At 31.4% G+C, this 72,089-nt stretch overlaps 3 protein-coding genes across 4 annotated transcripts; 1 reads left to right on the top strand and 2 right to left on the bottom strand.

Moving 5' to 3' along the window:
- Positions 1-16,712: 16,712 nt before the first annotated feature.
- LOC119612105 (ATP-dependent RNA helicase vasa) lies at positions 16,713-52,671 on the bottom strand. Of its 2 annotated transcripts, none has more exons than XM_037967837.1 (8): positions 52,442-52,671; positions 31,801-32,357; positions 31,565-31,733; positions 28,495-28,572; positions 20,167-20,456; positions 19,342-20,094; positions 17,427-17,924; positions 16,713-17,326 (listed from the first exon to the last, which is right to left on the bottom strand). In XM_037967837.1, the coding sequence occupies exons 2-8, from the start codon at positions 31,831-31,833 to the stop codon at positions 17,261-17,263; spliced, it is 1,887 nt and encodes a 628-aa protein (XP_037823765.1). In that variant the 5' UTR covers positions 31,834-32,357; positions 52,442-52,671; the 3' UTR covers positions 16,713-17,260. The 2 variants fall into 2 exon arrangements, with proteins under 2 accessions (XP_037823765.1, XP_037823764.1); XM_037967836.1 differs by lacking the exon at positions 52,442-52,671 and adding an exon at positions 51,734-51,933 and having other exon boundaries at positions 16,718-17,326.
- Positions 36,867-46,563, top strand: LOC119612106 (plasminogen activator inhibitor 1 RNA-binding protein). The gene is made up of 3 exons (XM_037967838.1): positions 36,867-37,927; positions 45,004-45,273; positions 45,347-46,563. The coding sequence occupies exons 1-3, from the start codon at positions 37,318-37,320 to the stop codon at positions 45,790-45,792; spliced, it is 1,326 nt and encodes a 441-aa protein (XP_037823766.1). The 5' UTR covers positions 36,867-37,317; the 3' UTR covers positions 45,793-46,563.
- Positions 52,672-60,512: 7,841 nt separating the features above from the next.
- On the bottom strand, positions 60,513-65,084 carry LOC119612104 (Krueppel homolog 1). Its single transcript, XM_037967834.1, has 4 exons — positions 65,063-65,084; positions 62,786-63,567; positions 61,099-62,717; positions 60,513-60,983 (listed from the first exon to the last, which is right to left on the bottom strand). The coding sequence occupies exons 2-4, from the start codon at positions 63,548-63,550 to the stop codon at positions 60,701-60,703; spliced, it is 2,667 nt and encodes an 888-aa protein (XP_037823762.1). The 5' UTR covers positions 63,551-63,567; positions 65,063-65,084; the 3' UTR covers positions 60,513-60,700.
- Between the last annotated feature and the right edge of the window lie 7,005 nt (positions 65,085-72,089).

The raw sequence follows: 72,089 nt of genomic DNA, 5'->3' as shown, positions 1-72,089 counted from the left end.
AGTTCTGTTCTAGTTCTGTTCTAGTTCTGTTCTAGTTCTGTTCTAGTTCTGTTCTAGTTCTGTTCGAGTTTCTGTTCTAGTTCTGTTCTAGTTCTGTTCGAGTTCTGTTCTAGTCTGTTCTAGTTCTGTTCTAGTTCTGTTCTAGTTCTGTTCTAGTTCTGTTCTAGTTCTGTTCTAGTTCTGTTCAAGTTCTGTTCTAGTTCCATTCTAGTGCTGTTGTAGTTCTATTCTAGTTCATTTCTATAGAAAATATTGTTTGAGTCAGAATTTTCTAAAGAAATTATTGTTTCTGTTAAAATTATGGAAGAAAAACTTATTTGGAACTAAATTTTCTAAAGAAAATCTTTTTTGGGGTACTTTTTTCATATGTTTTGGAATATTTTAAAAAAATAATTTTTAAAACAATATAGTTTTTCATCAAACTTACCATTTTCTATAGTTTCCTTAGCACATGATATAATTTTCCCCTTGCGTCTCCTCAAATTTGATTCAAAATTATTATCATCCGTAAAGTCACCATCTCCTTCTATTGCTGCATCATCTGCCGTAGCGGTAGATTCCTGAACATCCTCAGATGATTGACGTTCTGAAGACATATTGCCGCTGTCGTGTTGTATTAAACTCTCAATACTTTTATTCATAATAAACAGCACTTAAGTAAAATTAGTGTAAGTGAGAAAAAACTTTTTTAATTTTTATATTGATTTTTGATTATTTCTTCTTCATGTGAGTAATTGATTAAGGTAATTTTTGAAAACTTTTTTTAAGGGTGGATTACAAATCACACTTTATTTGTTAAGGTTTTCTTGTTGTTACTTTAATGTTTTATTTTTCTAGACATTTTAAAATAAATTATTAAACAATATTATTTAGGTTAATTTAAGCTTGATATAGAAATAAAAAAAGTTATAAATTTAGTCGCATGTTTTATTTTATCACCCTTTTCTGTGGCCCTTTCGAAGAGACATCAATCATTAATGTTTAAATGTGAAAAGGCACTCACAACCCCTTTTTGTGGTTCTATTATTTACGTCTGTTATTAGTTGGTCAATGAACTTAGAGGTGGCATGTCAGAAAAGTTGGGACAAGTGTTTTGTCCATACAACAATAATTTGATGAATTTAAATAAAAAGGGACACAACAAAGTTTAATAGAGTCCATTAAAAGGAAATTTGTTAAAGCTGTTTGGAAAAGATTACTTTTAAGTTAATAAAACACAATTTTAAAACCAAAACTATAATGTGGACAAAACACTCGGATACAATTTTCTATAGAAAATCTTTTTTAGGGCAAAATTTTCATTTGAAAATCTTTTTTCGGCAAAATTTACTATAAATAATCTTGTTAACATTTTCTGTAGAAAATTCAGGACAAAAATTCTATAAAAAAACCTTTTATGAAAATAAATTTTCATTTGAAAATCTTTTTATGAACAAAATTTTCTGTTAAAATCCTTTTTGGGTCAACATTTTATAGAAAGTTTTCTTGAGCCATATTTTTGCTCTGTTGTAGTTCTGTTTTAGTTCTGTTCTAATTTTCTTCTAGTTATATTATAGTTCAGTTGTTGTTCTGTTCTAGTTAGATTCTAGTTCTCTTCTAGTTCCCTTCTAGTTCTGTTCTAGTTCTGTTCTAGTTCTGTTCTAGTTCTGTTCTAGTTCTGTTCTAGTTCTGTTCTAGTTCTGTTCTAGTTCTGTTCTAGTTCTGTTCTAGTTCTGTTCTGTTCTAGTTCTGTTCTAGTTCTCTTCTAGTTCTGTTCTAGTTCTGTTCTAGTTCTGTTCTAGTTCTGTTCTAGTTCTGCTCTAGTTCTGTTCTAGTTCTGTTCTAGTTCTGTTCTAGTTCTGTTCTAGTTCTGTTCTAGTTCTGTTCTAGTTCTGTTCTAGTTCTGTTCTAGTTCTGTTCTAGTTCTGTTCTAGTTCTGTTCTAGTTCTGTTCTAGTTCTGCTTCTAGTTCTGTTCTAGTTCTGTTCTAGTTCTGTTCTAGTTCTGTTCTAGTTCTGTTCTAGTTCTGTGCTAGTTCTGTTCTAGTTCTGTTCTAGTTATGTTCTAGTTATGTTCTAGTTCTGTTCTAGTTCTGTTCTAGTTCTGTTCTAGTTCTGTTCTAGTTCTGTTCTAGTTCTGTTCTAGTTTGTTCTAGTTCTGTTCTAGTTCTGTTCTAGTTCTGTTCTAGTTTTGTTCTAGTTCTGTTCTAGTTCTGTTCTAGTTCTGTTCTAGTTTGTTCTAGTTCTGTTCTAGTTCTGTTCTAGTTCTGTTCTAGTTCTGTTCTAGTTCTGTTCTAGTTCTGTTCTAGTTCTGTTCTAGTTCTGTTCTAGTTCTGTTCTAGTTCTGTTCTAGTTCTGTTCTAGTTCTGTTCTAGCTCTGTTCTAGTTCTGTTCTGTTCTAGTTCTGTTCTAGTTCTGTTCTAGTTATGTTCTAGTTCTGTTCTAGTTCTGTTCTAGTTCTGTTCTAGTTCTGTTCTAGTTCTGTTCTAGTTCTGTACTAGTTCTTTTCTAGTTCTGTCCTAGTTCTGTTCTAGTACTGGTCTAGTTATGTTTTAGTTCTGTTCCAGTTCTCTAGTTGTGTTCTAGCGGCTCAATTACTTATAGAATAACATGTTTGCAAAACAATTTTCTATAGAAAATCATGTTTTAGGTATAATTGTTTTGTCTATTTATAAATCCTTTGTAAAAATATTGAAAATATTTTGAAATCTTTATTCTTTTGCCTTTTATTAAAAATAATCTTCAACGATTCTTCCCAATAAACATCGATTCAAACCTGTGAATATTTTTGAAAATTTTCTTAACTAAATAATGTATTTTCCAAATTGTTTTCAAATCTTAAAGTTTAACCTTTGAAATAAACATGATAATTTCAAAAAAGGTTTAAAAAAATATAATGTGTGATATGTATAAAATTTTCAATGTTTTGTTTTAATTGAACTTAGAAAAGTTTCTTTCAAAAAATAAATTATTTTAGAAAAATAAAAACAGAACATTTTTTCTACAGCAAGGGAGCGAAAAAACGTTAAATATAGGAGAAATAATCGGAGATATAAAAGAAAAATGTGCTAAAATAAATGTATGAATGTTTTATTTTCAGGTGATCTAAAAAAATATATGAATTTTGCAATAGTTAGCATTATAATTAGGGTTTGAAATATGTATGAAAATAATAATAAAGAATACTTGAAATATGTTTGAAAATTTTTTTAGTTTCAAGCTTACCTCTAGCCTTTTTTTAAATTTGAAATACATTTGAAAAATACGTTTGATTTCTAACTGCCTTTTTGTTTGAGAAGGCCATAATTTTCCATTTGAAAACAAAAATTTTCAAATTTGTTCTCAAAGGCTATGTATGAAATTTGAATAGGTTTTCAAATACATATTTACATCATTTCAAAGGTTTTTGCTTATTGGGTTGGAATATGCGACAAGTACTAACACAAGTACCAAAGATAAAAATAAAACAAAAAAAACATCAATTGAATTTTTTTCATATTAAATTTCAAACAGAACATGAAATGGATATTTCATATGAAATCCTCCCTCTTCAAAACTGTTGATTAAATTCTATTTTTGTTTTAAACAATTTCTTAAATGGATAATAATGAAGATTATAAATATTAAAGATGATAATAATACTGATGATGATTTACCATTTAAACTTGTTATTTTTCTTAAACAGTTAAAGGGAATGAAAGAATAAAAGTAAATTATTAAGCAGTTAACAGGAGCAGCAATGAAAATTAAAGGAGCAGCTGAATAGCTCTTTTAGAAAATGATATGAAGATTCTTTAGATGTTGAATTTTCCATTATTGTCAAGAAACTGCTGTTTCTTTTGCAATATATACTCATGACTAAAGTAACAAGAGTGTCTTTCATTTTTGCTTTTACATTTCAATGTTACATATTCTATGTAATATATCGTATTTTGGAGCTGTATATGTATACTTATAGCAGTTTTCTTGCTACAAAGTTTAGTTTTTGTTTTAGTGTTTTGTGATGTTCAGGGCTAACAGCTTGAGGCAGATTTAAAGTGCAAGAGATAAAGAATATAATAAATAACAAAGTGAAAGAATTTGTTTTCTTTTATTTCAAATTTATATTTACAATTGTTTCAAAATTCATTTATTTTTACGCACTGAAACTTAGAAAAAGAAATCTTTAAAATTTACATGAATTAATTGTTGAAAAGTTTTATAAATTTTACAAAGATTTTAAAAAGAAACATAACATGGAAGGACCAACTTGTGTCGCAAACATGATCTGCTATACAATGATGCGTTGGAAACAGAGTTGTCAATATTTCTAGGCCACCGAAAGTACTCCAGACTATAGACTAGACTATAGACTAGACTATAGACTATACTATAGACTAGACTATAGACTAGACTATAGACTAGACTATAGACTAGACTATAGACTAGACTATAGACTAGACTATAGACTAGACTATAGACTAGACTATAGACTAGACTATAGACTAGTCTATAGTCTAGTCTATAGTCTAGACTATAGACTAGACTATAAACTAGACTATAAACTAGACTATAGACTAGACTATAGACTAGACTATAGACTAGACTATAGACTAGACTATAGACTAGACTATAGACTAGACTATAGACTAGACCAGCGGTTCCCACCGTTTTTTACTTCGCGGACCCCTTGAGGAATTTATTTAATTTCACGGACCCCCATACATATTTTGATATCTTATTGTTATAAATAACACTGTGATACAAAAGTGAAGAAAAATAAAATGCAGGCGTTCTCATATACCAATTCTATTTCGTTATAGTCCATAGAGTACGAATATATTTTTAGTTTTCCCCTATCACTTCGTTAACTTACTTTTTAAGAGCAAAAGATGCGAAAAAGAGCCATTTTTGAAGTTTTAAATTTGAAAAATCATAAGTTTAGTAGTAGTTTTCATCCGATTTTCAAATCCGATATTTTTTTTTAATGATACAAGTGTTGCCGTTTAAGTAAAGAAACTCACACTTTTTTAAAAAAATTTCATTTTCATCATGCTCTACTTTGACCTTGAGGCAGTGAGTTCATCTTTTATTACTTTCCTGAAGAATCACATAAAGGAAGGTTTCTAAAACTTGTTATTTCATAAAAATCTATGAAAAACTGGATGATTTATGCCAATTTTTCTAATAGCATGTTCCTCGAATTTTTGGTTTTCTCCATACAAATTAATTTTTGTATAAAAATGTTTATAAACATTTTTTAAACTTGTTACAAAGAAAACCAGAAACATGAACGTTTTTGTATGGAAGAAATATGCTATATTTTTATAAAACTTAGCACAACTCATAACCTTTTTCATCGATTATCATAAATTGACCATCATTGGAAACCCAACTTAATGTGCCTTTTTTCAAATGTAATAAAAGCTAAAGTTACTGCTTCATGGCCAACGTAGAGCAGTATGAAAATTAAAAATTGTGAAAAAAATGTGAGTTTTTTTACTTAAAAGGCCGTAACCAAGACATTAATCATAAATTTTGGATTTATTTTTTTGGGTTGAAAGACAACACTTGTATCTTTAAAACAAAATATCCAATTTGAAAATCGGTTGCAAACTACCATAAATATATTTTTTTAAAGTTAAAACTTCAAAAATAGCTCTTTTTCACATCTTTTGCTCTTAAAAAGGAACTAAACGAAGTGATCGGGAAAAATTAAAAATATATTCCTACTCTATGGACTATAACGAAATGGAATTGGTATATGAGAACCCCTGCATTTTTTTGCTGTATCACTGTGTAATTGTTCGTCCGAAAATTGTCTTAGTCCTGGTCCATAAACCCTATAAAATATTCCCGTACATTGAGATCGGAGATGTTTTCAATTGCATGGTTTTAAATATAGAATGACTTCTAACATGATGTTTAATTTTATGATCGTGAGAGCTTTCATGTTCATTTCTCGTCAAGGTATAGAAAAGGTTTCTTTATCAAGTATTGTCGACATGTGCTTAAAGAGTCATGTTTCTAAATTTTTTTGCGATTGCATAGGAGTGAGCTGAGTATGTAAGCTAAGTTTTCGAGAAAATATGTGAAAGTTAGACTTCTTCGATGTTGTTGCGGAATGCGTTACCCACATAAAATATGACCTGAACTCTTTGCGAATGTACTGTGAATTTGGATCTTAATTTTGAATTTTAAAATACCTACGAATTATTTTACTGCGTGGTTTTGACTATTTACGCAAAACGCTATGAATTTTCTGATGTTGATTTAATAATATTGGACAACAAAATGAAGTTAAAATCTGTGTATCACGTCGGAATGGAATATTTATATTTAAAATTAACTAGATTAACACTTTTGCTTACAATTTAAAAAAATATTATGAAATGTGACCTAACCTGGGATACCAGTATCAGTATTTAATTCTAAGGCAAATCATTATCCGTCTGCTATAAAAACATTTATTTCGATACATATACATTTATAAAAATTACAAATCACGTAATACTTTACTTTATAAAAGTGAAACAATAAATTTGTAAGGCCTAGCTTCATCCTGATAAACGACCGAAACAATAAAATTCAAAGAGTCACCAACAAATCTGGGATTATTGAATAAAAATTGTGTATTTTAGTATTTATGACAAATTTGGAGATATTTTTAATATTTTCTAACATATAGATAATATTTTTTATTCATGATTTTTTTCGTTCGTCTTCGCGGACCCCCTAGGATTTTGCTACGGACCACTAGGGGTCCGCGGACCCCCTTTTGGGAACCGTTGGACTAGACTAGACTATAGACTAGACTATAGACTAGACTATAGACTAGACTATAGACTAGACTATAGACTAGACTATAGACTAGACTATAGACTAGACTATAGACTAGACTATAGACTAGACTATAGACTAGACTATAGACTAGATTATAGACTAGACTATAGACTAGACTATAGACTAGACTATAGACTAGACTATAGACTAGACTATAGACTAGACTATAGACTAGACTATAGACTAGACTATAGACTATACTATAGACTAGACTATAGACTAAACTACAGACTAGACTACAGACTAGACTACAGACTAAACTATAGACTAGACTATAGACTAGTAGACTAGTTATGTTCTAGTTCTGTTCTACTTTTGTTCTAGTTCTGTTCTAGTTCTGTTCTAGTTCTGTTCTAGTTCTGTTCTAGTTATGTTCTAGTTCTGTTCTAGTTCTGTTCTAGTTCTGTTAGTCTGTTCTAGTTCTGTTCTAGTTCTGTTCTAGTTCTGTTCTAGTTCTGTTCTAGTTCTGTTCAGTTCTGTTCTAGTTCTGTTCTAGTTCTGTTCTAGTTCTGTTCTAGTTCTAGTTCTGTTCTAGTTCTGTTCTAGTTTTGTTCTAGTTCTGTTCTAGTTCTGTTCTAGTTCTGTTCTAGTTCTGTTCTAGTTCTGTTCTAGTTCTGTTCTAGTTCTGTTCTAGTTCTGTTCTAGTTCTGTTCTAGTTCTGTTCTAGTTCTGTTGTAGTTCTGTTCTGTTCTAGTTCTGTTCTAGTTCTGTTCAAGTTCTGTTCTAGTTCTGTTCTAGTTCTATTCTAGTTCTATTCTAGTCTGAAAAATAATGATTTATTTAAATAAAACTTGATTTTCTGTAGCAAATGGTCTCTCAAAAATGTCTCTCATTTAAGATTTTCTTTAAAAAAATCTTGTCGCAACATGATTTTTTAAAGTTAGCTAAATTTTTTTATTCCACAAAAAAATTATTTTTTAATTTTCTCCTACTACCTCCTCCCTAAAGGAATGTCATTGTAGAAGAGCGTGTTTCAATCTTCTGCTCATTCCAATTATTTATTGTTTATTATTATTATTGTTTTCATTCTATCCGGCAGTTTTTCGCTTGTCTTTTAGTTTAGTTGGCCACCAATCTCACCACCCAACATCTAGTATTTGTTTTTGTGCCAATATTAATATTATTATTGTTGTTGTTGTTGTTTTCTTATACTACAATTTATTTGCAATCTTTTGTTGCTGTTTTTTGTTTGCGTTCTACTATAGCCTGGCACGATGTTGATGATGACGACCACCTTTACCATACTATTACAATATATGTGAAATGTTTATTTAAAGTTAGTTTGAAGGAGCAGCAGGAGGAAATTGTGTTTAGAGTTTGGTTGGTACAACGACCCATTTCTCAGGCTATTTATTTCTATATTCACCTTTCGGTTGTTGTTTAACTACAATACAATCAATGGGGGTATACAACTCGCAGGCTTCTGTTGTTGTGTTTGTTTGTTTGTGTGTGTGTGTGTGTGTAGTGCTGCTCCTTTGCGGATATATTCATATACATGTGAAGAGATTATAACCTTATTTTCACAACAATATACGCTGTTGTATAGTGTAAATATATACACAATATTCCCACACACCCATACACTTGTTTGTAAATATCAACTTTCATACTCTCATACAAACACATGTATATTGTTGAAATGGTCTTAACAAGCTTTCGAGTGGTATAGTATTGTATTAATTGGAATTTCTATGTTTTTTTGTTGTTGCTGTTGCTGTTGCTTTTGTTTATATATTTGTAATCGAACAATGGCTAGTTTCCTTGGGTGCAGGCAATATTATTTCAAATATGTGGTAATAATTTCTAAATGGCATTTTATCATCAAACATTAAGATCCTTAAAGTATTTAGGTGCTTTTTTCAAAGATTTAAGGAAAAGGATAAAAGGATATAGAACGAGAATAAAGACATTTATAAAAGGACAAATCTGGCCATCCTGCCGCAATTCAGTATTAATTAAAAGAATAACTTCCGTAGGATTATCGTTATCTCTTCAAGACGGCCAGATCGATAACTGCTTTTCGGCTTTCTACAGTTTGGGGTCTCACTTGCACTCGGATGAATATATAACTATGTCTTGTTTGCTCTAACCGTATGAACTCCTTTAACCTCGAAAGCAGAGTTGTAACCTCTACTTCCGTGGATGAAGTTTTTAGGTATGTATAAGCAAACAATCCAAATACCAATCCAAAGTTTTCGTGAATTTGCTAAGACTTTTGAAAGGTCGAGAAACAATCACTGATCAATTAGTGCTTTTACTGTTAAACGAGCCAATAACACACATAATTTTTATGATGTCGAAGTGATAACGACAATATAATCCTGATTGTCGTTATCACTTCGACATCATAGAAATTATTCCAAACGGAATGTTTTCAATTCTGAAGTTACCATTTCGATTGTAATCCTCCCTATTCTGCATGAACTATGAACGGAAGAATAAGAAGCAACTCTTATCTATATTCTAGAATGTAGCATAGTCTATAGTCTTGTCTATAGTCCAGTCTACAGTCTAGTATATAGGCTAGTCTATAGTCTAGTCTATAGTCTTGTCTATGGTCTAGTCTATAGTGTAGTCTATAGTCAGTCTATAGTCTAGTCTATAGTCTAGTCTACAGTATAGTCTATAGTATAGTCTATAGTATAGTCTATAGTATAGTCTATAGTCTAGTCTATAGTCTAGTCTATAGTCTAGTCTATAGGTCTAGTCTATAGTCTAGTCTATAGTCTAGTCTATAGTCTAGTCTATAGTCTAGTCTATAGTCTAGTCTATAGTCTAGTCTATAGTCTAGTCTATAGTCTAGTCTATAGTCTAGTCTATAGTCTAGTCTATAGTCTAGTCTATAGTCCTAGTCTATAGTCTAGTCTATAGTCTAGTCTAGTCTAGTCTATAGTCTAGTCTATAGTCTAGTCTATATTAGTCTATAGTCTAGTCTAGTCTAGTCTATAGTCTAGTCTATAGTCTAGTCTATAGTCTAGTCTATAGTCTAGTCTATAGTCTAGTCTATAGTCTAGTCTATAGTCTAGTCTATAGTCTAGTCTATAGTCTAGTCTATAGTCTAGTCTATAGTCTAGTCTAGTCTAGTCTATAGTCTAGTCTATAGTCTAGTCTATCTAGTCTATAGTCTAGTCTATAGTCTAGTCTATAGTCTAGTCTATAGTCTAGTATAGTCTAGTCTATAGTCTAGTCTATAGTCTAGTCTATAGTCTAGTCTATAGTCTAGTCTATAGTCTAGTCTATAGTCTAGTCTATAGTCTAGTCTATAGTCTAGTCTATAGTCTAGTCTATAGTCTAGTCTATAGTCTAGTCTAAGTCAGTATAGTCTATAGTCTAGTCTAGTCTAGTCTAGTCTATAGTCTATAGTCTAGTCTAGTCTATAGTCTAGTCTATAGCCTAGTCTATAGTCTAGTCTATAGTCTAGTCTATAGTCTAGTCTATAGTCGAGTCTATAGTCTAGTCTATAGTCTAGTCTATAGTCTAGTCTAGTCTATAGTCTAGTCTATAGTCTAGTCTATAGTCTAGTCTATAGTCTAGTCTATAGTCTAGTCTATAGTCTAGTCTATAGTCTAGTCTATAGTCTAGTCTATAGTCTAGTCTATAGTCTAGTCTATAGTCTGGTCTATAGTCTAGTCTATAGTCTAGTTTTTAGCCTAGCCTATAGTCTAGTCTATAGCATAGTCTATAGCATAGTCTATAGTATAGTTTGTAGCCTAGTCTATAGTATAGTCTATAGTCTAGCCTATGATCTAATCTATAGTCTAGTCTATGGTCTAGTGTATAGTCATGTGTATAGTTTGTAGCCTAGTCTAGTCTATAGTCTAGTCTATTGTCTAGTCTATAGTCTAGTCTATAGTCTAGTCTATAGTCTAGTCTATAGTCTAGTCTATAGTCTAGTCTATAGTCTAGTTTATAGTCTAGTCTATAGTCTAGTCTATAGTCTAGTCTATAGTCTAGTCTATAGTGTAGTCTATAGTCTAGTCTATAGTCTAGTCTATAGTCTAGTCTATAGTCTAGTCTACAGTCTAGTCTATAGTCCAGTCTCTAGTGTAGTCTATAGTCTAGTCTATAGTCTTGTCAATAGTCTAGTCTATAGACTAATCTATAGTCTAGAATACAATCTAGTATGAAGTCTAGTATATAGTTTAGTCTAAAGTCTAGTATATAGTTTAGTCTATAGTCCAGTTTCTGGTCTACTCTATAGTCCAGTCTATAGTATAGTTTGTAGCCCAGTCTATTGTCTAGTCTATAGTCTAGTCTATGGTCTAGTCTATAGTCTAGTCTATGGTCTAGTATCTAGTCTATAGTCCAGTTTCTGGTCTACTCTTTAATCCAGTCTATAGTCTAGCCTATAGTCTAGTGTATAGTCTAGTCTATTGTCTGGTCAATTGTCCAGTCTATAGGCTAGTCTGTAATTCCGTCTTTAATCTAGCCTACAGTGTAGTCTATCGTCTAGTCTATAGCATACCCTGTAATCTAGTCAATAGTCAAGACTACATCCTGGTCTATTGTCTATTCTGTGATCTAGCCTATAGTAAAGTCTGCAGTCTATCCTCAAACAATATTTACTTAAATTATATCAGTTTCTTATTAAACAGCTTAACTGGATAATAACCAAATTAATAAATCACCTCAAAAAAAAAACATTCTTCTTATAGAAGTTACTTACGAAACTTTCAGAGACATCTCCAAAAGGGAACTTTGCATTGTTGCAAAAACAACATGTATAAAATCCATACTACAACAACTATAAAAACCTAAATTTTATGTTACACAAACTACTTTGAACTTTCAACTAATGAAATACAAAAAAAAAACAACCAAAACAGCCCTTTTAACAAGGAACAACTACAACAACACTGAGGAGGGTGGGGTGGTGTAAACATAACATGATGATGATGATGAGGGTGGTGGTGGTGACCGACAGACATGCATGCAAGAAAATTTCATTTACTTTTTTTTATACGTCATCATCATACACATTCATACGTTGTAAAACACGTTAGACAAACTATCCTAAACAAAGAAATTTTATTAAAAAAAAATTTACACACTTGAATTTGTTAAAACTAGACACAAAAACAACAAAAAAAATCGCACACAACACAATTTATAGTAATAAAAAACCAAACCCTATAGGGAGTAAAACAGGATTACGTATAAAATTTGATATTATAGGATATAGCAGCTATATAGCTATAGTAGTCTGTCTATATACAACATACTTTCTATATGTATATTTTCAATATTTTCTTTCTTTTTTTTTTCGACCAACAATGCCACAGAAAAGGATGTTATTTCATAACACTTTTTGCAAAAAATTAAATTTTACTTTAATTTTAATTTTTCATCTTTAAATATAAAAATTTTATAACAATTTTACTTTAATTCTTTTTATTTTAAAAACACAATTTTTTTGCTAAATTTTCTTTTTTATTAATTTTTGTTTAAGAAATTTTCATTTTTTTTTTTTTTTTTAATTTTCTTTGTAGCGCAAAACACTTTTTAAACACCGTGTTCCATTTTGTTAATTATTTTGTCAACCGTCAAGTTAAAGTTACCGTTAAAGACTAAAGAAAAAATTTGCTTGCTCAACAGCAAAAAAAAAAAACAAACAAAAGTGGTTCTTTACTTTTAAAGGTGGTGAATTTCGTTTATTGATTTTTATAGTTTTGTTGTCTGCTCTGGTTTTTTGTTTTGCTCCTCTCTCTTGACATTTACATATGTTCCTTTATACTAGTTGTTGTCATGCTTTACTGTTGTTGTTTTGTTCTAGAATGCCGGTTTTGAGCAGTTTGTTTTGTTTGTACATTTGCTTTGCTAGGGCAGAGTGAAATGTCAACTAGAAAAAGGATAATAAGGGTGGTAAAACTAAAGTTTAACAGTTAATTGCTAAACTTAAAGCTAAGACAACTAACTACCTTTAAGGTTTTATAGTAAAGACAACAACCTTGAGAGTAATTTAGGGAAATTTTTCGAAAAAGTACAAAACTTTGGAAAGCAAATTCGAATAGAAATTACAGAAGATTCAATGTTCGAAAAATGTTTCAAAAACTGCTGTCGCTTACAAAATTTTCTAAAGAAAAAATTGTCGCTTACAAGATTTTCTATAAAAAAATGTTAACACTTACAATATTTCTATAGAAAATGTTGTCGCTTACAATATTTTCTATTAAAAGAGTTGACGCTTACATAGAAAATGTTGTCGTTTACAAGATTTTCTATAAAAAATGTTGACGCTTACAGGATTTCGGGACAAAATAGTATCGCTTACAATATTTTTTATTAAAAAAAGTTGTCGCTTACATAGAAAATTTTGTCGCTTGCAAGATTTTCTTTAGGAAATGTTGTCGCTTGCAAGATTTTCTTTAAATGTTGTCGCTTGCAAGATTTTCTATAAAAAATGTTAACGCTTACAAGATTTCGGGACAAAATAGTGTCGCTTACAATATTTTTTATTAAAAAAGTTGTCGCTTACATAGAAAATTTTGTCGCTTACACGATTTTCTTTAGAAAATGTTGTAGCTTACAAGATTTTCTCTAGAAAATGTTGTCCCTTGCACGATTTTCTATAAAAAATGTTGACGTTTACAAGATTTCTGTAGAAAATGTTGTCGCCTACAATATTTTCTATTAAAAAAGTTGTCGCTTACATAGAAAATTTTGTCGCTTACACGATTTTCTTTAGAAAATGTTGTAGCTTACAAGATTTTCTCTAGAAAATGTCGCTTGCACGATTTTCTATAAAAAATATTGACGTTTACAAGATTTCTGTGAAAAATGTTGTCGCTTACAATATTTTTTATTAAAAAAGTTGTCGCTTACATAGAAAATTTTGTCGCTTACAAGATTTTCTTTAGAAAATGTCGCTTACAAGATTTTCTATAAATAATGTTGACGCTTACAAAATGTCTGTAAAAAATGTCGCTTACAATATTTTTTATTAAAAGAGTTGTCGCTTACATAGAAATTTTTGTCGCTTACGCCATTTTCTTCAGATAATGTTGTCGCTTACAAGATTTTCTTTAGGAAATGTCTGTTACAAGATTTTCTCTGAAAAATGTTGTCGCTTACCAGATTTTCTCTTTTCACTTACAAAATTTTTATAGAAAATGTTGTCGCTTACAAGATTTTCTTTAGAAAATATTGTCGCTTACAAGTATTTATATAGAAAATGTTGTCTCTTACAGGATTTTCTATAGAAAATGTTGTCGCTTAAGAGATTTTCTTTATATAATGTCGCTTACAAGATTTTTTATAGAAAATGTTATCGCCTACAAGACTTTCTTCAGAAAATGTTGTCGCTTACAAAATTCTCTTTAGTAAATGTTGTCAATTACAAGATTTTCTTTAGAAAATGTTAACGCTTACAAGATATTCTTCTGAAAATATTGTTGCTTACAAGAATTTCTTTAGAAAATGTTGTCGCCTACAAGTTTTTAAGAAAATGTCGCTTACAAGATTTTCTTCAGAAAATATTGTTGCTTACCAGATTTTTATAGAAAAGGTTTCGCTCACAAGTTTTTCTTTAGTCTCTTACAGGATTTTCTATAGAAAATGTTGCCTCTTAAAGGATTTTCTATAGAAAATTTTGTCGCTTACATGATTTTCTATAGAAAATACTGTCGCTAAAAAGATTTTCTTTATAAAATGTCGCTTACACGATTTTCTTTAGATAATGTTGTCGCTTACAAGATTTTCTTTAGAAAATGTTGTCGCTCACAAGATTTTCTATAAAAAATGTTGACGCTTACAAGATTTTGGGACAAAATAGTGTCGCTTACAATATTTTTTATTAAAAAAGTTGTCGCTTACATAGAAAATTTTGTCGCTTACACGATTTTCTTTAGATAATGTTGTCGCTTACAAGATTTTCTTTAAGAAATGTTGTCGCTTGCAAGATTTTCTATAAAAAATGTTAACGCTTACAAGATTTCGGGACAAAATAGTGTCGCTTACAATATTTTTTATTAAAAAAGTTGTCGCTTACACGATTTTCTTTAGAAAATCTTGTAGCTTTCAAGATTTTCTCTAGAAAATGTTGTCGCTTGCACGATTTTCTATAAAAAATATTGACGTTTACAAGATTTCTGTGAAAAATGTTGTCGCTTACAATATTTTTTATTAAAAAAGTTGTCGCTTACATAGAAAATTTTGTCACTTACAAGATTTTCTTTAGAAAATGTCGCTTACAAGATTTTCTATAAATAATGTTGACGCTTACAAAATGTCTGTAAAAAATGTCGCTTACAATATTTTTTATTAAAAGAGTTGTCGCTTACATAGAAATTGTTGTCGCTTACGCCATTTTCATCAGATAATGTTGTCGCTTACAAGATTTTCTTTAGGAAATGTCTGTTACAAGATTTTCTCTGAAAAATGTTGTCGCTTACCAGATTTTCTCTTTTCACTTACAAAATTTTTATAGAAAATGTTGTCGCTTACAAGATTTTCTTTAGAAAATATTGTCGCTTACAAGTATTTATATAGAAAATGTTGTCTCTTACAGGATTTTCTATAGAAAATGTTGTCGCTTAAGAGATTTTCTTTATATAATGTCGCTTACAAGATTTTTTATAGAAAATGTTATCGCCTACAAGACTTTCTTCAGAAAATGTTGTCGCTTACAAAATTCTCTTTAGCAAATGTTGTCAATTACAAGATTTTCTTTAGAAAATGTTAACGCTTACAAGATATTCTTCTGAAAATATTGTTGCTTACAAGAATTTCTTTAGAAAATGTTGTCGCCTACAAGTTTTTAAGAAAATGTCGCTTACAAGATTTTCTTCAGAAAATATTGTTGCTTACCAGATTTTTATAGAAAAGGTTTCGCTCACAAGTTTTTCTTTAGTCTCTTACAGGATTTTCTATAGAAAATGTTGCCTCTTAAAGGATTTTCTATAGAAAATTTTGTCGCTTACATGATTTTCTATAGAAAATACTGTCGCTAAAAAGATTTTCTTTATAAAATGTCGCTTACAAGATCTTCATTCTTTAGAAAATGTTGTCGCTTACAAGATGTTATACAGAAAATGTTGTCGCTTACAAGATTTTCGTTAGTAAATGTAGTCAATTACAAGATTTTCTTCAGAAAATATTGTTGCTTACAAGATTTTCTTTAGAAAATGTTGTCGCTTACACGTTTTCAAGAAAATGATTTTCTATAGAAAATGTCTCTTACAAGATTTTCTATTGAAAATCTTCTCGTATACATGACTTTCTATAGGAAAGGAAGTCTTTTCGCTTTCAAGATTTTCTATAGCTAATGTTGTCGCTTACAATATATTATATGGAAAATGTTGTCGCTTACAAGCCTTTCCACTGTTGTCTCTTACAAGATTTTGTTTAGAATTTTTTCTTCAGAAAATGTTGTCGCTTATAATATTTTCTATAGAAAATGTTGTCGCTAACAAGATTTTCTATAGAAAATGTGGTCGCTTACAAGATTTTCTATAGAAAATGTTGTCGCTTACAAGATTTTCTATAGAAAATATTGTCGCCTACAAGATTTTCCATAGAAAATGTTGTCGCTAACGAGATTTTCTATAGAAAATGTTGTCGCTTATAAGATTTTGCATAGAAAATATTGTCGCTTGCAAGATTTTCTATAAAATATTTTTCCGCTTATAAGATTTTCCCTGGAAAATGTCGCTAAGATTTTCTATAGAAAATGTCGCTTACAAATTTTTCTTTAGAAAATGTCGCTTGCAAGTTTTTCTTTAGAAAATGTTGTCGCTTAAAAGATTTGCTATAAAAAAACTTATCGCTTACACGATTTCTTGTAGAATATCTCGTCGCTTCTATGGAATATATTGTCGCTCAAAAGAAAATCTATAAAAATGGTTGTCGCTTACAAAAAAAAAATTTTGTCGCCCATAAAATTTTCTGAAATTTAAATAAAATTTCGCATTTTTTAAGGATTATTTATTGTTTTATATAAAAAAAACAATTATTTATTTGTATCAAAAAAAATTAAGGATTTAATGTAACTTCATTTACATTTCATTTTACAAGTTGCTAAACTTTTCATTTTTTATACATCTTTTAGACATAAAAAAATACTATCAAATCATTTGAATACTAATAATAATGATCTTGATGTACGTATTAAAAATTTGTTAGTTTCAAAATAATTTAAAAACATCTAATAAAATAAAGGAGGTTAGTAAATAATAAAAGGAACTCGTTTTTGTTTAAAAGGGTTTAGATAACGAATTTGTTTTTTTTAGAAAAAGAATGTCAATTCATGAGTTTTGTTTGGGGTAAAAAAATAAGGAATGAGAGAATAAAGTTAATAATAAAATAGGTATTATGTACGTATGAATGTATGTTTATGGTAGTAATAAAATTGTGAAAACAAATAATGAAAACCAGTTCATTATTTAGAAATACTTAAAAACTAATTGAAAAAATGAAAATCAAAATTTGTGAAGCAAATGAAAGAGAGAGTAAAGTGAAATGATTTCAATTCCACTCTTCCTCTTCTTCCAAGGCACTGGGACCAGAGGAGGTAACAAAGTTATCATCAGTCTAAAAAGAGATACGAAGCAAGGCAATAAGGGAAATAAATTGGAGTGAAAAAAAAAACAAACAATAAAAAAATTTTGATAACAAATTTTCCAACACTTACCTGTGGCACACCCTTTCGCACATCTCGTCCACCAAATTTACTGCCATAACTACCACCGCCTCCACCACCACCGCTAAAGTTCTTAAGGAAATCTGGCACTTCTTGGCCAGCACCTTCTAAAATATTAACCAAATCTGCAGCAATGGCTGAATCACTTTCTGGATCAAAGAAACTAGTGGCGCGACCATTATTGCCTACACGTCCTGTACGGCCAATACGATGCACATACTCATCAATGGAGGAGGGCATATCATAGTTGACTACATGATTAACATTTTTAATATCAAGACCGCGGGCTGCTACGGAGGTGGCTATTAAAACTTTCATTTTGCCATTTTTGAAATCAGCCAAAGCCATTTCACGTTGACTTTGTAAACGATCGCCATGTATAGAAGTCGTAGGGAATTCGGTTTCCGATAGCAGAGAAGCAAGGAAATCTGCACCACGTTTGGTCTCCACAAATACTATTGTACCATCGGGATTTTCTTGTAGGAGTTCCTTAAAAAATTAAAGAAGAACATTTTGAGACAAAAACTTACATAAAAAATTTAAATTGGGACAAAATTTTGTAAAGAAAATTTAGTTTGGGACACATTTTTCTATAAAAAATCTTGTTTGGGACAAAATTTTGTAAAGAAAATCTAGTTTGGGACAAAAATTTCTATAGAAAATCAAGTTTGGGACAAAATTTTCTATAGAAAATCAAGTTTAGGACAAAACTTTCCATAGAAAATCAAGTTTGGGACAAAAATTTCTATAGAAATTCTTGTTTTGGAAAAAAAATTTACAGAAAATCTCGTTTGGTACAAAATTTTTTATAGAAAATCTAGTTTGGGACAAAATTTTCTATAGAAAATATAATTTGGGACAAAATTTTCTATAGAAAATCTAGTTTGGGACAAAATTTTCTATAGAAAATCTAGTTTGGGACAACATTTTCTATAGAAAATCTCGTTTGGGACAAATTTTCTATAGAAAATCTAGTTTGGGACAACATTTTCTATAGAAAATCTAGTTTGGGACATTTTCTATAGAAGATCTAGTTTGGGACAACATTTTCTTGTTTGGGACAAAAATTTCTACAGAAAATCTTGTTTGGGACAAAATTTTCTATAGAAAATCAAGTTTGGGACAAATTTTTTTATAGAAAATCTTGTTTGGGACAAAATTTTTTTATATAAAATCTTGTTTGGGACAAAATTTTCTATAGAAATCTAGTTTAGGATAAAATTTTCTATAGAAAATGTTGTTTGGGGCAAAATTTTTTATAGAAAATCTTGCTTAGGACAAATTTTTTTATAGAAAATTTCGTTTGGGACAAAATTTTCTATAGAAAATCAAGTTTGGGACAAAATTTTCCATAGAAAATCAAGTTTGGGACAAATTTTTCTATAGAAAATCTTGTTTGGGACAAAATTTTTTATAGAAAATTTCGTTTGGGACAAAATTTTCTATAGAAAATCTAGTTTGGGAAAACATTTTCTATAGAAAATCTAGTTTGGGACAACATTTTCTATAGAAAATCTTGTTTGGGACAAAAATTTCTGTAGAAACATCTTGTTTGGGACAAAAACCTATAGCCTTGTCTATAGTCCAGACTATAGCATTGTCTATAGTCGAGACTATATATAGCATTGTCTATAGTCCAGACTATAACATTGTCTATAGTCTAGACTATAAAATTGTCTATAGTCCAGACTATAAAATTGTCTATAGTCCAGACTATAGCATTGTCTACAGTCCAGACTATAGCTTTGTCTATAGTCCAGACTATAGCATTGTCTACAGTCCAGACTATAGCTTTGTCTATAGTCCAGACTATAGCCTCGTCTACAAACCACACTACAACTTTGTATATATTCTACTTTGGAACATTTTTATGAGAAACTTCAAATCAGTATAAAAATGTACTCACCATCAACTTGGAACGTTTCTGAAACTTTTTCACTTCATAGATATTTTGTGTAACATCTGAACATGCTCCGCCCACAACACCAATCGATATGAAAATATATTCATTTAGATATTCACCAGCCATACGTTGAATTTCGGCTGGGAATGTGGCAGAGAACATAAGATTTTGACGCTCTTCCATGGGACGCATTGTAGGATGATTCATGATCGTGGCCATACTCTCTTTGAAACCCATATCCAACATACGATCCGCCTCATCTAAGACAACAAAACGTGTGTCTTCAAATGTTATGAAACCTTTTTCCACAAAGTCTAACAAACGTCCAGGAGTGCAAATTAAAATATGACTACCACCGCGTCCAATATTTTCACCCTGATGTTTGGATGAAGTGCCACCGTAAACAATGCGTATATTCAAATAGGAGCCCATGGCAAATTTGCGGGCTTCATTGAATATTTGTATGGCCAATTCGCGTGTGGGTGATACTATTAGAGCATGAGGTTTACCAATCGAAGTCTCAGCTCCTTCACTCAATAAACTATTAATGATGGGCAAAAGAAAAGCGGCCGTTTTGCCAGAACCGGTCTGGGCACAAGCCATTAAATCGCGACCAGCTGTTATAACGGGTATGGCTGTTTTTTGTATGGGCGTGGGTATTTTATAACCGGAACGTTTAATGTTGTTTATGACAATATCACGCAAATTTGCCTCTTCAAAGGTTTGTATCGAAGCAGGAGCATTTTCACCGGTGACCTTTTCAAATTGAAAAATAAAAAAAGATTAATTACAAAAGTAATTTAGAAATTATTTCTCAACACAACTTACCTTTACGGGTATACTGTCATATTTGGAGAAATTAATACCACTAGTAATACCAGTACCGAAAATTTCTTCTTCATTATCTGTGGGTTCGGGTGGTATATAGAATTCACGTGGCTTTTTAGGTTCATCACCCTCACCGCCGTCTCCACCACCACCGCTATTATTGTGTTCATCACTTTCTCCTTTATTGTTATTAAATTCTCTACGTCCACCATCTCTACCACCACCGCCACGACCACCGCCGCGGCCACGTCCGCCACCAAAGCCACCACGACGTTCTCCTCCACCATAGCCTAATATAGGTAAAGGAAACAATTTCAAAGATGGCGGGCATACAGTTGTAAAAGTTTACAATGCCAAAGGTCATAATATTGTATTAGTAGTTCAGCAATGACACGCAAATTTTTTAGAAATAATGAAACTATTATCAGTTCTAGTTCAGTTTTTGTTCTAGTTCTGTTCTATTCCAGTTATGTTCTAGTTCTGCTCCAGTTCTGTTCCAGTTCAGTTCTAGTTCAGTTCCAGTTCCAGTTCAGTTCTAGTGCTGTTTTGGTTCTGTTCTAGTTCAGTTCTAGTTCAGTTCTAGTTCAGTTCTAGTTCAGTTCTAGTTCAGTTCTAGTTCAGTTTTAGTTCTGTTCTAGTTCAGTTCTAGTTCAGTTCTAGTTCAGTTCTAGTTCAGTTCTAGTTCAGTTCTAGTTCAGTTCTAGTTCAGTTCTAGTTCAGTTCTAGTTCAGTTCTAGTTCAGTTCTAGTTCAGTTCTAGTTCAGTTCTAGTTCAGTTCTAGTTCAATTCTAGTTCAATTCTAGTTCAGTTCTAGTTCAGTTCAGTTCTAGTTCAGTTCTAGTTCAGTTCTAGTTCAGTTCTAGTTCAGTTCTAGTTCAGTTCTAGTTCAGTACTAGTTCAGTTCTAGTTCAGTTCTAGTTCAGTTCTAGTTCAGTTCTAGTTCAGTTCTAGTTCAGTTCTAGTTCAGTTCTAGTTCTGTTCTAGTTCTGTTCTAGTTCTGTTCTAGTTCTGTTCTAGTTCTGTTCTAGTTCTGTTCTAGTTCTGTTCTAGTTCTGTTCTAGTTCTGTTCTAGTTCAGTTCTAGTTCAGTTCTAGTTCTGTTCTAGTTCTGTTCTAGTTCTAGTTCAGTTCTAGTTCTGTTCTAGTTCTGTTCTAGTTCTGTTCTAGTTCTGTTCTAGTTCTGTTCTAGTTCTGTTCTAGTTCTGTTCTTGTTCTAGTTCTTGTTCTATTTCTGTTCTAGGTCTGTTCTAGTTCTGTTCTAGGTCTGTTCTAGTTCTGTTCTAGTTCTGTTCTAGTTCTTTTCTAGTTCTGTTCTAGTTCTGTTCTAGTTCTGTTCTAGTTCTGTTCTAGTTCTGTTCTAGTTCTGTTCTAGTTCTGTTCTAGTTCTGTTCTAGTTCTGTTCTAGTTCTGTTCTAGTTCTGTTCTAGTTCTGTTCTAGGTCTGTTCTAGGTCTGTTCTAGTTCTGTTCTAGTTCTGTTCTAGTTCTGTTCTAGTTCTGTTCTAGTTCTGTTCTAGTTCTGTTCTAGTTCTGTTCTAGTTCTGTTCTAGTTCTGTTCTAGTTCTGTTCTAGTTCTGTTCTAGTTCTGTTCTGTTCTAGTTCTGTTCTAGTTCTGTTCTAGTTCTGTTCTAGTTCTGTTCTAGTTCTGTTCTAGTTCTGTTCTAGTTCTGTTCTAGTTCTGTTCTAGTTCTGTTCTAGTTCTGTTCTAGTTCTGTTCTAGTTCTGTTCTAGTTCTTGTTCTAGTTCTGTTCTAGTTCTGTTCTAGTTCTGTTCTAGTTCTGTTCTAGTTCTGTTCTAGTTCTGTTCTAGTTCTGTTCTAGTTCTGTTCTAGTTCTGTTCTAGTTCTGTTCTAGTTCTGTTCTAGTTCTGTTCTAGTTCTGTTCTAGTTCTGTTCTAGTTCTGTTCTAGTTCTGTTCTAGTTCTAGTTCTGTTCTAGTTCTGTTCTAGTTCTGTTCTAGTTCTGTTCTAGTTCTGTTCTAGTTCTGTTCTAGTTCTGTTCTAGTTCTGTTCTAGTTCTGTTCTAGTTCTGTTCTAGTTCTGTTCTAGTTCTGTTCTAGTTCTGTTCTAGTTCTGTTCTAGTTCTGTTTAGTTCTGTTCTAGTTCTGTTCTAGTTCTGTTCTAGTTCTGTTCTAGTTCTGTTCTAGTTCTGTTCTAGTTCTGTTCTAGTTCTGTTCTAGTTCTGTTCTAGTTCTGTTCTAGTTCTGTTCTAGTTCTGTTCTAGTTCTGTTCTAGTTCTGTTCTAGTTCTGTTCTAGTTCTGTTCTAGTTCTGTTCTAGTTCTGTTCTAGTTCTGTTCTAGTTCTGTTCTAGTTCTGTTCTAGTTCTGTTCTTGTTCTGTTCTAGTTCTGTTCTAGTTCTGTTCTAGTTCTGTTCTAGTTCTGTTCTAGTTCTGTTCTAGTTTCTGTTCTAGTTCTGTTCTAGTTCTGTTCTAGTTCTGTTCTAGTTCTGTTCTAGTTCTGTTCTAGTTCTGTTCTAGTTCTGTTCTAGTTCTGTTCTAGTTCTGTTCTAGTTCTGGTGAAGTTCGGTTGAATTTCTGTTGTAGTTCTATTCTACTTCTAGTTCATTTCATTTCTAGTTTCAGTTTTAGTTCAGTTCATTTTGAAGTTTTAAAGAATTTGATTATTTTGTATTTATAATCACTTTTAAAAGTTTTATTTACATATAAAAAACAAGAAATTTTAAAAAATATTTTCAGAAAAAAATATAAATTAGGGTAGCATTCGATAACGATCAAAATCTTCTTTTAAATTCTATTGAAATTTGATCGAAATCTTAAGACTTACTTTGTCCCCAGTTAAAAACATATTAGAAATTCTAACATAAAACATAAAAAAGAAATAATTGCATAAATAATTAAATCTGGGGAGCAAATTGCAACATTCGATATGATTGGACTCCATTTGAATTCTCTTAAAATTTGAGCAATATCGAATGCATTAATTTGTCCCCAATTAAAAGAAATCTTAAAAATACAAATAAAACACATAAAAATTTCATAACAAATTAACGAAAACTATTAAAAAAACAAATTAAAGACTTTACACTTAAAACATTAACGCAACGATACCGTGCGACCATCACTACTTAAATTTACAATACCAGCCGATTTCAATTCCAACAAAAAAGCAAATCCTATAGCTGCTGTCATACGATCTTTAATACAATCACATTTAGTAAAATCGAACGAAACCTGACGTATAATATTTTGCATTAAGCCCAGTTTAATAGATAAACGTTCGCGGGAAGCATTTAAGAGAACATTAGGATCATAATGATGACATGGTTGATTAAAAGTGCCAGCATTTAATCTTGCTTGCAAACCACGACGATGATTATCCAACATAATACGACAACTGTCTAGATTATCCATGACTGTCGTAATATTATCAGCATTTTCTAGAATAAATTGATCATATTGTTGTTGAGGCGAATAAATTGAAGGTGGAGGTGGAGCATCAGCCTCCATACTATTTGCTGAAATTGTAGTTATATTTAGATTTTGTGCTGGAGACTTAGTTGTTGTTGTTAACGGTGGTAATATACCAGCTAAAGTTTGTTGTAATAGAATACTAGTGGGAGGGTCAGCTGTATGTTGTTCCTCAAGTACTTGTTCTTCATGATGATGTAGATTTTGGAGTTCTCTTGCTCTACGTAGATTTCGTCGACGTTTAGGTTTACGCTGTGGCGTTGTAGTGTTTTCATAGTTGGCATTTTGCAAACGTGCTCTTAATATTTCATACCAATCTCGGCGATAATCGTCATTTATTGGAAGTATCATTTCTTGAGGTTGTTCATGAGTTGGTATTATAACTGGATTATGGTTATCCTGTTGTTGCATTATTTGATCTGGCATAGTGGAGACGGGTCTTATATTACTCTCCATGACTTGATTTTGTATTGAAGGCCTTAAAATGCTTTCACGTACTTCTATTATAGGTTGCAATTGTTGTTGTTGTAGCTGTACATCAGCAATACTTGGCTCTTCTGTTGTCGTGTTCGCCACTTCAGCCTGAATTGATGTTTGCGGATTTTTGGTCGGTGGCGTTGGCAGTGCCGTCAAGGGAGTAGAAGTATCTAATGTGCGGCTTTGAAAACGTGATTTAAAATGCTGTTCCTCCTCACTAGTATCTACCGTTGTAGATTGCGCTAAGTTAGATGATGGTACCATGGGCGTTTTAAATATACCAGTATCCCCAGATACCATTTCGCTTGATGGTACTAGTTCTTGTCCTCGTCTTGTAATGGTATGGTGACCAGAGTCAATATGGGATAATGATGGATTTGGCAAGACAAGAGGAGTATCAGTTGTTATTAGACTTGGTGTGGGAAATTGTATACCACTATCTGTGGTAATATGCTGTGCTTCAATAGGTAATAAGGTTATGCTTTCATTGGTAGCAGCGATGGGTGGTTGTTCCAGTCGCTGTGCTTGTTGAGGGCTTTCTCTATTTTTGGAAAGACATTGTTTGTAAGGAAACTTAAAAGTTGGAGACAATCTTGCAGAAGTAATGGATAAAAACGAGTTTAAGTTATATTACAACAACAAAAATTGCGACATTCTGTTCTAGTTCTGTTCTAATTCTGTTCTAGTTCAGTTCTAGTTTAGTTCAAGTTCAGTTCTAGTTCAGTTCTAGTTCAGTTCTAGTTCAGTTCTAGTTCTGTTCTAGTTCTGTTCTAGTTCTGTTCTAGTTCTGTTCTAGTTCTGTTCTAGTTCTGTTCTAGTTCTGTTCTAGTTCTGTTCTAGTTCTGTTCTAGTTCTGCTCTAGTTCTGTTCTAATTCTGCTCTAATTCTGTTCTAGTTCTGTTCTAGTTCTGTTCTAGTTCTGTTCTAGTTCTGTTCTAGTTCTGTTCTAGTTCTGTTCTAGTTCTGTTCTAGTTCTGTTCTAGTTCTGTTCTAGTTCTGTTCTAGTTCTGTTCTAGTTCTGTTCTAGTTCTGTTCTAGTTCTGTTCTAGTTCTGTTCTAGTTCTGTTCTAGTTCTGTTCTAGTTCAGTTCTAGTTCTGTTCTAGTTCCGTTCTAGTTCCGTTCTAGTTCTGTTCTAGTTCTGTTCTAGTTCTGTTCTAGTTCTGTTCTAGTTCTGTTCTAGTTCTGTTCTGTTCTATTCTAGTTCTGTTCTAGTTCTGTTCTAGTTCTGTTCTAGTTCTGTTCTAGTTCTGTTCTAGTTCTGTTCTAGTTCTGTTCTAGTTCTGTTCTAGTTCTGTTCTAGTTCTGTTCTAGTTCTGTTCTGTTCTGTTCTAGTTCTGTTCTTCTGTTCTAGTTCTGTTCTAGTTCTGTTCTGTTCTAGTTCTGTTCTAGTTCTGTTCTAGTTCTGTTCTAGTTCTGTTCTAGTTCTGTTCTAGTTCTGTTCTGTTCTGTTCTGTTCTGTGTTCTGTTCTAGTTCTGTTCTAGTTCTGTTCTAGTTCTGTTCTGTTCTTCTAGTTCTGTTCTAGTTCTGTTCTAGTTCTGTTCTGTTCTGTTCTAGTTCTGTTCTTGTTCTGTTCTAGTTCTGTTCTAGTACTGTTCTAGTTCTGTTCCAGTTCTTTACTAGTTCTGTTCTAATTTTGGTCTAGTTCTGTTCTAGTTCAGTTCTAGTTCTGTTCTGGTTCTGTTCTAGTTCTGTTCTAGTTCTGTTCTAGTTCAGTTCTAGTTCTGTTCTGGTTCTGTTCTAGTTCTGTTCTAGTTCTGTTCTAGTTCTGTTCTAGTTCTGTTCTAGTTCTGTTCTAGTTCTGTTCTAGTTCTGTTCTAGTTCTGTTCTAGTTCTGATCTAGTTCTGTTCTAGTTCTGTTCTAGTTATGTTCTAGTTCTGTTATAGTTCTGTTCTAGTTCTGTTCTAGTTCTGTTCTAGTTCTGTTCTAGTTCTGTTCTAGTTCTGTTCTAGTTCTGTTCTAGTTCTGTTCTAGTTCTGTTCTAGTTATGTTCTAGTTCTGTTCTAGTTCTGTTCTAGTTCTGTTCTAGTTCTGTTCTAGTTCTGTTCTAGTTCTGTTCTAGTTCTGTTCTAGTTCTGTTCTAGTTCTGTTCTAGTTCTGTTCTAGTTCTGTTCTAGTTCTGTTCTAGTTCTGTTCTAGTTCTGTTCTAGTTCTGTTCTAGTTCTGTTCTAGTTCTGTTCTAGTTCTGTTCTAGTTCTGTTCTAGTTCTGTTCTGTTCTAGTTCTGTTCTGTTCTGTTCTGTTCTGTTCTGTTCTGTTCTAGTTCTGTTCTGTTCTAGTTCTGTTCTAGTTCTGTTCTAGTTCTGTTCTAGTTCTGTTCTAGTTCTGTTCTAGTTCTGTTCTAGTTCTGTTCTAGTTCTGTTCTAGTTCTGTTCTAGTTCTGTTCTAGTTCTGTTCTAGTTCTGTTCTAGTTCTGTTCTAGTTCTGTTCTAGTTCTGTTCTAGTTCTGTTCTAGTTCTGTTCTAGTTCTGTTCTAGTTTTGTTCTAGTTCTGTTCTAGTTCTGTTCTAGTTCTGATCTTGTTCTGATCTAGTTCTGTTCTAGTTCTGTTCTAGTTCTGTCCTAGTTCTGTTTCTGTTCTAGTTCTGTTCTAGTTCTGTTCTAATTCTGTTCTAGTTCTGTTCTAGTTCTGTTCTAGTTCTGTTCTAGTTCTGTTCTAGTTCTGTTCTCGTTCTGTTCTAGTTCAGTTCTAGCTCTGTTCTAGTTCTGTAAGAGCGGACTTAGATGTTGTAGAGCATGAGGGGACGGAAAATCAATTAAAGTATCTTCAAAATTTCTACATATAAAGGTCTACTTCAAAGTGGGGGTAGGACCAATATTTTAAACGTCACTTAAACTTGTTTTTATCCAAGAGCGTAAAAAATGCAAAGTGAAGACAATACCCCGACGTTGCTGCTGCAGCGATGGCTGCTAAAGATGAACCAGAATCAATGCTCACATTAGCAGCAACTGCTTCCATGCCTGGTGACATTTCTTGAGGTATAGCACGACTATGTTCCTCTTCGGCAATACGTGATACAGCAGCTGGCGGTAAAGGTCTACCAAATGAAGACAGTTCCATCATGGAAGAAGGAGCCTGACGTACAACGTTTAAACTAGAAAAATTATCACCACCCATAGTGGTAGTAGTAGTTGCTCCCAAACCCGATGTGGTTAGTTGAGGTAGTTGTGTTGGTACAAGAGTATTAACTGCTTGTAATTGATCGCCAGACAGAAAATATTCCTCTTCAATTAATGACATATCCATGGGAAAATAGGAAAATGTTGAGGTTTCAATGTTATATCTTGCATGAGGCAATTCTCTAATTTCTAAACATGTTCTGCGAGGTAAACGAAAGCGTAAACTATATTCTTCTTCGGTTATAAAAGTGCGTGGTGGTCTTGTTCGTGATCTTGAGGTTGTTGTCGTTATAGGATCTTGAACACGCGGAGTTGTTGAGGAAGTTTGTGATCTTAAATTGTAACGTGAACTTGCAGAATTTCGTGGTGTTAGAGTTTGTCTTTGTAAATCTTGTTGTAGCCTTTCATTTCGACGTTGGTTTATATCCCTCTGGGTTGCTTCAGTTGAAGAGAGAGCAGTAAATTGTTGATCTTGTTGACCTGGTTGAATCCTTAATAAAGGCAGTTGTAAATCATCTGAACTACTTAACGGTTCATTTTCAAATAAATCGGAAATATTCATGATTGGCATTTGCGGTGGAAGTGGTGGTGGTGTTAATAAGGTTATAGTATCTTGGAAATCATGCATACTATCCTGCATTGCAAAGGATTGATCTAAATTTAAATAGTTTTGCAAATCTTTTTGGAAAATGTCCATTAAATCTATATTATCACTTTGTGGAGAGTAAATTTCTGGTAAATTTCCATTTTCCACTTCACCAAACTCCTCATTAGCTGATCGTACAGCTGTTGGTTCTAGATCTTCAGCTAAAACTCTTGTCATCTGTGCTACATTTCGATCTTTTGTACGAGTTTTTTTAAGTGTCGCTTTAAGTTTTTGTTGTTTTCGTTCTAGCGTTTTATTAAGTACTCTTTCATAGGCCTCCATTAAGTATTTGATTAAAGTATATTTTTGTAACAGATTTGCTTTACGTAATAATTCTGACATATTCTGCATAAAGCAGTGTAAAGTTTCTTGTTGAAAATCTTTAGGTATTAATGTAAATATAGGATTTTTATATGGCTCATGATTAGATGATAAATGAGCTAAAATATAACGTTTGTTTGAAAATGACAAATACACAGCACATAAAACATAATGAAAATAGACCAGAGAGAAGAAAAAAAGAAGACACAATATCCAAAAAACCAATCACTAACGAGTTAATAACTATAAATGTTTTATAGCATTATGACAATAACAATAATGATGTTTGCATGCATAAGAGAGTACATTTTTTGTAAGGTTTTAAATAGGAAAAATCACTTACCATTGTTTTCTCCGTCATTGTCATCATTGCCATCGTTGTCTCTGTTATATCGGTTAAAACCATTTCCTCCATTGCGACCTGGAAATTAGAATTAGAACAGAATTAGTATGGTACAATAATTGCAATTTCACATAAAATTAAAAGCTAGACAAAAGACTAGACTAGAGACTCTAGTAGAGTCTATAGTCTAGTCGATAGTCTAGTCTATAGTCTGGTCTATAGTCTAGTCTATAGACTAGACTAGTCTAGTCTGAAGTCTAGTCTGTAGTCTAGTCTATAGTCTAGTCTATGGTCCAGTCTATAGTCTAGTCTAGTCTATAGTCTAGTCTATAGTCTAGGCTATAGTCAAGGCTATAGTCTAGTCTATAGTCTAGTCTATAGTCTAGTCTATAGTCTAGTCTATAGTCTAGTCTATAGTCTAGTCTATAGACTAGTCTATAGTCTAGTCTATAGTCTAGTCTATAGTCTAGTATATAGTCTAGTCTATAGTCTAGTGTATAGTCTAGTCTATAGTCTAGTCTATAGTCTAGTCTATAGTCTAGTCTATAGTCTAGTTCTATAGTCTAGTCTATAGTCTAGTCTATAGTCTAGTCTATAGTCTAGTCTATAGTCTAGTCTATAGTCTAGTCTATAGTCTAGTCTATAGTCTAGTCTATAGTCTAGTCTATAGTCTAGTCTATAGTCTAGTCTATAGTCTAGTCTGTAGTTTAGTCTATAGTATAGTCTATAGTCTAGTCTATAATCTAGTCTATAATCTAGTCTATAGTCTAGTCTCTAGTCTAGTCTATAGTCTAGTCTATAGTCTAGTCTATAGTCTAGTCTATAGTCTAGTCTATAGTCTAGTCTATAGTCTAGTCTGCAGTCTAGTCTATAGTCTAGTCTATAGTCTAGTCTATAATCTAGTCTATAGTCTAGTCTCTAGTCTAGTCTATAGTCTAGTCTATAGTCTAGTCTATAGTCTAGTCTATAGTCTAGTCTATAGTCTAGTCTAAAGTCTAGTCTATAGTCTAGTCTATAGTCTAGTCTGTAGTTTAGTCTATAGTCTAGTCTATAGTCTAGTCTATAGTCTAGTCTATAGTCTAGTCTATAGTCTAGTCTATAATCTAGTCTATAGTCCAGTCTATAGTCTAGTCTATAGTCTAGTCTAGTCTATAGTCTAGTCTATAGTCTAGTCTATAGTCTAGTCTATAGTCTAGTCTATAGTCTAGTCTATAGTCTAGTCTATAGTCTAGTCTATAGTCTAGTCTATAGTCTAGTCTATAGTCTAGTCTGTAGTTTAGTCTATAGTCTAGTCTATAGTCTAGTCTACAGTCTAGTCTATAGTCTAGTCTATAGTCTAGTCTATAGTCTAGTATATAGTCTAGTATATAGTCTAGTCTATAGTCTAGTATATAGTCTAGTCTAGTATATAGTCTAGTCTAGTCTATAGTCAAGTCTATAGTCTAGTCTAGTCTATAGTCTAGTCTAGTCTATAGTCTAGTATATAGTCTAGTCTATAGTCTAGTCTATAGTCTAGTCTATAGTCTAGTCCAGCGGTTCCCACCGTTTTTTACTTCGCGGACCCCTTGAGGAACTTATTTAACTTCACGGACCCCCATACATATTTTGATATCTTATTGTTATAAATAATTGTTCATCCGAAAATTGTCTTAGTCCTGGTCCATAAACCCTATAAAATATTCCCGTACATTGAGAATAATTAGTATTGCGGAGATGTTTTCAATTGCATGGTTTTAAATATAGAATGACTTCTAACATGATGTTTAATTTTATGATCGTGAGAGCTTTCATGTTCATTTCTCGTCAAGGTAGCGAAAAGGTTTCTTTATCAAGTATTGTCGACATGTCTGAAAGAGTCATGTTTCTAAATTTTTTTGCGATTGCATAGGAGTGAGCTGAGTATGTAAGCTAAGTTTTCGGGAAAATATGTGAAAGTTAGACTTCTTCGATGTTGTTGCGGAATGCGTTACCCACATAAAATTTGACCTGAACTTTTCGCGAATGTATTGTGAATTTGGATCTTAAATTTGAATTTAAAAAAACCTACGAATTATTTTAGCGCGTGGTTTTGACTATTTACGCAAAACGCTATGAATTTTCTGATGTTGATTTAATAATATTGGACAGCAAAATGAACTGTGTATCACGTCGGAATGGAATATTTATATTTAAAATTAACTAGATTAACACTTTTGCTTACAATTTAAAAAAAATATTATGAAATGTGTCCTAACTTCATATTCCGGGATTCCAGTATCAGTATTTAATTTCGATACATATACATTTATAAAAATTACAAATCACGTAATACTTTACTTTATAAATGTGAAACAATAGATTTGTAGGGCCTAGCTTCATACTGATAAACGACCGAAACAATAAAATTCAAAAAGTCACCAACAAATCTGGGATTATTGAATAAAAATTGTGCATTTTAGTATTTATGAAAAATTTGGAGATATTTTTAATATTTTCTAACATATAGAGAATATTTTTTATTCATGATTTTTTTTTCGTTCGTCTTCGCGGACCCCCTAGGATTTTGCTACGGACCACTAGGGGTCCGCGGACCCCCTTTTGGGAACCGTTGGTCTAGTCTATAGTCTGTCTGTCTATCTATCTATCTATCTATCTACATATAACTTTCAATCTAGAGTTCAATTATATTTTGAACTCAACAAAGACAAAAATATCGTTTGCCACTTGTTTTAGGTTTTATATAAATAAACAATTATTCATAGATATAAATATCTTCTTATAAAACTATGGTTTTGCAAATATTTTTAAAATCTAAAGCTAAATACAATTTTACTGATAATGCTTTAAACATGGTCTTTTGAAATTGTCAATACCACCCTATACTAATCGATACACTTTGAAGTTTCTTTTCAGCATAACAGCTGTTTACTTTGTAACAAGAAAAAACAAAGGCCAAAGTGATAAAACATTCTAAAAAGGGGAAGTACCACTTAATGTATACTTCATTGTAGAAATATATTCGCTAACAGATCATAAACTTAACATTTCTCCATATTACTCAGCTTTAAAAATTATAACAAATTAAACTTACCTCCTCCTCGACCGCCTCCATTACGTCCTCGGCCGCCACCACCACCGCCATTGAAACGTTTCTTATAACCACCATCATCATTATTGTTTTCATCGTCTTCATTTTGATAGTCATCATCATGGTTGGACTTGTAGTTGTCATTATTGTTGCCAAATCCTTTACCAATTACCTTAGAAATAAAAAAATGATTTAATAATTTTGAATCCTAACATTCTATTGTACAGAATTTCACTTACTTCGGTAGTCTCTTCATCACCCCAATCAGACATTTTGTTAAATGGATCTTGTTTTCTGGTATTTCCTGATGATTTAACTTTGTATTTTGCTACTGAAGGCTTTTTATATACTTGGGAACGTTGTGTTGTTGTATTTGCAGATTTTGTTGCTTTTAAAGCTGCTGGTAATCTTCGATTTGTGTTTGCTTTAGGTTCAGGCTTTTTATCTTTAGCACTAGAACAGTTCTGCTGCTGCTGTTGCTGTTCGGTTTTAGACTTTCCTTTGGGAATTTTATCTTCAACAGTAATGTTATGCTGCAACTGCTGTTGCTTGGGTTTAGTGTCCTCTTTCGTAGAATTTTCTGTCTTTGCTGGCAAATTACGTGTTGTGCTAGGTTTGTTGTCAAGTTTCTCAACTTCACTAGAGGAATTCTCCTGCTGCTTAGAGTTTTCTTTAGCTGCTCTAGCCGCTCTTATAACTGCTGGTAATTTGCGTACTTTAGTTGCAGGTTTTTTATCTTCTACAGATTTCCTTTGCTGTTGCGGCTTGGAGTTTTCTATCGAAGAATTTTCAAAAACTAAAGTAGAAATTTGTGGAACATTATTTGATTGTCTATATGAAGCCATGTTTATTTGTAGATTATTTTAAATGTCAGTTTGCGTTTTATTTTGTATGATATGTGTGTGTTCATTAAAATTGCAAAATTAACTAAAGTAATTTTAGTTCGAAAATTGTTTAAGAAGCCGCAAATATGAATGTTTATTTATTTTTTCATATTACGTTATGTTACTGTCATTCGTAATAATAAAAGCGAAAACAAAGGAAATTTTAAAAATAAACCAAGGTTTGGTTCACACATGTTTGACATTTGCTGTCATGTTATTAAAAAAGGCAATAGGAATTACCCTTTTGTTATGGTTCAGGGTAGAAGAAAAAGGTTTTAAAGAATGTCCTCGAAAATAATTTCAGTTTTAAAATGTTTATTGTTAATTAAACAGGTAGTGGGGTGGTAGCAGATATTTGAAATATTTTGAATGCAAACATTTTTAGGAATTGAAGATTATTTGTAAACAGTTTGGTGGTAGGAGCTTTATTGCACTCAAAATAAACAATAGAATAAGATAGAGGTTTAAGGACCCCGCCTAGTCCTTGAATCATTAGATTTCAGATCCTGAAATATGAGAGATCAGAGTCCTCGACTATATACTATGCTATAGACTAGACCACAAAATAGACTAGACTAGACTAGACTAGACTATAGACCAGGCTATAGACTAAACTTTAGACTTGACCACACTATAGCCTAGAATTTAGACTTGACTAGACTATGGACTCGACTATAGACTAGACTATAGACTAGACTAAAGACAAGACTATAGACAAGACTATAGACTAGACTATAGTCTAGACTATAGACTAGACTATAGACTACACAATAGACTAGACCATAGACTAGACTATACACTAGACTATAGACTAGACTATAGACTAGACTGTAGACTAGACTATAGACTAGACTATAGACTAGACTATAGACTAGACTATAGACTAGACTATGGACTAGACTATACACTAGACTATAGACTAGACTATAGACTAGACTATAGACTAGACTATAGACTAGACTATAGACTAGACTATAGACTAGACTATAGACTAGACTATAGACTAGACTATAGACTAGACTAGACTAGACTATAGACTAGACTATAGACTAGACTATAGACTAGACTATAGACTAGACTATAGACTAGACTATAGACTAGACTATAGACTAGACTATAGACTAGACTATAGACTAGACTATAGACTAGACTATAGACTAGACTATAGACTAGACTATAGACTAGACTATAGACTAGACTATAGACTAGACTATAGACTAGACTATAGACTAGACTATAGACTAGACTATAGACTAGACTATAGACTAGACTATAGACTAGACTATAGACTAGACTATAGACTAGACTATAGACTAGACTATAGACTAGACTATAGACTAGACTATAGACTAGACTAGACTATAGACTAGACTATAGACTAGACTATAGACTAGACTATGGACTAGACTATACACTAGACTATAGACTAGACTATAACTAGACCATAGACTAGACTATACACTAGACTATAGACTAGACTATAGACTAGACTATAGACTAGACTATAGACTAGACTATAGACTAGACTATAGACTAGACTATAGACTAGACTATAGACTAGACTATAGACTAGACTATAGAACTAGACTATAGACTAGACTATAGACTAGACTATAGACTAGACTATAGACTAGACTATAGACTAGACTATAGACTAGACTATAGACTAGACTATAGACTAGACTATAGACTAGACTATAGACTAGACTATAGACTACTATAGACTAGACTATAGACTAGACTATAGACTAGACTATAGACTAGACTATAGACTAGACTATAGACTAGACTATAGACTCTAGAGATAGACTAGACTCTAGACTAGACTATAGACTAGACTATAGACTAGACTATAGACTAGACTATAGACTAGACTATAGATAGACTATAGACTAGACTATAGACTAGACTATAGACTAGACTATAGACTAGACTATAGACTAGACTATAGACTAGACTATAGACTAGACTATAGACTAGACTATAGACTAGACTATAGACTAGACTATAGACTAGACTATAGACTAGACTATAGACTAGACTATAGACTAGACTATAGACTAGACTATAGACTAGACTATAGACTAGACTATAGACTAGACTACAGACTAGACTATAGACGAGACTATAGACTAGACTATAGACTACACTATAGACTAGACTATAGACTAGACTATAGACTAGACTATAGACTAGACTATAGACTAGACTATAGACTAGACTATAGACTAGACTATAGACTAGACGATAGACTAGACTATAGACTAGACTATAGACTAGACTATAGACTAGACTATAGACTAGACTATAGACTAGACTATGGACTAGACTATGGACTAGACTATAGACTAGACTATAGACTAGACTATAGACTAGACTATAGACTAGACTATGGACTAGACTATAGACTAGACTATAGACTAGACTACAGACTAGAATATATACTAGATTAGACTATTGATCAGAATATAGACAAGACTATACTACAGACTAGACCATAGACTAGACTATAGACTAGACTATAGACTAAACTATAGACTAGACTATAGACTAGACTATAGACAGGACTATAGGCTATACTAGACTATAGACTATACTAGAATATAGACTATACCAGACTATAGACTATACTAGAATAGACTTTAGACTAGACTATAGACTAGACTATAAACTATACATACTAAAACTAGACTATAAACTATACATACTATAAACTAGACTATAAACTATACTATAAACTAGACTAGACTGTACTAGACTATGGACTAAACTATAGACAAAACTTTAGATTATAGATTAGACTATAGGCTAGAGTATAGACTAGACTATAAACTACACTATATACAAAGTCATCAAAATCTGATGATCTTTTTCATAAAAAATTGTATTTTTTATAGGAAAAATTATCATAATCTTATAATCTTTTCCATAGAATAAGTCTTCAGAATCATTTGGATCTGTAGATCCTTTCTAACGATATTTTCGAAAGAAGAAGTACAGAATCCAAATAAGTTTTCCGTATAAGAACACATCAAAGTGTGATGATCCTTCTCTTGAAAAAGTCATTAGAATCTAATGATCTTTTTTTCTATTAAAAATCATTAAAGTCTGATAATCTTTTCGCTAGAAAACCTTTTCAGACTCTGTCGAGGTTTCAGATTCTGATGACTTTTTCATCAGATTCTGATGTAATTTTCAATAACAACGATCATCAGATTCTGATGACATATTTATGGAAAAATTTCAGATTCTGATGACTTTTTTATGTAAAAGATCATTAGATTCCGATGACCATTTCTATGGAAAAGATCATCAGATTCCGATGACTTTTTTATAGAAAAGATCATCATATTCCGAAGACTTTTTTCTATAGAAAAGATCATCAGATTCTCATGACTTTTTCTATGGCAAAAAAAGATCATCAAGTTCTGATTGCTTTTTCTATGGAAAAGATCACCAGATTCTGATGGCTTTTTTATGGAAAAGATCACCAAATTCTGATTACTTTTTCTTTGGAAAATATCATCAGATTCTGATGACTTTTTTATAGAAACGATCATCAGATTCCGAAGACTTTTTCTATGGAAAATATCATCAGATTCCGATGACTTTTTCTATGGAAAAGATCATCAGATTCCGATGACTATTTTATAGAAAAGATCATCATATTCCGAAGACTTTTTCTATAGCAAAAATCATCATATTCCGAAGACTTTTTCTATAGCAAAGATCATCAGATTCCGAAGACTTTTTCTATGCCAAAGATCATCAGATTTTGATGGCTTTTTCTATGGAAATGATCACCAAATTCAGATTTGGAAAATATCAGATTCTGATGGCTTTTTCTATGGGAAATATCAACAGATTCGTATGACTTTCTCTATGGAAAAGATCATCAGATTCTGATGACTTTTTCCATGGTAAAGATCATCCAGATTCTGATCACTTTTTCAATGGAAAAGATCATTAGATTCTGATGACTTTTTCTATGGAAAAGATCATTAGATTCTGATGACTTTTATCATGGCAAAGATATTAATTTCTAATTAAATTTTATCAGTTTTTTAGAGAATCTTGTTGGAAGATTCTTCCATTGATTTATATTATTTAAAACCAATTAGAATAACAATTTGCTTCAATATAATGCCAACTAAACACAGCTCTAGGAAAACATTTAGTGGATGTTTTTACTTGAAATGCTTAGGAAACACAGCGCTACAGAGAGACAACAGCGCCAGCCCCCCCCAAAAAGCTAAAGAAACATGGTTGTTTTCCAAGTAGTATATTTATATTTCGTATACATGGAAACATAAAACAAAGAATAATATAGAAAATAAGTCCAACTGTCAAAGTGGGGGTACTGACTATAGAGAAAAACACACAGCGAAAAATAGAAAAAGAGAGAAATTTTCAATACATACTCATAGTACGAAAATATACTATACACAGCGCCAGAGATTATTGTACATTTTATTTGTATTTATACTCTTTTATCATCATATTGTTCAATTCCTCCTATTATTCCAATCGTCCAATCAACCATCCACATCCATCCAACTCTATGCCATCCATCCATATTCGTATTTGATATGTGTATACCATGCTTTTTTTCAATGATGGGCATGTGTTCTAAGATTTAAAAAGACTTGACTGAGAGAGTGTGTGTGTGTGTGTGTGTGCAGAAGAAGAACGCAAAAAATAAAATACCAAAATTAAGGTTAACATTAAATATATTGCAGTCCGCTAAAAGATTTTGGGTGCAAAACTTTACAATACAGAAGGAAAAAATTTTTATAGAGGAGTGAATTAACAATTCAATAAAAAAAAAATAAAAAGAAATAAATAAAAAATAAATTTTTCAAAAACAAAATAATGGATTCAGCTGGGAAAAATCGTTATGAACTTTTGTTCATGGACGATGATATTAGTGATCCATTAGATAATATTGTTGCCAAGAAGAAAAAGCAGGTTAAGACTGCTGCTGCTGGTGGCGCTGCGGGCGCAACTGGAGCCGCCGCCAATGGTGCCAAGACAACGAACAAACCAGCCAACACTAATCAAGTGAAGAAAACCAATCAGGCTGAAAAGGAAAATAAACCCTTGAACAAGAATGATAATAAGAAAACCGTGGCAGCAGGTGCTGCTGATAGATTCAATAAACAAGGTGGGGCTGCTGCTGCTGGTGGTGCTGCTGGTGGCGCCAATCGTAAACGCAATAACGGTGAGACACGTGAAGGTGGTCAAGGGCAACAACGTAATGTCAACTTTAGACAACAGAATGGTGAAACACGTGAACAACGCAATAACCGTCGTAATGCACGTGATACTGGTCAAGTTGGAGGAGGTGCAGGTTCAGCTGCTGCCGGTGAACGTCCCCCTTTCAGAGGTGGTGATCGTGCTGATCGTCCACCACGCAATCGTAATTTCGAAGGCGGTAATCGTAAACGTGAATTTGATCGTCAATCGGGTTCTGATAAAACTGGTAAGTAGTTCAGTTATGGTTAATGTTAAAAGACAAGAGAACAACACCTCATGCTAACAAAGTCACAATAATTAGTTAAATTCTCCTAAAGTTGAAATTTTAAAGGGGTTTTAGTTGTAGTTTTGTTTTTATGCTTTTAAAATAATTTTTATAAAAGTTGAATTTAATCAAAAAACCTTTAACAAAACCTTAAAATCGAAACGCACAAAAACATATGGTCCTAGTACTTATTTTCAAGTGAAGAAGATAAGAAAAGCAACAACAACAATAGCTAAAAAGCAAAAATAAATAAAAAACCTCAAGAAGTGGGGTTAATAACATGCTGTATGATCACTATAGAGACGCAATATTTAACATACAACCCTGTCCCCTCTACTCCCAACAGAACAGAACCAACAACCCATTTCAAAAGGCTTTCAATGCGCGGGAGGCAATAAAAAGTATAGAAATAACTTCTATCTATTAAGAATCTAGTATAAATATTGTCAAAAATATTCTATTTATTATTTGTCTATTCATAATTTATTTCAAATTAAAAGAAAAAATTTTAAAAAAATGTGATCGGCAAATATAATTTTAACTAGAAGAAGACAAGAATATACACATAGTCACCGTCAGAGTCCAATAATATAAACGTATTTAATACATGTGTTTTAAAAATAGTTTAACAAAAACATTTACTCTCTCTCGATCTTTTTTTATTAAAACACTCTCTTGAGCAGTGTTGCAAATTTGACGATTTACCCGTCAAATCTGATGTATAGTGTAGTCTACAGTCCAGTGTATGGTCTAGTATATGGTGAAGTGTATAGTCTAGTCTATGGTGAAGTGTATAGTATAGTCTATGGTGAAGTGTATAGTCTAGTCTATAGTCTAGTCTATAGTCTAGTCTATAGTCTAGTCCATAGTCTAGTCTATAGTCTAGTCTATAGTCTAGAGTATAGTCTAGTCTATAGTCTAGTCTATAGTCTAGTCTATAGTCTAATCTATAGTCTAGTCTATAGTCTAGTCTATAGTCTAGTCTATAGTCTAGTCTATAGTCTAGTCTATAGTCTAGTCTATAGTCTAGTCTATAGTCTAGTCTATAGTCTAGTCTATAGTCTAGTCTAGTCTATAGTCTAGTCTATAGTCTAGTCTATAGTCTAGTCTATAGTCTAGTCTATAGTCTAGTCTATAGTCTAGTCTATAGTCTAGTCTATAGTCTAGTCTATAGTCTAGTATATAGTCTAGTCTATAGTCTAGTCTATAGTCTAGTATGTAGTCTAACATATAGTCTATTGTCTAGTCTTTAGTCTAGTCGATTGTCTAATCTATAGTGTAGTGTATAGTCTAGTGCATAGTCTAGTGTATAGTCTAGTATATAATCTAGCCTATAGTCTAGTCTATTCTAGTCTATAATATAGCCTATAGTCTAATGTGTAGTCTAGTCTGTAGTCTATTCTATACTCTAGCCTATAGTAGCAGCCTATAGTCTAATGTGTAGTTTAGTCAATAGTCTAGTCAATAGTCTAGTCTATGGTCTAGTCTATAGTCTAATATATAGTCTAGTATATAGTCTAGTCTATGGTCTAGTCTATAGTCTAGTCTATAGTCTAGTCTACAGTCTAGTCTACAGTATAGTCTATAGTACAGTCTATAGTACAGTCTATAGTCTGGTCTATAGTCTAGTCTATGGTCTAGTCTATAGTCTACTCTATAGTCTAGTCTATAGTCTAGTCCATAGTCTAGTCTATAGTCTAGTCCATAGTCTAGTTTATAGTCGAGTCCATAATTTGGTCTATAGTCTAGTCTATGGTCTAGTCTATAGTCCACTCTATAGTCTAGTCTATAATCTTGTCTATAGTCTAGTCTATAGTCTTTGCTATAGTCTAGTCTATAGTCTAGTCTAAGTCTAGCCTATAGTCTAGTCCATAGTCTAGTCTATAGTCTAGTCTATAGTCAAGTCTATAGTCTAGTCTATAGTCTAGTCTATAGTCTACTGTATAGTATACTGTATAGTCTAGTCTATAGTCTAGTGTATAGTATAATGTATAGTCTAGTCTATAGTCTAATGTATAGTCTAGTACAATCTAGTCTATAGTCTAGTCTATAGTCTAGTCTATAGTCTAGTCTATAGTCTAGTCTATAGTCTAGTCTATAGTCTAGACTATAGTCTAGTCTATAGTCTAGTCTATAGTCTAGTCTATAGTCTAGTCTATAGTCTAGTCTATAGTCTAGTCTATAGTCTAGTCTATAGTCTAGTCTATAGTCTAGTCTATAGTCTAGTCTATAGTCTAGTCTATAGTCTAGTCTATAGTCTAGTCTATAGTCTAGTCTATAGTCTAGTCTATAGTCTAGTCTATAGTCTAGTCTATAGTCTAGTCTATAGTCTAGTCTATGGTCTAGTCTATAGTCTAGTCTATAGTCTAGTCTATAGTCTAGTCTATAGTCTAGTCTAGAGTCTAGTTTATAGTCTAGTTTATAGTCTAGTCTAGAGTCTAGTCTATAGTCTAGTCTATAGTCTAGTCTATAGTCTAGTCTATAGTCTAGTCTAGTTTATAGTCTAGTCTAGTTTATAGTCTAGTCTATAGTCGAGTCTATAGTCTAGTCTATAGTCTAGTCTATAGTCTAGTCTATAGTCTAGGCTATAGTCTAGTCTATAGTCTAGTCTATAGTCTAGTCTATAGTCTAGTCTATAGTCTAGTCTATAGTTTAGTCTATAGTCTAGTCTATAGTCTAGTCTATAGTCTAGTCTATAGTCTAGTCTATAGTCTAGTTTATAGTCTAGTCTATAGTCTAGTCTATAGTCTAGTCTATAGTCTAGTCTATAGTCTAGTCTAGAGTCTAGTCTATAGTCTAGTCTAGTAGTCTAGTCTATATAGTCTAGTCTATAGTCTAGTCTATAGTCTAGTCTATAGTCTAGGCTAGTCTATAGTCTAGGCTAGTCTATAGTCTAGGCTAGTCTATAGTCTAGGCTAGTCTATAGTCAAGTCTATAGTCTAGTGTAAAGTCTAGTCTATAGTCTAGGCTAGTCTATAGAATAGTCTATAGTCTAGGCTAGCCTATATTATAGTCTATAGTCAAGTCTATGGTCTAGTCTATAGTATAGTCTAGTCTGGAGTCAAGTCTATAGTCTAGTTTAACGTTAAGTCTATGGTCTAGTCTATAGTTTAATCTAAGGTCTATTGATTAAGTTTAACGTTTTCTAGCGGTTTTTGCAAAAACCTACATCTAACAGTTTTTAGCGGTTTATTGTGACATGTTTTAACGGAAAATTGTGTAAAAAATATTGGCAACACTGCTCTTGAGGTTTATTTTTGTCGTTCTCTTGATCAATAGAATAGAGTAGAGTAGAAGAAAAACTATTAAAAAAGTTTGAAATTGAAATTTTTATAGATCTTGTTTTAAAAGAAGACGAAAGTGAAACACTCACACAACATGCGTTAGAAAAACTAAACTAGAAAACTTTACAACTGTTGCCGCGAGAAACTGATCATCTTCTTCTAATGTCGGTCTCTCCTTACCTCCCATTCTCTGCTCTTTCTAACATTCTTTCAATAGCTTCCTACAAAGAAAACTGAAAGTGACTTTGCTTATTTGGGGTGTTAAAAAGTGTTTTTTTTTTAAGAAATGTACTTAAGCAAAATTAGCTATTATGACATTTCTTCAAAGTTTATTTTATCACGTGTTTTTTTATGTTTTCTTTTTGCTATGTTTTCTCTCCAACTTTTCTAATGCCTTTTAACCTTTACAAATTAATAAAACGTAGGTTTGTTTTTGTCGTTATTTGATTGCAAAATTTGTAAACAATTTGTTCTTTATTTTGGAATTTGAAAAATTTAAATTTTCTTAAAAGTTTGCGCCTCTTTTTTGGCACCATAATGTTGTTTTATATGTATATTTGAAAATATTTATTATTTTTTCTTTTATACTGTGTGTAGTTTTAGAAAAAATGTGGGCGTTTTTGTTAAAATATTTTTATATTTCGTTTTTTTTTTTTTTATATATATTATAATATCCAGTGCTATTTTCCAATGCTCTATTATGTGTATTTATAAAGATAATGTAGCAGCAGAAAATGCTTGTAGAAAATGATAACAGGAATGGACAACCTTTGTGTTAATATTGGGAAGTAATATCATTTATTAATAGTTAAAAAAGCTTCCGAGCTTTAGTTCAGATCAGCAGAAATATCTAAAAAGATCAGTTTGTTTCTTTACACATTTCTAGGAAATGATCATTTATTAAAAGTTAAAAAATCTTGCGTCGTAAAAGTGAAGATCAATTTCTTATATGGTTGCTTTTGGGCTTAAGATCAGTTCAGACAGATCAGCAGATATTTGTAAAAAGATCAGTTTGAATATTTACACATTTATCAATTTATGATCGTTTGCAACTCATTAAACAGGTTGCATTTCGAAAGTTTCCCTTTCTCTTAAGATTGTTCTAACATCAGTTAGAATATTTAAAATTTCTAAAGATCAATCAATGATCATTTCTAATACGATTCTAAAATTAAATACATTTTTGAATCTATAGGTTAAAAATACTGAAAATACTCTTTATTACGCATTTAAATTAAGATACTTTGTTTAATTGTTTATCATTTAAGATCACTGCAGATCATCAAAACGACTAAGAAGTCAATTTACGATCGTTGCCAATACGTTCTTAGTTCTTTCTCTGGAAAAACTTCTCTTTACATCTTTGAATAGTTTCTCACTAAATAATATCTGTTAGGATCTTCATAATTTCTAAAAAAAATGAATCGATGATCGTTTCTAACACGATTTGATCTTTGTATCAGATCATCGAAATGATTAAAAAGTTAATCCATGATTGTTGTTAACAAGATCTTCTCACTTTCTTTGTGAACTCTTTTCATCATTAAATCGTTTCTCTGTTAATAACAAAAAACAAATTCATAAATTTCTAAAAGATCAATCAATGATCGTTACTAACACCATTTTAAAACCAAAATTATCGAATCTGTATGTTAAAAAGACTGAAAAGAGTATTTACGTCTTTAAATTAAGACACTTTGTTTAATGGTTTATCACTTAAGATCACTTCAGATCATCAAAATTACTAAAAGGTTAATCCAAGATCGTTACTAACACTATGTTTTCTCCTTATCTGAAAATATTCTTTACATCTTTGAATTAAAACTTTATTTAATGGTTTCAAACTTATGGATCAGTTTAGATCATAAGTTTAGATCAAAAGATCAAATTTTTAAACGATCAATGATCGTTTGAAATGAAATTATTCGTATGCTAAAAAGGATTCAGACTTATCAGAAAACTAAATATGCAATAAGTCTCTTACATCTTTGAATACAGACTTTGTTAAATCGTTTCGCACTAAGGATCAGTTTGAATTATCACACATTTGTAAAAGATCATTCCATGATCGTTTCTAAGACGATTTGAAAATGAAATATGTATAATCGAATCCGTTTGTTCGAAAATTTCCCCTACTAGTTCTATATATAAAATTTTCACTTCTCTGAAAATACTCATCAGATCAGTTTAGATCATTATAAATTTCTTAAAGATCAATCGATTATCATTAACACACTATAGATATATAGATAGATAGATAGATAGATAGATAGATAGATAGATAGATAGATAGATAGAGAGATAGATAGATAGATAGATAGATAGATAGATAGATAGATAGATAGATAGATAGATAGATAGATAGATAGATAGATAGATAGATAGATAGATAAATAGATAGATAAATAGATAGATAAATAGATAGATAGATAATAGATAGATAGATAGATAGATAGATAGATAGATAGATAGATAGATAGATAGATAGATAGATAGATAGATAGATAGATAGATAGATAGATAGATAGATAGATAGATAGATAGATAGATAGATAGATAGATAGATATGATAGATAGATAGATAGATAGATAGATAGATAGATAGATAGATAGATAGATAGATAGATAGATAGATAGATAGATAGATAGATAGATAGATAGATAGATAGATAGATAGATAGATAGATAGATAGATAGATAGAGATAGATAGATATATAGATAGATAGATAGATAGATAGATAGATAGATAGATAGATAGATAGATAGATAGATAGATAGATAGATAGATAGATAGATATATAGATATATAGATAGATAGATAGATAGATAGATAGATAGATAGATAGATAGATAGATAAATAGATAGATAGATAGATAGATAGATAGATAGATAGATAGATAGATAGATAGATAGATAGATAGATAGATAGATAGATAGATAGATAGATAGATAGATAGATAGATAGATAGAGATAGATAGATAGATAGATAGATAGATAGATAGATAGATAGATAGATAGATAGAGAAATAGATAGATAGATAGATAGATAGATAGATAGATAGATAGATAGATAGATAGATAGATAGATAGATAGATAGATAGATAGATAGATAGATAGATATAGATCTATAGAGCGATAGCTACATAAAGAGATAGATAGATATAGACCTATAGAGCGATAGCTACATAAAGAGATAGATATGATAGATATCTGATAAATATATAGATTGAAAGTACGGCAGATACTTAAGTTCCAAAAAGTCTCTTGTCATCTTTAAGACGTAATAAAAACCGATTAAATTGTAATCTGCAGACGTTCTTATCTTTAATCTTAAAGCAAAAAAGCGTAAAGAATTTCGCAAGGTTAGACAATACGGTTTAAAATTAAAACATTTCAATATTATTAATCTCTAGCCTATAATTAACACTTATAAAATAAATAAAAAAGAAGTAGAAAGAGGTTGGTTTCATCATCATCTATAGACGGTTTTATTTGTGTAAATTGATAAACAACAACAAAAAGGTTATCACAAGAAGTGGTTTAAAATAAAATATGATTAATTTCAAAGGCTATAGAAAGAAGAAAGCTCAATAAAAGAGAAAACAAGGAGGGGGTTCACAGTGTGTTGTTTCTTTAACTTTGGATCTGCACTCTCTACGAAGGGAAACTCTTCTTAACCTAACCTAGAAATTGTTTATAATTAGCACTTTCGAAAAGATCTTTAATTTGATTTGTTTGTTTTTTTTAAGGTGTTAAAGCTGTAGATAAACGTGAAGGCGCTGGCGCTCACAACTGGGGTTCCGTTAAGGATACCATTGAGGAAGGCAATAACACTAAAAATGTTGAAGAAAATGGCAATGCCGCTAATGCTGGTGAAAAGAATGAAGAATCGGGTAATGAACAAGCCACAGAACAAACTCCAGTCGAGGAAGAAGTTAAGGAATTGACATTGGATGAATGGAAAGCTCAACAACAACAACGTGCCAAGCCACAATTTAATATACGTAAAGCAGGAGAAGGTTAGTTAATGATAAAGGGAGTAAAAATAAGGATGTTGGGTTAAATTTGGGTTTTATTTTGTTTGTTTCTTAGGTGAAGATACTACCAAATGGAAGAAAATGATTGTATTGAATAATAGCAAAGCTACCAAGGAAAAGAAGGGTACCGAAAGTGAAGAAGAATTAGAATTTGATCCTGCCATGTATCCCCAACGTGTGGGTAGACAACAACGTGTATTGGATATACAATTCAATTTCAATGATGGACGTCGTTTGGGTGGTTTTGGTGGTAGAGGACGTGGTGGCAATCGTAATGGACCACGTAATAATGCTGGTGGTGCAGCTGCTGGTGGTGCTGCTGCTGCTGGTGGTGAAGGTGCTGCTGCTGCTGCACCTAAACCACGTTTTGAGGGTGGTAACCGTGGTGGCAATAATAATGCTGGCGGTAATCGTGCTGCTGGTGGTAAACGTCAATTTGGTGATAAGCAAAATGCTGCACCAAAAGTTAATGATGAACGTCAATTCCCTACATTGGCTTAAATCACTTTTTTATTCAAAGGGATTTAAAACTCTTTAACAAATAACAACTAAACAATAGTAAGGAGTTGCTTAACATAATTAAACCTTTAACAAAAACAAGAGTTTTATTTTATTTTCAAGCCAAAATATTTAACAAAAAAAAAATAAAACCAACAAAGTCATTTAAATTTAGCCTACAACAACAACAAACAATACTTCCGTTTAACACACACACAACCAGCAGAAAGAAAGATAAACAAAACCTTTTATTTTTTTCTTATAATTTTTATTAAGTTTTATGTTCAAAAAGAAAGAAAATTTTGTATTTTAAAAGCTGGACCACATTGGATCCTTAATATACAAAAGTAAAAAGTCTTTTTTAAAAAAAAAACCAAAAATAAAGTTTAGATTTTAAAGTTTTAAGAAAATATAAAAAGGAAAATGTTTTAAAAAGACTGCCGCTATAAAGGATTTAAGGATTTATTAACATTTTTCTTTTAAATTCTTTAAAACTTTAAAACAATTGCTTTAAAATTTTGGTTTTTTTCAAATTTAGTTCAAGTCAAAACAAGACTGTTTTATGTTAAACACAAAAGAACAAAATTTTGAATATTAAACTGCAACAAGAATTACAACAAGAAAATTTACAAAAAAAAAAATCAACGACACATTTTTTTCCAATAATTAGTAAAAATCGTTATTAATATATTCTATCATTAAACAAAAAAAAAAAAAATAAACAAAATATTTCATTAAATTGTTTAAACAATTATCATTATTAAGCATTAATCATCAAAAAAAAAATTTGAAAATTCACTTACACACTTTATACATTTGTCATTATAAAAAATCATTTATCATGATTTTTAAGAGAATATTAAACAAAAAAAAGAAAAGAAAAGTTTTAATAAAACAAAAACAAAAAAGGAAAAAACCCAAGTCTTTAAATGTATTAACAAACAGTTTAGAGTAAAAAAACCATAAAAATAATAAAACAATAACAAAAAATGTAAGGAAAATCTTGCAAGTAACACACAATTTTAAATTAAACTTAAAATTTTAAATTAAAAAACAAAAATAAAAATGTCCCCCCAAAAAAACCCAAACTTTTTAAAAAGAAAAAGTAAGTAATTAAAAGATTTTAAAGAATTTTTTTTAGAGAAAAAAAAAAAAACTTAAAACAAATCCTTCTTCCAAAAGCAAAAGGTTGTAAATTACAACTCTACTACTCAAGCTAAAACATTTTTAATCCCAAACTTCTATCGTAAAAATTTCTTAAAAGACTTATCAATAAAATGAACCTTGACCCTCCCCCCCTTTCACCACAGCGACAAAACAAGTTTCCTTCATTAAACAACAAAAAAAAAACACAATAACAATATATAATATTACTACTAATTACATGGTATTTATAAGTGAGGATTATAATTTATGATTTTGTTTTCTTAAAATATAGTTTTAAAACAAAAAAACAAACAAAAAAATATAAAAAAAAAAAATTAAAAAAAAAAAAATAATAAAAACTTAAAAAAAAATCATCAAAAAATAAATAAATATTATTGAAAACCTTTAAAAAAAAAACGAAAAAATAAAACTATGTCAAAAAAAAAAAAAGAAACATAAAAATTATTTAATAAAACTACTTTAATATTGTTTTAAAATTTTTTTGTGGTAACGAAATAATAAAAACAAAACACTCACTACTTTTTTTTTAATTGAAAAAAAAAAAAAAGAAAAGTTAAATGTTAAGTTATTAAAAAAAAGAAAACCTCAACATTTTCTCATAAATATTTATATTCCTCCTCTGGTCCCAGAAAAAAGAAAAAAGTTAACCTCCATGAAAATTAATAATAATTTATAATTAATGCATAACAACAACATGAAAAAGAAACACTTAATATTACAAAAGATCAACTTTTTTTTTGAGAGAAAAAAGCAAAATGTATTTTGACCCAAAGAAACAACAAAAATGTTTGAAAAATCGTTTAAATAAAAATTTGATAAAACAAAAAAAAAATGAGAAAAAGGGATGTTTTAGTTTGCAACGCTGGTACAGCATATGTTCACTAGACTATAACTAGATTAGAGACCAGACTACAAACTAGACTATAGACCATGTTATAGACTAGACTATAGATCAGACAATAGACTAGAATTTAGGATAGACTATAGACTAGACAATAGCTGATACTATAGACTAGACTATATATTAGACTATAGACATCCCTATTGACAAGACTATAGTCTAGACTATAGACATGACTGTTGACCAGACTATAGACTAGACAATAGACTAGACAATAGACTAGACTATAGAGTAGACTATAGACATCCCTATTGACAAGGCTATAGTCTAGACTATAGACAATAGACTAGACTGTAGGCAAGACTATAGACAAGACTGTAGACAAGACTATAAACAATACTATAAACAAGATAATAGAGTAGACTATATACTAGACTAGACTAAAGACTAGACTATAGACTAGGCTATAGACGAGACTATAGAGTAGACTATATACTAGACTAAAGACTAGACTATAGACTAGGCTATAGACGAGACTATAGACTAGACTATAGACTAGACTATAGACTAGACTATAGACCAGACTATAGACTAGACTAGACTTTAGACTAGACAATGGACTAGAAGTTAGACTAGACTATTGACTAGACAATAAACTAGACAATTGACAAGACTATAGAGTAGACTATATACTAGACTATTGACAAGGCTATATAGTAGACTGCAGACTAGACCGTGACTAGACTATAGACTACATTATTAACCAGACTATAGATTAGACCATAGACTATATAGACTCGACTATAGACTAGACTATGGACAAGACTATAGACTAAACAATACTATAGACTAGACAATAGACTAGAATGTAGACTAAACTATAGGCAAGACTGTAGACAAGACTGTAGACAAGACTATAGACAAGACTATAGACAAGACAATAGACTAGACTATAAACGGGACTATAGACTATACTAAGACAGGACTATAGACTAGATTATAGACTAGACAAGACAACAGACAAGACTACAAACGGGACTATAGACTAGACTATAAACGGGACTATAGACTAGACTATAAACGGGACTATAGACTAGACTATAAACGGGACTATAGACTAGACTATAGACTAGACTACGACAGGACTATAGACTAAATTATAAACTAGACTATAGACAAGACTATAGAGTAGACTGCAGACTAGACCATGACTAGACTATGTACTAGACTAGACCATAGACCAGACTATGGATTAGACCATAGACTAGACTATAGAATCAACTATAGACTAGACTATGGACAAGGCTATAGAGTAGACTAAAGACTAGACTATAGACAAGACTATATACAAGACTATAGACTTGACTATAGCCAAGACAATAGACAACACTATAGACAAGACTATAGACAAGACTATAGACTAGACTAGACTAAAGTCTAGACTATAGACCAGACTATAGACTAGATAATATACTAGAATTTAGACTAGACTATTGACTAGACAATAGACTAGACAATAGACTAAACTATTGACAAGACTATAGAGTGGACTATAGAGTAGACTATATACTAGACTATCGACAAGACTATAGACTAGACTATAGAGTAGACTGCAGACTAGACCATGTCTAGACTATAGACTACACCATAGACCATACTAGAATAGACAATAGACTAGAATTTAGACTATAGACTAGACTATAGACTAGACTATAGCCTAGACTATAGACTAGGCTATAGACTAGAATATAATAAAGAGTATAGACTATGATATAGACGAGATTATGTACTAGAATATAGTCTAAACTACAGACTGACAATTTGTTAAAAAATATCGTGTGCGCCATCAGAAATAAGCACACGAAATTTTTGTGCAAATTGTCGCATTATTGTTCTCTTGTGCAGGCCCCTTTAACTGACTTATCAAAAGTTTATAAGTTAGAAAATGTACCGAGCATAAGTAGGTATAGATATTGAGATATCGAAATACTAAAGTACTGAATTTTCCATGCCTGAACTAGAGTATACTTTGGAGATCTTTTAGCCTAAAGTTCCAACAGGCGTCATATAACAGTGTAAATTCGCCTTTTTTCATAATTGTTATAATATTTTAAAGTTTTGCCAATTTTCTTCAAAATAAAGACATAATTTTTGTTAGATCTTGTTATTTCTATGAGATATCCTAAACTGAGTAAATATACAAGTCAGTAGTCTTAAGAACTCAATAGAGGATTTCTTATACTAGTCAATAGACTAGTTCTGCATTAACCCATATACTAGTCGATGGTCTTGTCTGGAACTAGGGTATAATTCATTAGGATCTAGTTAATATAATACTCTATAGACCAGTCCATAAACTTATCAAGACTAGCCAGTCAATAGACTAGTCTATAATCTAGTCAATAGACTAGTCTATAAACTAGTCTATAATTTAGTCAATAGACTAGTCTATAAATAGACAAGTCTATAAACTAGTCAATAGACTAGTCTATAAACTAGTCAATAGACTAGTCTATAAACTAGTCAATAGACTAGTCTATAAACTAGTCAATAGACTAGTTTATAAACTAGTCAATAGACTAGTCTATAAACTAGTTAGTAGACTAGTCTATAAAGTAGTCAATAGATTAGTTGATAAACAAGTTTCTAGTCTATAAAGTAGTCAGTAGACTGATAAAGAGACTAGTTTGGTGTAGTTAATATAAAATCTCAATAGTCTACAGCCTATAGGTACTAACTTTTCAGGCGGAAAGAACTCAATAGAGGATTTCTTATACTAGTCAATAGACTAGTTCTGTATTAACCCATATACTAGTCTATGGTCTTGTCTGGAACTAGGGTATAATTCATTAGGATCTAGTTAATATAATACTCTAGGGAACAGTCCATAAACTTATCAAGACTAGCCAGTATACTAAAACTAGTCCCTTGTTTATGGACTAGTATTCAACAAACTAGTCTCTAAACTAGTGAATAGGCTAGGCTTTAAACTTATCAATAGACTAGTGTATAAACTAGTTAATAGACTAGTCTATAAACTTGTCAATAGACTAGTCTATAAAGTTGTCAATAGACGAGTGTATAAACTAGTCAATAGACTAGTCTATAAACTAGTCAATAAACTAGTATATAAACTAGTCAATAGACTAGTCTTGAAACTAGTCAATAGATTAGGCTATAAACTGGTCAATAGACTAGTCTATAAACTAGTTAGCAGACTAGTCTATAAACTAGTTAATAGATTAGTTGATAAACAAGTTACTAGTCTATAAAGTAGTCAGTAGACTGATAAAGAGACTAGTTTGGTGTAGTTAATATAAAATCTCAATAGTCTACAGCCTATAGGTACTATTTTTCAGGCGGAAAAATTTTGATTAATTTTTATACAAAATTTCAATTTTACATACCTGTTATACAGCTTATTTAAACAAATTTACATGGGAAACAACTAAACGACATATTTTGAATATTTGGCTAAACATATTTTGAATATTTGGCTACTGAATTGTTTAATTTATGATGATTTCTGAATTGGCACTCAAACTGTTGTCAAGTCATTAAATTAACCAAAAAAATATATCTTTGATCCCGTTAAAACTAACTGAAGGAGTGAATGAATGAATGAATTAAAACAACAAAAACAACTTGTAATAAAACTATCGAAAAAAAATCTGCTGAACAAGCATTTGCAATAGAAGAAACAAAATGGAAATGAAACGAGAAATATGATGGAGCAGCGAAAAAAAAAATAACGGCACATCAGCATGTTTTTTTTCTTATTAGAAACAAATTCTTAGAAAATGTAAATTTTTACACAATTTAAAGTAAATTAACACTAATTTTATAAATTTTATTAATAATTCATAAATTTAATACTTATTTTTGAGATGTAATAAAGATTTTTATTAATTTAGCAGCAGCTAACACGAAACTCACCAGATATTCTTTTAAATAGTAAATTAATAATTAGTAATACTTTTTATTGTTTAATTAACACAATTTTATATTAAATGAAGCCTTTTTTGACTAAAATGCACTATAATTTTTAATTATTTTATAATTTTATATTAATTCACAAAAAGAAATGATGGTGGACACAAGCTGTGGCGGCAACCAAAGGAAAAATTAAAATGAAACGAAACGAAAGCAAATTGACAGAGTTGTTTTTTCATTCGGCAAATTGAGTGACTTTTACTTATAGAGTTGCCAGATGTGCTTTTCTTATAAAGTGGTTGAACAAACAAAGAAAATTTTTAGAAAATTTAAGTTAAATAATAGAATTTGGTTAATTTATATAATAAATAACTTATTTTACTTAATAATTAAATATAATTTTCACTAATTATATTATATTTATATTTTTAATAACACAATATTATGCTAACATTAGTATGGCAACTTTGATTTATTGAACGAGTGATAAAAGAAAAAATACAAAAAAAAGATGAGTAGAAACACAAGTGTGAAACATAACGGCAGTTTTTTTTTTTGCCAATCGTGTAAAATTTTGTGAAAAAGTACAATTTTAGAAAAATTAAAGTGTTTTTATATAAAAATTATTAAAAAAAAACTTTAATCACCAAATTGTTTATCAAGTAAATTACCGGTAAGTCATTTTAAACTATTTAAACCACAAAAACTTACCAAAGTTTGTGATCAAGACGTCGGCTTACTTTCGCTAAAACACAATTGCTAATTTCTTAATAATTATCACAAATTTAATTGTATACACTGACTTTGTATTGTTTATAAAGTTTTTCTTATAATTTGTTTAAATCTTTTAAAATCAAATAATTTTATATGCAATTTGCTAAAATTTTGTTTAAGCTTGTTGCGACATGTCCGTTTTTTCAAGAGTAGTGTTGCAAACTGGTTGTTGATTTTTCACTCTATGTTGTTTTCATGAACAGAGTTGTTTTTTATGGTTATTAAATGGTAATGCTTATTAGGCGTTTTTTGAAAAATTTGAAATTAGTAATCAACAATCGACTTTTTTGTAAACTTGTTGATTATAGGGTCCTAATAAATTATATTAATCGACTTGTAAGAAAATGTTATGAAAATCGAAGTAAACTTTTTAATTTACGTATAAGTTTGAACTGTTATATCATCACCAAAAACTCAAAATAAAAGTCAATATTTCAAGAGTCGAAAAATCGGATACTTATGAAAAGTCGACTTTAGAATTTTCTTCGTTTTACAATTTATAATTATTGACTTCAAAGTTTTTTTTTATTGACTGCTCGACTTTTGTCCTTTTGTTTATATTTAGTTTTCTTTTACAATTTTTCCAGATTTATAAATGAAAAAAACCTTGGTTTAATAATAATATAGTCTAGTCTATAGTGTAGTCTATAGTCTAGTCTATAGTCTAGTCAATAGTCTATATTCTACTCTATATTCTAGTCAATAGTCTAGTCTATAGTCTAGTCAATAGTCTAGTTTATAGTATAGTCTATAATCTAGTATTTAGTCTATTCTATAGTCTAGGCTATGGTCTAGTCTATAGTCTGGTCTATAGTCTAGTCTATATTCTACTCTATATTTTAGTCTATAGTCTAATCATTAATCTAGTATGTTTTCTAGTCTATTCTATATTACAGTATATAGTCTATTTTATTGTCTAGTCTATGGTCTAGTCTATAGTCTAGACTATAGTCTATGGTCTAGTCTATAGTCTAGACTATAGTCTATGGTCTAGTCTATAGTCTATACTATAATATTGTCTATACTCTAGTCTAGTCTAGTCTATAGTCTATTATATAGTCAAGTTTATAGTCTAGTATATAGTTAATCTATAATAAAATATGTAGTATAGTCTATAATATAGTTTATATTTTAGTCCATAATCTAGTCTAAGATCTAGCTTATAGTCCAGTGTATAGCCAAGTTTATAGTCTAGTGTATAGTATAATCTATTATCTAGTTTATAGACTAGTCTATAGTTTATAATTGAGAACATAATCTAGTCTATAGTCTAGTTTATGGTCTACAATATAATCTTGTTTATAATGTACTATATTGTCTAGTCTATATTCTAGACTATAATATGGTCTAGTCTATAATCTAGTCTACGGTTTAGTATAGTAGTCTAGTCTATAGTCTATTCTATAGTCTAGTCTATAGTATAGTCTAGTCTATAGTGTATTCTATAGTCTATTATATAGTCTGGTCTATATTCAAGTCTATAGTCTATTATCTATAGTCTAGTCTATAGTCTAGTCTATAGTCTAGTCTATAGTCTAGTCTATAGTCTAGTCTATAGTCTAGTCTATAGTCTAGTCTATAGTCTAGTCTATAGTCTAGTCTATAGTCTAGTCTATAGTCTAGTCTATAGTCTAGTCTATAGTCTAGTCTATAGTCTAGTCTATAGTCTAGTCTATAGTCTAGTCTATAGTCTAGTCTATAGTCTAGTCTATAGTCTAGTCTATAGTCTAGTCTATAGTCTAGTCTATAGTCTAGTCTATAGTCTAGTCTATAGTCTAGTCTATAGTCTAGTCTATAGTCTAGTCTATAGTCTAGTCTATAGTCTAGTCTATAGTCTAGTCTATAGTCTAGTCTATAGTCTAGTCTATAGTCTAGTCTATAGTCTAGTCTATAGTCTAGTCTATAGTCTAGTCTATAGTCTACTAGACTATAGACTAGACTATAGACTAGACTATAGACTACACTATAGACTAGACTATAGACTAGACTATAGACTAGACTATGGACTAGACTAGACTAGACTAGACAATAGACTAGACTATAGACTAGACTATAGACTAGACTATAGACTAGACTACAGACTAGACTATAGACTAGACTATTGACTAGACTATCGACTAGGCTATAGACTAGACTATAGACTAGACTATAGACTAGACTATAGACTAGACTATAGACTAGACTATAGACTAGACTATAGACTAGACTAGACTATAGACTAGACTAGACTATAGACTAGACTATAGACTAGACTATAGTCTAGACTATAGTCTAGTCTATAGTCTAGTCTATAGTCTAGTCTATAGTCTAGTCTATAGTCTAGTCTAGTCTATAGTCTAGTCTAGTCTATAGTCTAGTCTATAGTCTAGTCTATAGTCTAGTCTATAGTCTAGTCTATAGTCTAGTCTATAGCCTAGTCGATAGTCTAGTCAATAGTCTAGTCTATAGTCTAGTCTGTAGTCTAGTCTATAGTCTAGTCTATAGTCTAGTCTATAGTCTAGTCTATTGTCTAGTCTATAGTCTAGTCTAGTCCATAGTCTAGTCTATAGTCTAGTCTATAGTCTAGTCTATAGTGTAGTCTATAGTCTAGTCTATAGTCTAGTCTATAGTCTAGTCTATAGTCTAGTCTATAGTCTAGTCTATAGTCTAGTCTATAGTCTAGTCTATAGTCTAGTCTATGGTCTAGTCTATAGTCTAGTCTATAGTCTAGTATATAGTCTAGTCTATAGCTTAGTCAATAGTCTAGTCTATAGTCTAGTCTATAGTCTAGTTTATAGTCTAGTCTACAGTCTAGTCTATAGTCTAGTCTATAGTCTAGTCTATAGTCTAGTCTATAGTCTAGTCTATAGTCTAGTCTATAGTCTAGTCTATAGTCTAGTCTACAGTCTAGTCTATAGTCTAGTCTATAGTCTAGCCTATAGTCTAGTCTATAGTCTAGTCTATAGTCTAGTCTAGAGTCTAGTCTATAGTCTAGTCTATAGTCTAGTCTATAGTCTAGTCTATAGTCTAGTCTATAGTCTAGTCTATAGACTAGTCTATATTCTAGGCTAGTCTACAGTCTAGTCTATAATCTAAATTATAATCTAGTCTATAATATAGTCTGTAGTCTAGCATATAGTCTAGTCTTTCGTCTAGTCTATAGTCTAGCCTGCAGTATATAGTGTAGTCTATAGTATAGTCTAAAGTCTTGTCTATATTCTAGCCTATAATCTGGTCTATAGTCTAGTCGATAGTGTATTCTATAGTCTAGGCTATAGTCTAGTATATAGTATGTCTATAGTCCGTCTATACTCTTTATGTTACAAGTTAGTACCATTAAAAGCTTCAATTTTCCATGCCTGTCAGTCTGCAACGGCGCACTAATGTAAGTTAACATCATAGCTGTAATGTTAAGTTAACAGAGTACAAATTCTCGCAATACTACTTACCACTAGATGGCGCACTTGCAAAACTCTGCAAATAACAGTTTAACGAATAAATTTTAAAAAATTGTCTTTATTTGTTTTCATACTTATAAATTTGTTTTAATCAATTCCATAATAAATAAAACACTTTTTAAATTGTCTGTTTAAGTATTATTTGTATTTAAATATATATTTTTTATATTATTGTTATTTTATTACTTATTTATTGTTATATGTTTGTTTTTTTCAAAAAAAAGAACTCTATATTTAGGCTTTAACCAAATATAATAGAAAGATCTTAAATATCTATATAGTTATAGGGAGATAATACAGATTTTCATTGGGTTTAGTTCAGTTGTATTTGGCAATTATATTATTTTAATTGATGTTTGTTTTTTAAGTTTTCTCTTTTATTTTTTATATAGAAAAATTGTATTCTTTGTTCTAAGAAATCAGTTCCATTAGTTTATATAAATTGGTAGAGTATTTTAGTTATTTAAGGGGATTTATTATTATAGTTATAAAATAGGTATGAATAGACGTTATTTATATATGATTAAAATGAGGGGGATGAGAATTTCATAATCTTTCATAATCCATAAGATTATTTATGATTTTTAGATGATTTTTTAAAATTTTTGACTTTTGTGTAAAAAAGTATATTTAGTATAAAAGATTTTATAAAACTATATTTTTTTTATTTGAAGGAGAGTTATTAAGTGTAAAAATTATTTAAAAAATAAAACTGTAAATTGTTTTTTTTTTAATTTTTGAAAAAAAAGTATTGAAAATTATTTGAAAATAAAAATTGTTAGTTTTTATTTTCAAAACATTTTCAATTCTTTTTTCTTTAATTTTATTTATCAGTTTTATTTTTATTAACTTATATTTTAATTTTATATAAAATTTATGTATTTTATTTAGTTCTTAATTTCTTTTTCTTTATGTTAAAAAAATTTTTCTAATAATTTACTTTTATTTTTAGCTTTTCTTTCAATATTTTTTATGTCTATATTTTATTAGCTTTGATTATATGCAAAATATTTTAAAATTTTCTTATTTTTAAAAATTTCCTTAAGAAAACCAATATGGTTTTGTTTTGGAAAATTTAATCTCCTTATTCAGTTTCTTGGACAGAAATTCTATGTTTATCAAATTTTAAACATAAAATTTAACTCAGAGATTCTGAATACGGAGTTTAATTTATATTTAGTATTGTTATTAATATTAATTTATTAATTATTTTATGGTAATTTTTCTTAACTTTGAAAAAAATCATAATAATTGCAAATTAATATAACAATTGAAAGCGTTGGATTTCGGTTTGATTTAACAGCGTCCAAGTTCAGATTTATAACTCCGAATGAATTAAATTAACTGATATTGAACCGACTTGCACTTTCGGATTTCCCAGCTAAACAAATTTTTAGAACTGAACTAGAACAGAGCAGAAATACTAGGACAGAACTAGAACAGAACTCGAACAGAACTGGAACAGAAATAGAACAGAACTAGAACATAACTAAACAGAACTAGAACAGAACAGAACCAAAACTTTAACAGAACTAGATCTGAACTAGAACAGAACTAGAACAGAAGTAGTACAGAACTGGAACAGAACTAGAACAGAACTAAAACCGAACCAGAACTTAAACAGAACTAGAACTGAACTATAACAGAACCAGAACTAGAATAGAACCAAAACTTTAACAGAACTAGAACAGAACCACAACTTTAACAGAACTAGTACAGAACTAGAACAGAACTAGAACAGAACTAAAACAGAACCAGAACTTAAACAGAACTAGAACTGAACTATAACAGAACCAGAACTTTAATAAAACTAGAACAGAACTAGAACAGAACTAGAACAGAACTAGAACAGAACTAGAACAGAACTAGAACAAAACTAGAACAAAACTAGAACAGAACTAGAATAGAACTATAACAGAAATAGAACAGAACTAGAACATAACTACAACAGAACTAGAACAGAACCAAAACTTTAACAGAACTAGAACTGAACTATGACGGAACTAGAACAGAACTAGTACAGAACTAGAACAGAACTAGAACAGAACTAGAACAGAACCAGAACAGAACTAGAACAGAACTAGAACAGAACTAGAACAGAACTAGAACAGAACTAGAGCAGAACTAGAACAGAACTAGAACAGAACTAGAACAGAACTAGAACAGAACTAGAACAGAACTAGAATAGAACTAGAACAGAACTAGAACACAACTGGAACACAACTAGAACAGAACTAGAACTGAACTAGAACTGAACTAGAACTGAACTAGAACTGAACTAGAACTGAACTAGAACTGAACTAGAACTGAACTAGAACTGAACTAGAACTGAACTAGAACTGAACTAGAACTGAACTAGAACTGAACTATAACTGAATTAGAACTGAACTAGAACAGAACCAGAACTTAACTAGAACTGAACTAGAACTGAACTAGAACTGAACTAGAACTGAACGAGAACTGAACTAGAACTGAATTAGAACTGAACTAGAACTGAACTAGAACTGAACTAGAACTGAACTAAACTAGAACTGAACTAGAACTGAACTAGAACTGAACTGGAACTGAACTAGAACTGAACTAGAACTGAATTAGAACTGAACTAGAACTGAACTAGAACTGAACTAGAACTGAACTAGAACAGAACTTGAACTGAACTAGAACTGAACAAGAACTGTACTAGAACTGAACTAGAACTGAACTAGAACTGAACTAGAACTGAACTAGAACTAGAACTGAACAAGAAATGAACTAGAACTGAACTAGAACTGAACTGAACTAGAACTGAATTAGAACTAAACTAGAACAGAACTAGAACTGAACTGGAACTAAACTGAACTAGAACTTAACTAGAACAGAACTTGAAATTAACTATAACAAACTAAAACAGAACTAGAACTGGAACAAAACTAGAACTGAACTTGAGCAGAGCTAGAACAGAACTAGGGCTGAGCTGGAACTGAACTATAACTGAACTAGAACTGAACTGGAACTGAACTATAACTGAACTAGAACTAAATTAGAAGTGAACTAGAACTGAACTAGAACAGAACTTGAACTGAACTGAACTAGAACTGAACTAGAAGTGAACAAGAACTGTACTAGAACTGAACTAGAACTGAACTAGAACTGAACTAGAACTGAATTAGAACTAAACTAGAACAGAACTAGAACTGAACTGGAACTAAACTGAACTAGAACTTAACTAGAACAGAACTTGAAATTAACTATAACAAACTAAAACAGAACTAGAACTGGAACAAAACTAGAACTGAACTTGAGCAGAGCTAGAACAGAACTAGGGCTGAACTAAAAATGAACTTGAACGAAACAGAACTAGAGCAGAACTTAAACAGAATTAAAACTGAAGTGGAATAAATCTCCAAAAAATTCTCCTAAAACATAAGGAGTTGGACAGATAATTAGCTTTTTTTCTTACAGCAGTTTAAGTTTAAAGAGATCTTTGTCTTTGGTAGAAATTGCTTGAGAGCCGTTTAGGATATCGATATCGCTTTCTCCTTTATTAGAAAGACTTGGTAAATCATTGCTAAATATCAAACCACTACTTATAGCATTTGTTAGTAAAAATATCTACCAAATTATAAAAAAACCAAAAACAAGAGAAACTAAAAAATAAAAACAAACAAAAAAAAATTTTCTTTAAAAATTATTTGAATATAAATATTATATTTTTGTTGCTTTATATATAGATATTGTTGTTTGTATAAGTATTGATAATGATTAAACTAATGGTTAACTAAAGGTTAACTAACTATTATGTTTTAATTTTTAGTAGTTTAAAAAAAAAAATAGATTAGTAATATAACTAAGTAAAAGTTAAATTACAAAATATTTAGTGATGATTTGATTTTTTTGGAAAAATAATAATTTTTTTTTTTTTTAATATTAAACTTAAATTACAAACTAACAATTTAAATTAATAAACTAACAGCTTAACATACAAAATTATAAAAAAATATATATTTAAAAAAATTATAATAAAAAAAAAATTATTAATTTTCTTTTAAAGTTATTGTTGATATTTTTTCTTTGTTTTACTTAAACATTAAACAAAAATAAAATAAAGAAAATAATACTTTTGGCATAGCAAAATAAATATTTTATTGTTTAGAATTATAAAATTAAAAGAAATATATAATTAAAAATTTATAATAAATTGTTTAGTGTTAATAATAGTTTACTTAATAACAGGACACAGCAACTAAAGAAAAATTTATTTAAAATAATTTTTTTTTTTTTTTTTTTGCAACTTAACAAAAAGTTTGATTTGATTTTAAAGTTTTTCCAAAAAACATATTTTTTATATAAAAAAAAACTAAATTAAAAAAATTACAATTAAAAATTAGCATAATAAATTAGATTTAAATTAAGAAACTTAAAAACAAATTATAGTTTGGGGGGGGGGGGGTGGTTTTAAAAAGTAAAAAACAAAAAAAAAATATTTTAAAACTTTAAAAAAAGGGACTTGAGGAATTAGAGTTTTAAAATAAAAACCGGTTTTCCTTTTTTTTCTACCTTAAGTTTTTCTCAGCTTTAGAGTTGTTTTTTTACGATTTTTACGAATTTTTTTTTTGTTTTTCATTTATGCAGCAGTCTTGTGGTTTAGGTTTTAATAGTTTAATCCTTATTAACTATTTATTCCTTTGTTGAATTTATTGATATCATGATTTAACGGTTTGCTAATGCTAACCTTTTTCTGTTTACTTGCAGTTTCCTGGTGCAGTTGCAATTCCTCCTCCTATGAGGCTTTAGCAAATTGTATTACCGAACTGTGTCTCATAACTTTGGGATTCAGTTCTTTAGCACCAGCATTAGTGTTTTCATTTTCGGCCGAATCGGCGCAATCACTCATATAGAGTTTGCGTTTTCTTAGCGGCAAAGTCATGACATCACGATCGGCCATTAGCATCATATCACTTTCGGGTGATGAAGATCTATCGGGCGAAGCGGTAGATGATCGAAGAGGTGCTATAGCTGCCTCCACTTGACGTAAAATGATTTCATTATCATGCAAGGAGGGCCTGTAAACAGAAATAAAAAGAAAAAATGAGCCATTGGTACAAAAACAAAACAAAATATTGTTTAAAACTTTATATAAAATTATTAATTAAGCTAAAATTAAGAAGTAAAACTTACTCAAACTTCGGTACTGGTGCATAACCCTTGGCCAAGCCACCCACATGTCTCGTTAGCTCATCTCTCTTATAATGATCCATTAAATTCTCGGTTAAATTACTCATAACCATTGATTTCACCAAATCGGGATGATGTTGTTCCTGTTGGGGTCTAATCAAGGATTTGTGATGTAGATTATTATATATATGAGTCGAGGTCAATTGATTGCTATTCGATTTCTGTTGAGAATGATGTAATTGCATTATTTGTATGGCGGCCTGTTGAACATCGTCCTCACGACGACTGGCTATGGTGGCAGCTTCTAAAAGTGCCGGATTAATAGTGGGCTGTTGTTCATAACGTATGGGGTGATGTTGCTGAGGTGATGCTAATGTAGCATGTTGTTGCAGCTCGTTGTTATGTGATGGACTTGTAGCGTTATTAAGATAATGATACTGTTGTTGTTGTTGTTGCTGTAGATGTTGCGTTTGATGTTGAGGCGAAGGAGTGCTTTGGTAATGATAGCTCAGATGTGCTGGAGTTGGTTGGTGACCATTGAGACCCTGCTGTAGCTGTGAATCTTCATTAATGTGATGATTTTGTGTAACACTTAAGTCGGTAGGCATTTCATCTGAAATGGGAAAACCTCCCTGATGACTTAGATCCACCAAAGAAACAGCAGCCAATTGACGGTTGGTATTGCAAGGTATAGAACCACTGGCCACGCCACTGTCACGACTATGGTGATCAGCCTCCAAACTCAAAGACATAGTGGGTGAGGCCACCGATGAAGTGGGAGAGGCAGCCGATAGTCTAGAGCCCGAGGCATAAGAAGAGGGAGACATAGAAGAGGATATGGGTGAACCAGGCGAACCAGGACTTAAGGGACCCACCGATTGAGTACTGCTGCTACTGCTCAATTTTTCCTTTCTCGGTTTGCGTGGTTTTGCCGAATTGCTGGTGGTGTTGGTGGTAGTAGTGCCAATACTGGAACTGGGCGATTGTGGTGAATTTGGTCCGGAATTGGTTTCCGCTCCCGATGAAGTCGAAACCGAAGACACTGCCCCATTACCATTGGCCTCTTCTTCATCATCTGGCATTTCATTGGCATGACCCTTAATATGGGCCTCCATTTCCTTCTTGCTCTTAAACGTTTCATCGCATATAGTGCATTTATAACATTTCGAACCATAGTGCTGCACACGATGCAATTTCAAAACATGATTATAACCAAAATCACGGAAACAAATATCACAATGATATGGTTTCTCGCCCGTATGCGTGCGTGAGTGCACTTTCAATTGTTTCGAACAGGTAAAACCCTTACCACAACCTTCTACCGGACATTTATATGGTTTTTCACCGGTATGCGTGCGCATGTGTATCACTAATTGACCGGATTGTATGAATGTCTTATCGCATACCGAACAATTGTGCGGTCGTTCACCTGTGTGTATGCGCATGTGACGATGCAATTTGCCCGAATGCTCAAAGGCACGACCACAGACATCACACTTATAAGGACGTTCTTTGGTGTGTATGCGGCGATGTACTTGTAGATTCTCTTTGACACTAAAGAGTTTGTGACAGAACTCACATTCGAAGGGTCTTTCGCCAGTATGGGTACGATAATGACGAATCTGGTAAAAGAAACGAAAAAGAGATAATGTTAATACATTAAAAGGAAGAGTGTCTAAAATATACTCACCAGTCTTGCAGGCACAGCAAATGTCTTTTGACAGACATTACACTGATAGGGATCACCACCGTTAGAGGCCGCATTAGCATTGGGCTTTATCTGTGGTGTCTTTGGTATGCCCATGGGTAAGCCAGCCTCATTTAACTCTACTCCTCCTGCCAATGGTGGCGAATTGGCCCCATTATTTGTGGCATTGCTGATTAAACTTAAATCACCATTTTTAGCGTGAGACTTGGTATGGGAAGTATGAGCCGATTTACTACCAAAAGTCATGCCACATTGTTCACATTTAAATTGTGGTTTATTAGGATTTGTTTTACGTCCTGGCGTTGTAGTGGAAGTAGGAGTACTGCTGCTAACATTATTTGTAGATGTTGGTATTGAATTTGGCGTTGTTGTTGTTGTTGCTGTTGTTGAAGGTGATGTTAAGGAAGCAGGTTGTGTGGTGGCATATAATGTTATACCCGATGGTAATAATTCTGTTTTAATATTTGTTAAATATTGTGGTGGTTGCTGTTGTTGTTGCTGATGATTTGTTGTTGTAATACTTGTTGTAGAGTTAATGTTGTGTGACGACATTTGTTGCTGTTGGTGATGTTGTTGTTGTTGCTGTTGTTGCATTGCTGTTATATTAACATTATTAAGTATATAACTATTGTTAGTTATGGTATGATGTTGTTGTGGATCATGATTATTTCTGAGAGGTGCACACAGTTGTGCCTGACTAGGTTGTTCTGATTTTATAATTAATGGTGTTGATTGGTAATAAACCATTGTGTTGTTTTGTGAATCTGGAAAGAAGAGGAAGGCAAGAATGGAAATTAGTTATAAATGTTATATAATTAGATTAGTAATACTTAAGTCAACAGTCTACTCTATAATCTAAACTTAAGCCAAAACTATATTCTATTCCATAGCCCAGACTCTTATTAAGTCAATGTCCAAACTATATTTTATTCTATTCTCCAGTCTATTGTCCAGTATATAATTGAGACTATAAAGTAGTCTAAAGTCTAGTCTATAGTCTAATCTATAGTCCAGACTATAGTCTAATCTATAATCCGGACTATTGTCTAGTCTATAGTGCAGACAATAGTCCAGTCTATGGTGTAATCTAAAATCTAGTATATATTCCAGACTATAGTTTAATCTATAGTCCAGAGTATAGTCTAGTCTATAGTCCACACTATAGTCTAGTTTATAGCCCACACTATAGTCTTGTTTATAGACAAAAGTCTGGACTATAGACTAAACTATAGTCTGGATTACAGACAAGACTATAGTCTGGACTATAGACAAGACTATAGTCTGAACTATAGACTAAACTATAGTCGGAACTATATATTACACTATAGTCTGGAATATAGACTGGCCTGTTGACTATAGTCTGGACTATAGACTAGACTATAGTCTGTATTATGGACCATACTATAGTCTGGACTATATACTAGACTATAGTCTGGACTATAGACTGGACTAAAGTCTGGACTATAGACTAGACTAAAGTCTGGACTATAGACTAGACTATGGTCTGCACTATAGACTAGACTATATTCTAGGCTATTGTCTGGACTATAGACTAGATTATAGTCTGGACTATAGACTAGACAATAGTCTGGGCTATATACTAGACTATAGTCTGGACTATAGACTAAACTATAGTCGGGACTATTTATAACACTACAGTCTGGAATATAGACTACACTATAGTCTTGACTGTAGACTAGACTATAGTCTGTACTATAGACTAGACTATAGTCTGGACTATAGACTAGACTATAGACTGGACTATAGACTAGACTGTAGTCTGGACTATAGACTAGACTATAGTCTGGACTATAGACTAGACTATACTCTGGACTATAGACTAGACTATAGTCTGGACTATAGACTAGACTATAGTCTGGACTATAGACTAGATTATAGTCTGAACTATAGACTAGACTATAGTCTGGACTATAGACTAGACTATAGTCTGGACTATAGACTATAGTCTCTTCTATAGACTTTTATCTAGAGTATAGTCTATATGGAAACTAGACTATATGGAAACTAGACTATAGTGTGTAATTTAGATTACACTATTTTCTTGACTATAGAATGGACTGTAGGCTAGACTATAGTCTGGACCATAGACTAGATTATAGTCTGGTTTGTATAGAATACTATAGTCAGGACTTTAGCCTAGACTATAGTCAGGACACTCTAGACTAAGCTTTAGTATTGTTAGTGTAGTCTAAGTCCACACTAAGTCCAGATTATATTCTAATCTATAGTTTAACTTACATTCTACTTTATCTTCTTAACAAAAGTGTTATCTCCTTTTCTTTTAAATCCCTTAAATATTCACAATTCAAAAAACTTGATGTCACATATTTATCCTCGATAAAACTCAACCCCTAAACGTTACCAGGTTATCTGGAAAGAAACAACCTTATGACTTCTAATGAAAACAAATATAGAAAACAAAGGAAAATCAAATGTAAGATAGATAAATATAACCAACATATTATTAACCCAGATAGCAAAGTGTTAAGTTTTCAAAAAAAAATATATTAAATGAAAAGTGAAAATGCACTTGAATTCAACCCTTAAAAAAAACACGCAACCTAAGTGCAATCGAAACCAGCGGAAACCACCCCCTTGAGGAAAATACAAAACTTTTTTTTACTTTAACGACCTAACTAGGCAACGTTAATATTGTCCATAAAAATAAAATTTATTTGTTTCGACACCCAAGTCCATAATTTGAATATGCAGTTTTTCCTAATACAAGTACGACATTGAAAAAGGGGTGTAAAAGCTTGTAAAAAGAAAAACTACGCAGTATTTTTTTAGATTTTCATGAATGGAAATTAAGGGATGGGTACATTGTTTGTAATTTGTTTATTTATTTTCTTTTTTATGTGGAATGGGGTGGTTGATTTTTTTATATATATGCAATTGTTAAAATGTTTTTACTTTCTGGGAAAAACTGGGTTTTTTTTTGATTGAGTGGGTTTTATGGAAAAGTTTTTCCTAGTGAAAGTGGTTATAAATAGGGGGTTTTTGTGTTAAGAGTTTGAGTTTTTTTCCAATTTTTTGGGGAGGGTGGTTTTATCTATGCTTCATTAGATTTTTCTCTGCTTTAAAAAGCTTTTTTTATTATTTTGTTTGAACTTTTTTTTTTGTTTATTTTTGTTATTGTTGTAGTTTTTATATTGATTTACTGTTATGACCGGCCGGCATTTTGTTTTTGGCCACTATGTTGACAGCAAAATATTTACAAAATGGCGTTTGCTAATAAACACAAAGTTGTGTGGGGGGACTAGTCAAATTGGGAGTGGGGGCTAATAAAGAATTAGAATAATTTTTGTTAAATTAAGCGAATATATGAAATATTCTAGAGGAAACCTTAATGAAAAGTGTCAAATTCTTGACTATAGACTAGGCCATATACTAGACTATAGACCAGACTAGACTATAAACTAAACTAGACTTTAGACTATGCCATAGACTAAACTATAGACTAGACTATAGATTAGACTATATATAGAATATAGACTAAACTATAGACTTTAGACTATGCTGTATACTAGGCTATAGACTAGACTATAGATTAGACTACAGACTAGACTATAGACTAGACTAAAGACTAGACTATAGACTAAACTATGGACTAGACTATAGGCAATACTATAGACTAGACTATAGAATAGACTAGACTATAAAATAGACTAGACTATAGACTAGACTATAGACTAGACTTTAGACTAGATTTTAGACTAGACTATAGACTAGACTATAGACTAGACTATAGAAGAGACTATAGACTAGACTATAGACTAGACTATAGAGTAGGCTATAGACTATACTATAGACTAGACTATAGACTAAACTATAGACTAGACTATAGACTAGACTAAACTATAGACTGGACAATAGACTAGATTATAGACTAGACTATAGGCAAGACTATAGTGTAGACTATTGACTAGGCTATAGACTAGACTATAGACTAGACTAGACTATAGACTAGACTATACACTAGACTAGACTAGACTATACACTAGACTAGACTATAGACTAGACTATATACTAGACTAGACTATAGACTAGAGTGTAGACTAGACCATAGACTAGGCTACAGACTAGACTATATACTGCACTAGAGTCTAGACTATAGACTAGACTATAGAATATACTATATACTAGACTATATAGTAGACTATAGACTTAACTATAGACTAGACTATAGACTACACTATAGATTAGGCTATAGACAGGACTACAGACTAGACTATAGACTTAGCTATAGACTAGACTGTAGACTAGACCATAGACTAGACTAGACTATAAAATAGACTATAGACTAACCTACACTATAGACTAGAGTATATACTAGAGTATATACTAGACTATAGACTAGACTATAAACTGAACTATAGACTAGACTGTAAACTAGACCATTGATTAGACTATAGACAATACTATAGACTAGACTTCAGAATAAACTATGGACTAGACTATGGACAAGACTATAGACTATATTATAGACTAAACTTTAGACTAGACTGTAGACTGGACTACCAATAGACTATACTATAGACCAGATTATAGACTAGACTATAGACTTGACTATACACTAGACTAGACTATAGAATAGACTATAGACTAGACTATAGACTTGACTATAAACTAGACTGTAGACTAGACTAAAGACTAGACTATACACTAGCCTAAAGACTTCACTATAGACTAGAATATATACTAGAAAGAATATATATCGTAAGTTAGCCGTTTAGGAACAATATCCTCCTTAGGAAGAGCATTTTTGCACTTTGTAGAGAGCTTTGTTTTTGGGAGTGTGTCCATCTCGATAGCCGATTAGGATTTGACAGAACTTTTCTCTTGCCCAGTGAGCCCATCGACTGGTTTTGCACCTAATCGATTTACTAGCCCATAAGTAGAACCCACTTTTACAACCTTCTATGAAGGTTTTTGCTCATTTGAGACAGTTTTTCTCCAACTCTATCAGATCATTGACCGGTTTCGCAACTAATCGATTAGTTTGCCTAAAGGTAAAGGGGAACTATAGAGGTACTCGGTTTATAAGAGCCACATCATAACAAAGGAAGCCTAACGTCTGAGAACTACGAAAAATTCATTAAAACGAACTTCATATATTATGGTTTTCTGAATAACTAAAGTTGGTAAAGCTTTAAGTGAATAGCTTGAGATCCAATTTTCAGTGACCAGATAAAGAGAAACCTTTTTCTTCTGTTAGTTTCCATTTTAAATGTAGAAAAGTGCAATTCTCACGTAAACCAGTTTTAAATTTTTAGAATGATTAAGTTTTAGAAATATCTATCTACGCAGAGAAATCTTTCTAAGAAAACTTCGGTCAATGACCGTAGGTACTTTTCCAACCTGCGCACTAAAAAGTTTTGGAAAATTTTTCTTAAAACTTGTTCTGTTTTGTTTTGGGATTTTGTTAAGAATATCGAAAATTTTTGAATGAAAATTCCCGAAATCTGATTAAGAAGATATGTTTGGGAAATAATTTTCTTAATTTCCCATTATATGGTTAATGGAATCAGTTCTCAATTTGATTTCAAAGAAATTTCATTGAATGAAAAAAACTTTCTGGAAAGCTCCACGGTCAATGACCGTCTATTCCGACCTGCGCACTTTAGATTTATTTATCGTTTTTTTCCTCTCTAGAGAAACCTCTCCATAAAGAGTAATCGGTTACTCACTACCACGGCTAGCTTTTGAGTATTTTGTTTCTCCTCAGAGAATAGTAGTTGTTGTTTCTAGCTCTCACTTTTTAGCGAGAAACCGCAAAAGTTTTGATTAGATATATATATATCCGGTAAACAAAATGCATTTATCACTTTATTACATAGTATTTTAACAGTTTATTCTCTCTCTCTCTCTCTCCCTAAAGAACAGTTTAGTAGATTACTCTTTTCACGATTTAGTTGCCTATATAGAGAAATCTATTTGTAAAATCTGTTTAATATTTAAAAAATTTTTGCCAAAGAACCGTTAAAGGTTTGAATATTTATAACGTTTAAACGAAATGCATTTATTGGCCGATTAGTCTCTCTATTTGAAAGCGAAGAACCATTTCAAACTAGAAACAATTTTGGTCGACAAAATTAGTTTATAAAGGGAATAAGATCCGTAATACTCTTACGATTTGGTATAAAAAAAATTTGCGATATATAAACTCACCCTTTTCATTTTGTTTAACCAATTTTTTGGTTATTTTCACCGCCTTATTAGGCGTTAATTGCACTAATTCTGTACCCGATTTCGATAAAACATCTTTAATCCAATTTTGTTCTTGGGGCCAGGGTTTGCTACCGTTATTAGCCGTTGCAGCAGTATCAGACATTATTATTATATTAAAACTTATTAAATATAATTTGTACTTTTTTTTGTAAATTTATTGTATAAAAATTTTTTTTCTTTAAATTTTCATCAGTCACTAGGATTTACTTTAATCAGTCTTTTAAAAATTGCTTAATAATTTTAATAAAACATTTTTATTTTAAATCAATATTTTGGTTTTCTTTAAAATGATTTGTTTTTTAACATGTTTTTTTAATAATTTCAAAATTTTCTTTAAATCTTTGGTTTGTTGATCCAAAGGTGGTGAAAAGCTACTGCTGCAGTTGTTAGTATAAGTTTTAGAGGGTGAGCTGCTGCTGGTGGAAGAGGAGGTGGTGGCGGAGGAGGAGGAAGTAGAGGTTTTCACTTTTTTATTCATACGCATTTTTTTAAATGATTTTAATATATCATTCATATTTATTAGAAATTCATTAGGATTTTGTTGTATACGAGGCATTACATGGCAGTAATTGTAAAAAAAATTATTCCAAAAATTTTTATTATTTTATTAATAAAAACACATTTTTTTATTAAGTTTATGCACTTTTTCAAAAATTTTAAAAATTTTCTTTGTTTCCCCCCCTTTTTCAAATACCAAATTTTCCGTTTTCTTGTCTCTGGCGTTTATTAGAAGTTCAATGTTCGCTTGTAAGTACCCGACTGTGGTTGGAGTTTTTCAAAAATCTTTTACTAACCACCGAAATGTTAGAAATATTATGGGTTCTTATCAATTCTATTCAAAATTCTAACTCAAAAATATAAATATCCCTCTCAGCTGTTATTTTCTAATGCTTCTCACTCTCTTATAAAGAAAAAAACCCCTTGTTTAGTAATTTTCTAAACAAATTTTGACTCAAACTAAAAATTCTAATAAGAATTTTTGGAAATATTGTTTTGAAAAAGAAAAGTGTCAAAAAAAAAGAGAGGAGAGGGAAAAAGGGAGGTAACACACACAGATGTCAACAAACTCCAGATGTTTGTAACAGTAATGTCAAAACAGCTGTTTTGTAATGTCAGCGCCCAAATGTTGTTATTTTACAAAAAATCGCTAAATATGCCTTACTTTTGGCTGTTAGAAATGTATTAGATCTATTATTTAACCAAAACTGAAGTTTAATTGAAAATCTAACTGGAAATGAGCGAAAAAAAGAGAAGAGCATATATAAAAATGAGCAAACATTACTAAAAGAATGAGTTGCTTAGGAAAATGTTTACCAAAGAAACGATGATAAACCAAAAGAACTAAATAAATTAAACAAAATAATACTAATCCCCCAATATTTTTAAGAATTTCAAACAAAATTTTACCTTAAAATAAGAAAAATACAAAATTTTTTAATGTAAAATTAATTTTGAAATTTTAAATATGCAACTCTTAAAAGAAAATTAAACAAATACTTCAAACAACTCATAAAATTCATGTATTAGGATTTATAGTACTCTAAATCGAGTGAGTGTTTAATCACTGAGAGTTTAGGGGGGAAATTTTCTAAATCTCTCAAATAACCGTAAAAGCGTTAAAGGGAAATTTTCGTTTTACAGCTAAGATAGGAAAAATCCCTGTATTTTTCCCAAAATTTTATAAAATTTGAGAAAAAATCCTTTAAAACTATATCAAAAGAGAAAGGGAGCAGAAAAACTCTGACTATCTAGTAGACTATAGTTAAGACTATAGACTAGACAATAGTCCGGACTATATACTAGACTTTACTCAATACTATAGACTAAGCAGTAGATTAGACTATAGACTAGATTATAGATTACCTCAGACTAGAAACTAGACTATAGACTAGGCTATAGACTAGACTATAGACAAGATTATAGACAACACTATAGGCTAGGGTTTAGACTAGACTATATACTGTGCTATAGACTAGACTCTAGACTAGGCTAAAGACTACACTATAGGCTAGGATTTAGACTAGACTATAGACTGTGCTATTGACCAGACTATAGACTAGGCTATAGGTTATACTGAGGAGTAAAATAGACTAGACAATAGACTAGACTTTAGATTATAGACTAGACTGTAGTCTAGCCTATAGACTATGCTATAGAAAAGACTAGGCTATAGACTAGACTAGGCTATAGACTAGACTAAAGACTAGAGTATAGACTTGACTAAAGAGTAGACAATAGACTAGAATATAGACTAGACTATCAACTAGACTATAGACAAGAGACTTAACTATAGACTTGATTATAGAATAGACTAGACTATATAATAGCCTAAAGACAAGACTAAAGGTTCGATTATAGACTAGAATATAGACTAGACTATAGACTCTACACTAGACTATAGATTAGATTATAGACTACACTATAGACCGGAATATAGATAATCTAGATTATAAACTAAACTGTAGACTAGACTATAGACTGGACTGGACTATAGTCTAGACTATAACCTAGACTATACTATAGAATTGACTTAAGACCAGACTATAGACTAGCCTACAGAAAAGACTAGACTATAACAACACTATGGAATAGACTAGACAATAGACTAGACCATATATTATATACTAGACTACAGACTATACTGTAGACTAGACCAAAGAGTGGACTATAAACTAGACTAAAGACCAGACTATAACCTATATTATGGACTAGACTATAGTCCAGGATATATAATAGACTGTAGACTGGGCTAAAGTCTAGACTATAAAATAGGCTATAGACTAGACTATAAATTTGACTATAGACTATACTACAGATTAGACTATAAACTAGACTATAGACTATTCTACAGACTAGATTATAGATGGGACTATACTTTAGAGTAGACTATAGACTAGGTTATAGACTTGCCTCTAGACTAGATCATAGACAAGACTGTAGACTAAACTATATAATAGACTGTAGACTAGATTATAGACTAGACTATAGACTGGACTGTAGACTAGATTATAGACTAGACTATAGACTGGACTGT

Source organism: Lucilia sericata, unplaced genomic scaffold (genome assembly GCF_015586225.1).
Source record: "Lucilia sericata isolate MDLA Ls3-8-SP2 unplaced genomic scaffold, ASM1558622v1 Contig001601F_arrow, whole genome shotgun sequence".
NCBI lineage: Eukaryota > Metazoa > Arthropoda > Insecta > Diptera > Calliphoridae > Lucilia > Lucilia sericata.
Note: the sequence above shows the minus strand (reverse complement) of the source record. Positions and strands in the feature narration are given on the sequence as shown.

Bases quoted from the DNA above. Each gene is read 5' to 3' on its own strand.
- LOC119612105 (XM_037967837.1), bottom strand. From the start codon at position 31,833: ATGTCTGATTGGGGTGATGAAGAGACTACCGAA. The intron at 28,573-31,564 runs GTAAGTTTAATT...TCTAATTTCCAG, and splicing joins TGGAGGCGGTCGAGGAGGAG to GTCGCAATGGAGGAAATGGT. The intron at 17,327-17,426 runs GTAAGTGTTGGA...ATCTCTTTTTAG, and splicing joins TGCGAAAGGGTGTGCCACAG to ACTGATGATAACTTTGTTAC.
- LOC119612106 (XM_037967838.1), top strand. From the start codon at position 37,318: ATGGATTCAGCTGGGAAAAATCGTTATGAACTTTTGTTCATGGACGAT. The intron at 37,928-45,003 runs GTAAGTAGTTCA...GTTTTTTTTAAG, and splicing joins ATCGGGTTCTGATAAAACTG to GTGTTAAAGCTGTAGATAAA. The intron at 45,274-45,346 runs GTTAGTTAATGA...TTTGTTTCTTAG, and splicing joins TATACGTAAAGCAGGAGAAG to GTGAAGATACTACCAAATGG.
- LOC119612104 (XM_037967834.1), bottom strand. From the start codon at position 63,550: ATGGTTTATTACCAATCAACACCATTAATTATAAAATCAGAACAACCT. The intron at 62,718-62,785 runs GTGAGTATATTT...TTCTTTTACCAG, and splicing joins TTGCTGTGCCTGCAAGACTG to ATTCGTCATTATCGTACCCA. The intron at 60,984-61,098 runs GTAAGTTTTACT...TTCTGTTTACAG, and splicing joins GCACCAGTACCGAAGTTTGA to GCCCTCCTTGCATGATAATG.